The sequence below is a fragment of the Xyrauchen texanus genome, chromosome 1 (assembly GCF_025860055.1).
Source record: "Xyrauchen texanus isolate HMW12.3.18 chromosome 1, RBS_HiC_50CHRs, whole genome shotgun sequence".
NCBI lineage: Eukaryota > Metazoa > Chordata > Actinopteri > Cypriniformes > Catostomidae > Xyrauchen > Xyrauchen texanus.
This window is the reverse complement of record NC_068276.1, coordinates 20,263,042-20,335,130: the sequence shown is the minus strand read 5'-3', so window position 1 is coordinate 20,335,130 and position 72,089 is coordinate 20,263,042. Positions and strand designations below refer to the sequence as shown.

Sequence of the window (72,089 nt, the reverse complement as noted above, 5' to 3'; positions counted from 1 at the left end):
CACGACCCTCTTAGCCAAGGGCGCGGTAGAGCCCGTCCCTCCAACCGAAATGAGGAAGGGTTTCTACAGCCCTTACTTCATTGTACCCAAGAAAGGCGGCGGCTTACTGACCAATCCTGGACTTGCGAAGTTTTCAATCGGGCCTTGTTAAAACTCCCGCTCAAAATGCTCACGCAGAGAAATATTCTGGCTGGCGCTCAGCATCTAGATTGGTTCAGCAGCGTAGACCTGAAGGACGCGTGACTTCCACGCCTCAATTCTGCCACGACACCCATCCTTCTTACGGTTCAGCGCTCGACGGTTCAGGCATTCCAGTACAAAGTCCTCCCCTTCGGCATGTCTCTGTCCCTCGCGTCTTTACGAATGTCGCAGAGGCGCCCTTGCCCCGCTACGAGTAGCCGGCATCCGCATTTCTCAACTACCTCGACGACTGGCTCATCCTAGCACACTCTCGAGAGTTACTATGCACACACAGAGACCAGGTGCTCCGCACCTCAGCCGCTTGGGGCTTCAGGTCAACTGGGAAAAGAGCAAGCTCACCCGGTTCAGAGCATCTCTTTCTCGGGTTAGAGTTAGACTCAGTCTCAATGACAGCATGTCTCACGAGCGAGCGTGCTCAGTCGGTGCTGGACTGCCTCGCTTCCTTCAAGCCAGGCACAGTGGTCCCTCTAAAACTTTTCCAGAGGCTCCTGGGGCATGGCGTCCTCCACGCGGTCGCGCCGCTGGGGTTGATGCATGTGAGACCACTCCAGCACTGGCTCCAGACTCGAGTCCCGAGACAAGCATGGCACCACGGCACGCATCGGGTAAGGATCACCGCGCAGCCTGCGCACGCAGCAGCCGGCCGCTGGACAGGAGCCCTGCTCATGCGCTGGTGCCCTACATCAATGTGTCCTGATGCAGTCCTGGTTGCAACCGGCCCTTCTGGTTCGGTGCTGCAGTGACAGTTCGCTCCAGCGTTAGTTTGGGACAAACATGTCCTCGTGAGATCGGACAGCACCACAGTGGGGGCGTACATAATCGCCAAGGCGGCGTACGCTCCCACCACATGTCACAACTCGCCCGCCGTCTCCTCCTATGGAGCCAGCAGCGACTCAAGTCGCTGCGCCACTCATATCCCCGCAAGCTCAACGTCGAGCGGACGCGCTATCATGACAACGCCTGCCCGGCGGGAGTGGAGGCTTCACCCCAGTCGGTCCAGCTGATTTGGGAACGGTTCGGCAAGGCCCAGGTAGACCTGTTTGCCTCCCAGGAAACCTCCCACTGCCCGCTCTGGTACACCCTAACAGAGGCTCCCCTCGGGACAGAGCGCTGGCACACAGCTGGCCCTCGGGGCCGCGCAAGCACGCATTTCCCCAGTGAGACTTCTTGCACCGGTGCTGTGCAAGCTCAGGGAGGACGAGGAGCAAGTCACGTTAGTGGCCCCCTACTGGCCCACTCGGACTTGGTTCTCGGAACTCAGGCTTCTCGCGACAGCTCCTCCCTGGCGAATTCCCCTGAGAAAGGACCTCTCTCTCAGGGACGGGGCACGATCTGGCACCCGCGCCCAGACCTCTGGAACCTCCACGTCGCCGTGCTGTAGCAACTCCCCCTTTCGAGGCTGGATCTACCACCGCACCATACTTTCCACACGAGCCCTAAGACGGCCGTGTGACGTGTCTACCACATTTTTTCTCCCCAAGAAAAAGGGCAGGTGTGGTCTCCACAGGGTCTGGGTAAGACCCCCTTCCCTATATGCGTGTAAGGGCCCCAGCCGTGATTGCTCTATGCGAGAAACATAGAGCGAAAAGAGGCCCAGCCAGGCTGGCCCGTTCCCATGTTGGCAAACATCGCCTTGTTCCCCTCCCAGGATAACTAGAAGGATTCCGATGTTCTTATGGGGCACTGGGGAAGGGTACGTGCAGCCAGGTACAGACGATGCGCGGCACTGGATGAAATCCCTGCCCACCTCTGTATCGGCGGTTCACGTACACGGTTCAGCGCATGGCAAGATTGGAATGGGTCCCCTAGTGTCGCTTCTCCGACACAACGTGGAGAGAGCGACAGAAGGGAAACGTTTGGTTACGTATGTAACCTCCGTTCCCCGAGGGAGGGAACGACAGGTTGTGTCTTTCCTCCGCCATGTCGCTGAACCGAGCCACTGTTGTGGCCAGACCATTTCCGGCTCCTCAGAAAAATCCTGAATGAACTCCCGTGATTTGCCCCGCTTAAATACCCGTATGTCCGGGGCGGGTATGCAAATACTGACTGCCAACTCCCATTGGCCCTTTTCAATAGATCAGAGGTGAATATCGGCGCTCAAGAGAGGCCCCTAGTGTCGCTTCTCCGACACAACGTGTCGTTCCCTCCCTCGGGGAACGGAGGTTACATACGTAACCAAACGTGTTCATGTTCAGTTGTTTGGACTTCCAAAAATATTTTGGAACGCTGACATGGTCAGTTTCCGCATGCCATTTCCTCAGGTAACCAGAAAATAAATACAGATTTTTTTATCTCATCTGTGAAAGAGGTTTGGCTGACCGGTTGGTCCATCTGTTAGCCTGTGGCAACACCAAAAGGCAAATGCTCACTTAAACATCACACCATCTGCGGGTCAGCAATTATTTTATTCAATACTAACACACATACACACACACACACACACACACACATAATTCTGAAGCATTTGTGTACATTTAGGCCCATGTTGATCACAGCTGCTGCACTGATCTTAAGACTACTACATCTGTTGTGATCAGCTAAACACAATCTTGAACTTTCTATTAATGGAAACAGGAACATTTCTACCAATTCAGAACATTTCTGACGCGTTGGCTTTAAAAGATGCATCTATGTGAATACTTTATTTCCTTCACCTTATTTGTCCTCAACTTCTGCACTGAAATAAAACAACAACTCTGGCTTTTTCTCTTCTCACTCTTAACCTCCACAGGTCATCAAAAATTGACAGGATACTAAGAGCAGCTCAAGGTTGAGAACATTCTTTTCTGAGATGATTTCGACAGATTTGACAGTCCCTATTGTTTTGTTATTTTGTTGTTTTGTTTTTTGTAAACGTGATATGAAATCCTTTATTTTTGTGGCAAAAGCTGCAACATTAAAAATGTTCTCTTCTTTTAATTTTAATTTGCAAAACTATAGATCCAACCATAAAGATTCAGTAGGAGACCAAAAATACAGAATACTTCTTTATGGGATTTGTTGTGTGCGCACAGAGAACTCAGCAGGCTAGGGCTTCGGGTCATCTGGGAAAAGAACAAGCCCCCCCGGTTCAGAGCATCTCTTTTCTCGGTTTGGAGTTGGACTCTGGTGCTGACCTGTTTGAAGGCGTTCAGACAGAAGACAGCAGTTCCACTGAAACTGTTTCAGAGGCTCCTGGGGCATATAGCATCCTCAGTGGTGGCCAGGCCGCTCGGGTTGATGCATATGAGGCCGCTTCAGCACTGGCTCCAGACTCAAGTCCCGAGATGGGCATGGCGCCACAGGACATGTCACGTGGCCATCACGCCAATCTGTCGCCACCTTTTCAGCCCTTGGAACAACCTCAAATTTCTACGGGCAGATGTTCCCCAAGAACAGGTCTTCAGGCGCATCATGGTTAAGACCGATGCCTCCAAGACGGGCTGGGGCACTGTATGCAACGGGCATGCAGCAGTCGGCTCCTTGACGGGCCCACGGTTACGTTGGCACATCAGCTGCCTCGAGTTGTTGGCAATACTGCTCGCATTTCCGAGGTTCTGGCCATTGATCCAGGGCAAGCATGTGTTGGCTCGGACAGACAGCATGACAATGGTAGTGTATAACAACCATCAAGGCAGTTTAGATTCCCGTCGTATGTCACAAATCGCCTGCCATCTCCTCCTCTGGAGTCAGCAGCACCTTATGTCGCTACGAGCCACTCACATCCCGGGTGACCTCAACACCACGACAGGTTACCCGCAAGGGAGAGTGGAGACTCCACCCTCAGGTGGTCCAGCTGATCTGGAGTCGATTCAGACAGGCACAGGTAGACCTGTGTACCTCCCCAGAATCGTCCCACTGCCCATTTTGGTACACCCTGACCAAAGCACCCCTCAGTGTAGCCACGCTGGCACACAGTTGGCCTCCTGCACTGCACAAATATGCATTTCCCCCAGTGAGCCAGGGAGGTCAGGGAGGATGAGGAGCAGGTCATCCTAGTAGCACCCTACTGGCCCACCCAGACCTGGTTCTCAGACATCATGCTCCTCGCGTCAGCCCCTCCCTGGCGGATTCCCCAGAGGAAGGACCTTCTTTTTCAGGGATGGGGCACCATCTGGCACCCGCAACCTGACCTCTGGAACCTCCACGTCTGGCCTCTAGACGGGACCCAAGTGGCATACCACCTGCTGTGGTAGACACGATCACTAGGGCTAGGGCCCCCTCTATGAGGTGCCTGTATGCCTTGAAGTGGCGTCAGTTCACTAAGTGGTGTTCTTCCCGACGCAAAGACCCCCAGAGATGCGCAGTTGGGTCAGTGCTTTCCTTCATGCAGGAGAGGTTGGAGGGACGGCTGTCCCCCTCCACCTTGAAGGTGTATGTAGCCACTATAGCTGATCATCAGGTTCTTTAGAGGGGCCAGGAGGTTGAATCCCTCCAGACCGTGCCTCGTTCCCTCATGGGACCCCTCCGTAGTCCTGCAAAGCCTATGATGGGCCCCCTTTGAGAGGGTCAGCTGAGCTTAAAGCACTCACTCTGAAGACTGCCCTCCTGACAGCGCTGACCTCCATCAAGAGGGTAGGTGACCTGCAAGCGTTCTCTGTCAGCAAAAGGTGCCTGGAGTTCGGTCCAGGCTACTCTCACATTATCCAGAGACCCCGACCCAAGGTCGAGAAAGTGCCCAAGGTTTGTACAATCCCATTCAGGGATCAGGTGGTGAACCTGCAAGCGCTGCCCCAGGAGGAGGTAGACCCAGCCCTTACGTTGCTGTGTCCAGCGCGTGCCTTATTTGGACCGCACACGGAACATCAGAGCCTCTGAGCAGTTCTTTGTTTGCTTTAGTGCAATCTCCGGGTTGTTCCGGTTTTGTCCCGTGTCTTAGCATGAACGAACAGGTAAGTCCGGGACAGTCGGCTGGGTGTATCACTTGCGTATAGTGCCTTTCACCTTCACAGAGCTGAAGATGTGTGCTCTTGACTCCAAGTAGTGTTCACAAAATGTTTTCCCTGGATGACTTCCTCTTATCCCTGTGGCAGGCGAGTTTATGGAGAAACTCGCTGCCGGCTCAGTACACGTGCTATCTAAGCCCTATACTGGGGTAGGTACTCCGCATGTGCTGGTTCCCCATAGGTAACCCCTTGCGACGTATATCTTCCGCTGAAACTTTTCCCTGTTGGTAAACTGCGTCTTCCAGTCACCATGTTCATAGAGTCTCCTCCCCCATTAGGTAGGACCTACCATGGACTTCTCCACATGACATACTTCTGGCTACGCTCAGCAAGACCATGTGATGTATCTCCACTCAAAATGCCCCCCGAGCAGGGTGTGGTCTCCCCTAGGGAGTGACACCCCCCAACGTGGTCACTGGTGGTCCTAGTCTGTTGAAAAATGTTCACTCTTTTTGGGGAGAAAAACAAAAAAAGAGGGAAAGGGCATGACTGGGCTAACCTGTCCCTATTTTTTGGGAAGTCGACTTGTCCTCGAAGGATCGTTCGACACTCATTACTTACGTAACCTCCGTTCCCTGATGGAGGCTCCTCAGTGAGTGAGCGGTATGCATGCCAGCTCCTTTATACCTGTATGTCCGGGTGAGTGCAAATACCACTCGCCAATTCCCATTGGCCTTTTATCAAAGATCAGAGGTGTCTCGTGCTCCCGAGTGACCCCTAGTGTCACTTCATCGACACAACGCCTCATTCGCTCCATCAGGGAACGGAGGTTATGGAAGTAACCAGGGCATTTTATGACTTCAGTTTCTTGTTTTGTTAATGTCTCATTATACTCTGTCTGTCAATCCATTTTGCATCCATCCTTTCACTTTACTTCTGCTTACCTCCCATTTTTTCTCTAATCCTCCATTCGTCCCTTCCCTCTAACACATATCTATCTCTTTTCTCTCGCTCTTTCTCATGCTGGTAGCATTTGGGTGTGTTTGAGGTGCTCACAGGGAGAGGATGACTGTTTGGGCTTTTTTCTGTTCATATATTTCTTTATTTTAATCGGGATAATGGGGGCCTGGGTAGCTCAGCGAGTATTGATGCGGATACATGGGGTAAATTTGTAATGATTTCAGAGTTTTTCTTTTTACAAGAAACACATACTAGTGATGATAATGAAACTCAGTGGGGTATGTGGTGGGAAGGGAAGTACATTCTTAGTCATGGGACAAATACAAGTGCAGGGGTAGCTATTATTTAATTAATATTTGTTAATATTTTAATAGTAGAAGAAATTGTAAAAGGAAGAGCACTTTTAATTATAGTAGAGTTTGAAGGAATAACGTTTGTATTAATTAATGTATATACCCCTAATAACGGACCTGAGCTGGTGGGGTTCTTTATAAAATTGAAATCGGTTATTCAGATGATCGATGATGCTGTGTGCATTGTAATTTGGTGTGATTGTAAATGCACAACAAATTTTACTGTTGATAGAATTGGAGAGGAGTCTCACAATCAGTAAAGCATTATCAGGAGTTATTATAAAACTATGGAGCTTTAAAAATTATTAATGAGTTTGATTTAATAGATTTATGGAGAAGTGGGAACATAGAACTTAGACAATATACATGGTTAAAGGTATCAAATAATAGAGTTAGTGGTGCTTGATTAGACAGATTTTATCTGGGCAAAATATGAAATAATAAGGTAAAACAAATTAATGTTTCTGTTTCTCCTAATTGTACCTTTGATTTTAATATGAAAAAATTAAAAAACCTTGTTATCATTGCCATTTTAATATCAAATTGTTACAATATACCAGGTTTTGTAAAAAATTCAAGTTGTTTTGGGATCATTGGAAACCGAAGAAGGACACTTTTGAAAATCTAAGTCAATGGTGGGATGTGGGTAAAGCTAATATTATAATTTTCTGTCAAAACTATACTTCCTATACTACAGTACAGCTGTGGTGAAAACAACAGTAAAATGTTTACAAAGAGACATTGCATTCTTGGAGAGAGGCATTATAAACAATAATGGAACTGTGCAGATTGAAATGTTAAATAATAAAAAGGAATTACTTGGATCTTTTTTACATGAAAAGGAGCACAAATAAAATCAAGAATTGATCAGACATGGATGCTCCTAGTACATTCTTTTTAATATGGAAAGGATAAGTGTTCTACAGAAACAGTTGTTTCATCAAAGATGTCCTAATGGAACTATAACCTCTGACCTTCTAGAAATAAGAAAACTGACTGTAGATTTTTACTCATAATTCTATAATGCTGAGAGGGGAACTTCGGACTACTAAAAAACTGGATACCAGTGTCTTTGTTATGTTTGGACTACAAAATATCCTCAAAGGTCCTAGCAAACAGACTAGCAAAGGTGCAGTATGTAAGATTCAGAAACCCTTGTTATTAATGACACCTGTGGCCATTAAGTGAACTGCAGGCAGCTAACTGTTGCTCATGCTCGCACTCGTGCACACACTCCATAGGGATGCGAGCATCGGACAAAACAATTATGTAACGTACAAAGAGACAACACGATTCACCAGCATCATGCTGACAGATGAGGTAACATAATTAATATTACACACTTATGATTGTTTTACTACAAACTTTGAGACTGTATATCATATTTGACTCTCCAGTGCTGGAACAGGCTAAAACAAAGTGTGGATATAGGTCTGACTATGCAAGACTTTTGTTGAAGTAACCTCTTTTCTTTTCATGATACATTGACTGCATTTATACGATAGTCTATGTCGGCGTTAGCTAGCTAACCAACTTTATCAATAGCTGTTAGCTAAATTTGGTGGATAATGACAGTAGCAGTTTATAAAATTAACTGTACATTATAAACATGTTGACACAATTCAGTATTGATGTGATTCCATCACAACTGTCATTTTGATATATCGATGCTCTATTGTTTTATAATAATAGAATGTATATATTTTCTGTATAACCAAGTTACGTTACAATAATGAATGGAGCTTTTTGCATTATCTTGAACATTGTCTAGCATTCATTTCAATGTTGTTAATGTCAGTGTTAATGTAGTTTACCTTTCTGATTAATTACAGATTAACATTGTTTATGACAGTTACTGTGCTGGCAAGATCAAGTTAGCTAATATTACACAGATCAATCCTTATGGCACTATATTTCACATGTTTTGCAGTTATGTAAGCTTACCTGTCCAATAAGAAGAAAGCCAATTCAGTTTTTATCCCCAAAACCGAACGAAGGTCAGGAATCAAATGCCCTGCCGATGTTCACTAGTTTTAGCTCGACAACGATCATGTTCCTGCTTAGCCAGACTGGATTCAGTTGATAATGTTTTGTTTAGTTTTTGTTTGGGGGGGTTGTTGTCACTCTCAGTTTGTGTAGGAGTCGGTGTTGTGCTGGAAGCTGGATGATTGCTGGATTCCATCTCTAAGGCCTTGTTCAGACTGCCCCTAAAAATCAGATTTTTGGCATATCCAGATTGTATCCAGAGTTTCTGATTGTCTGGACTGCAAAAAACACATGAAATCAGATTTTTCCAATGCTGATTCAAACCACATCTGGAGGTGGTTTCAAATGTGATTGAAATCAGATTTTTTTCAGATGCATCTCATTCCGGATGCTCTGGCTGCTCAATTCGGATTTCAAATAGTCTTTGGCGTCACTCTTAACGTGACGCACAACGATGACATCACAAATCGGTGACTGCAACATGGAACATCACAATATTAACTAGTCTCCTCCGTCGCCGAGTTTTTCAGATTTTCTGATGAGATATATATTTTACCGATTTGCCTGCAGTCTGAACATTGCTTCAGATAACGTTACCTAGTGTTGCAGACAGTTGTCGCTGTTGAATTGTGGAAGCACTGAGACAAGGTTCTCAGGAGCGTGCATAAACGTCACATCCTTTGGATTTTCCCGGCAAAAGTGACCTACTCAATTCCCATGAAAATCAGCCTACAGCCTTTACTAGACAACCTAGGAAGTCCAGGAAGGGCTCATTTTTTAAGTTGCATTACAAGCTGTTCACACATTGGCAAAACAAAAGGCAAATATTACATGAAAATTGTTACATATTGCACTTTTAAGCATTATCTAAATGTATTGGCTCAGAGTGATCAGTCCTATTGTATACCTGACAGATCAATTATGGTCAATTTATTTTTACTGCGGGATGTTATTGATTTTAATCAACTTCATTTGAATTTAGTTATTTTGCTTGATCAGGAGAAGGCCTTTGATAAAGTTGATCATAAGTATCTTTTTAATGTTTTAAAACAATGTGTTTAATGATCATTTTATTTCTTATATTAAGCTGTTTCTAATGCCTTTGTTATTGTTAAAGTTGGGGATGTATTGAGTGTACCTATACCTGTTTCCAGGGGTATCAGACAAGGATATCCGATTTCAGGACAATTATATAGTCTGCTAATTGCAACAGGGCAGAGGGGCTAAAAACCTTAGGTGTTTTTTGGAAATGAACAATTTCAGATGAGAAACTGGGCGCAAATAATGGAGAAGGTGTCCGATTTTCTAAATCGAAATGCTATTACCACAACTGTTGTATAGAGGGAGAGTTTTGGTCGCTAACAACTTGACTGCCTCTACATTGTGGCAGAGAATTATCGTTATGGAGCCTCCAGTTGAACTGGTTTGCAAAATACATAGGACAACTGTGGACCTTTTTGGAGTGGGGTACACTGGATCCATGCTGCAGCACTTTATTTACCTATCCAAAAGGGAGGTCATGGGCTGGTGGACGTGATAAGTCTTTTGCTAGCTTTCAGGATACAAGCAGCACAAAGACATTTATATCATAAGGATTTAGCTTGAGCTCAGACTGCAAACGTAATCTTGCAGAAGGCAGGTGGGCTCGGACTGGATAAACCTGTCAGAGCTTACGCCCTTTTATAGATCAATACTGCAGTCCTGGAAAACTGTTTTTAAAGTAGATTGGAGTAGTGATGAGCCAGGGCACTGGGTTCTGGAGGAACCATTACTTTTTAATCTGATTATCCAAACCAGGCTTCTGTTTTCAGTAAGTCTACGAGCATGTTTAAAGTGGAACAGTTGTAAAGTTAGGTCACCTGTTGGATGGAGATGGGTGGAAGCCAGTCGAAATCCTTAAGGAAGGGACAGGCTTGAAATCTACACACCTTGTATCAATACTAACTGAGAACATTTGATGGACTTAATTTGAGCTTCTCCGGTATACTTAAGGAGAGAATGGAGGTAATTATGGACTTGATTTTGTCTATTGAAACTCCTCAGTTGGACTGGTTTGAATCTACATCGAAGAAAGCAATTTATTACTCCAGAGACAAAAAGCTTTGAGGTGGCCAAGATTGTAAGGGCCAGACTTCTTTGTAAGAGACCCTGTGGAGGTGGCGGACCCTGTATAAACCACCCATAGGGAAGTAAGCAGCTGATCTAAAGTGGAGGATTATTCACGGGGCCATAGCTACAGACAGACATGTGGAACGCCTGAATCCAGCAGTGGGTGGGGAATGTAAATTTAGAACATTTCTAAAAGACTTAGAACATTTATTTTTAAAATGTGGAAGATTACAAGGTCTTTTTAATTTTATTAATGACTTGTTTCAAGAATTTAATGTCAAGAATAGGTTTTCAAGGAGGAGGAAGACAGGTTTATTAAATTATTAGTTCGGAACAGAAAAGTTAGCAATTTGGAAAATGAGGAAGAATAAGGGGCAACAACTGTGACGTTTTGAAATCTGGTGGCGGGAAGGATTCAAATTGAATTCACTTATAATATTGTGAATGATGTGATGTGTTTTTGTGATATTTGGTTATATTGTATGTGGTTTTTGAGTGTCATCTGTTTTTGAATATTTACATTTTTTCATTTTATTTATTCTCTTTATTTTGAGAAGATAGGCCTATCTGTGTAAATTATGAATTGTGACTAAATTAAGATGTGTTAAATCTCAATCTCTCTCTGTCTCTCACTCTCTCTCACTCATTTAGATGCAGATGTAGTGACTAGAAGTGATCAGCTGTAATAAAGAGAGACACCTCACAGTCACACAATAGAACTGAAATAACCACATGGAGGACAGAGAGGGAGAAATTAGTTGTGGAGGAAATACAATTTAGAGTGAGTGTAATGATGATGAGGATGATGGATGGATGGATGGATAGATATCCATATCATGGTAGAGAGAGAGAAACATTTTTGAAGTGGCAGTAAAAATGCTGGTAGCCACAAAGCACGAGACTGTCTATCCTGTTTGAACTGAATAATTACATCAGATGCATGCATGATTCCCTAAGAATCAATATGGGATTCCCTACTAAATATTCAAAGAAAAACTTGATATATTGATTATAATGAGTCATTATGATATTTGAATTAATTGTAAGACAAGAGTAAGATGTTAGGCCTAATAATAAAAAATACTTCATGGAATTTAAATAGTGGTCACCGTGGCTAAAATGCACAGTGTATAGTAGAATTATAAATAAGACAAAGATCAACATTCTTAAGCATTATATACATTATTGAATTGTTTTATATGTCGTGGCTTTCGTTTATCAGCATGGCTTTGGCTGATAATTTAAAGATATTGAGAGACGGTTCACAGGCACAGCATAATAATTAGAAAAAGGTATTTCTCCACACAGCATCCATGTTTGATCGTGAGCTGATAAATACTGACAAAACTGATGTGCATATTACCTGCATGCATATTAATTAACCTCAAGCAATGGTTTAGTTCAAATTAATAAATAATAAAAAATGAAAAGGGGTATTTAAAAAAAATATTTTGACATAATTTTAGGAATTTAGGACAACCAAAAATCATATAGTATATCAAAGAATTATATTTTGGGATTACTGTTTTTTTTTTATAATTTCATGAATCCTGCCAGTTGATTTTATTTCACAAACTACACAGCAAGCATTAAGACTCCCACATGATGAAACACTTGTTTTAATGAAAATATTAAAATGTTAAGAATTTGTATATGTAAATATATTCAATATTATATCATGAAGTTAAGTGTATTTTCTACCATAAATGTTTACTTATAAAAAATGTGTGCAAAAATTGCTTAAGTGATTTTAATTAAATCTTATTAGTTATTGTTTTTCAGTCTAGTACTATTCTTTAACATCTGCAACGAAGATGCACAATGGTGTGTTATAGAGTGATGTTGATGATAAATACCAGCTAAGTTCTAATATGCAACCTTATAATTGTGTAGATGGTTAGCGAGTAATCACTGTCCCAATGTTTAGTGGATCAAAACCCTTGCAAGTGCCCGATTTCGTATTCACAATATACTGATTTATATCATTGGGACCTAGGAAGCAGAATGAAACACAGGCAAGGCCTTTTGTCTCGTGTGTGTGTGTGTGTGTGTGTGTGCGTGCGTGCGTGCGTGCGTGTGTGCACGCGTGTTAACTATTTTTTTATTTTATTTAAACCCCTGGCTACTTTAATCTTATGTAATATTGTTCTGAGCAATTGCAATGTTCTGAGCATTGTACTAATGAATGGGGGGTTTGGGGGGGGGGGCAAATGAGCTATGATGCAATCATGAAACAAGCCTACGGTGTGTGAAGAGAGAGGGATAAAGAGAAAAAGATGGATGGATTGAGGTAGAAAGAAGGAAATTGCTTCTTTATCTGAAAAGAAAGATGGAGTCGGGTCAGAATGTTAAGTCTGTTAGGAAATCAGTGAGAAAAGATTACAAGAATCAGGTCTATATCTCTAACTCCACCGGCAGTAATTATAACTTTGTTTATTTGTAATTTTGTCCTCCCATTTCTCAGAGTGGTTATGGGGTGGGGGGGTTGATAAAGAAAGAAAGTGATGACAGAGGAGAAAAATGGTAACCCCTTATATATGAGAGACAGAGTCTCAGAAGGTGAACTGGTGTCTCCAATTTTCAATTCATGTACACTCATCTGAAAGAGAATTCTTAATACTTTTGTCTCCAAATATTGTGCAGCAGGAGTTGAAAAAGTCTAAAACTGAAACTCTAAAAGCTGTACTTCCCCTTCTGTCACTCACTCGACGTTGTGTTGATTGTAGTGACACAAGGGGTCTTTCTTGAGAGCCTCGCATACCTCTGGATTTGAGAGAAGGCCAATGAAAAATTGGCAGACAGAATTTGCATGTCCCGCCCACGGACATACAGGTATAAAGGGAAGCGGACGTGCGTCTGTCAGTCGGAGCTGAGCGGTTGTGCAGCAACAAGCTGAGTTTCACTACTGCTCCAGTCACCTCTACCAGAGCATTGTTGTTGGTTCTACGGTGCATTTCCAGCATCTTTCTCCTTCTCTGCAAGGTGTACAGTTCATGACCCGGGCGCTTCGACAGGGCTTCTGTAAAGAGTGCATACCCTCTATAAGAGAAGTATTTTCCCCTCTAAAAGAGAGTATATTTTCATTGTTAAAAGAGTAATACACAGCAGTCATTGAACGTCCTTTTTAAAGATGCCCTTCTACCTCTGTGTAGTTCCTGGATGCAGTCGATATCTCTCCAAATCTGACGGTCATAGACATTACCTCGTGTGTCTGGGCAGCAATCACACCGAGGCAGCGTTTGCGGTCGCGGCTTTTATTTCTTAAAGTGAATGCCAATTCAGCCACCCCCGGGCCACTCATTCTTCCCACGGGATTGAGGATGACCCGGTTGGCGATGGAGGCCATTTGGGGATGGCATCGGGCTCGGTTTCGCCGGGGACGTCCCCACGAACCACCCGCCCCAAGGCACGCTCGCTTGCAACTGTCCGAGCTCGAGGTGAGGGCGTCGCGCTGGCTGGCCAGGACAATCCGACTTGCCTACACGATCCAATTCACCAGGCTCCCACCTCGTTTCAGGGATATTCGCTCCAACTCGATACGTGGCGAAAATGCCTGCACTCTACGCGCAGAGATTATAACTCTGCTACTCAAGGATGCGATAGAGCCTGTCCCTCCTGCCAAGGTGAAGGATTTCTACATCGTACACAAAAAAGGCGGTGGGTTGCAAGTCTTGGACTTACTCAACCGGGCTTTACACAAACTCCCACTCAAAATGCTCATGCAGAAACAGATTCTAACCTGCGTTCGACATCAAGATTGGTTTGCAGCGGTAGACCTGAAGGACGCGTACTTTCACATCTCCATTTTGCCTCGACATCGACCCTTCCTACGGTTCGCGTTCAATGGCCAGGCATATCAGTATAAGGTCCTCCCCTTCGGCCTGTCCCCTCATGTTTTCATCAAGGTTGCAGAGGCAGCCCTTGCCCTGCTACGGGAAATGGGCATCCGCATTCTCAATTACCTCGATGACTGGCTCATTCTGGCTCTCTCTCGAGAGTTACTATGGCTCAAAGGGACCAGGTTCTCAGGCACCTCAGCCATCTAGGGCTTCAGGTCAACTTGGAAAAGAGCAAGCTCGCCCCGGTTCAGAGCATCTCTTTTCTCAAAGTTAGACTCAGTCTCAATGACAGTGCGCCTCACGAACGAGCATGTGCAGTCTGTGCTGTTCATGTCCGGCACAGCGGTTCCTCTAAAACAGTTCCAGAGGCTCCTAGGGCATATGGCTCAGCCGAGGTCAAGCCGCTCGGGTTGATGCATTTGAGACCACTTCAGCACTGGCTTCAGACTCGAGTCCTGAGATGGGCATGGTGCCACGGCACGTACGTGTGTTATTCACCCCTTCCTGCCATCAGACCTTCAACCCTTGGACAGACCTCTGTTTTCTGCGGACAGAAGTCCTCCTACAGCAGGTGTCCAGATGTGTCGTGGTCACCACAGATGCCTCTCAACTGGGCTGGGGCACTGTGTGCAACAGGCACACAGCCGCTGGCTCCACGTCTTGATCCATTCAGACAGCACCACGACAGTAGCGTACATAAGTCGCCAAGGTGACGTTGCGCTCTCGTCAAATGTCACAACTCGCCCACCATCTCCTCCTTTGGAGTCAGCAGCGACTCAGGTCGCTGCATGCTACCCATATCCCAGGCAACCTCAACACGGCAGCGGACGTGCTGTCGTGACAGGTCTCGCTCAGTGGAGAGTGGAGGCTCCACCCCAGGTGGTCCAGCTGATTTGGGACCGGTTTGGCATGTCACAGGTAGACCTCTTTGCCTCCAAAGACAATTTCCACTGCCCTCTCTAGTACTCCCTAACGGAGGCCCCTCTGGGGACAGATGTGCAGGCACACAGCTGGGCTGCGGAAGTACACATTTCCCCCAGTGAGCCTTCTTGCACTGGTGCTGTTCAACGTCAGGGAGGATGGGAAACAAGTCTTATCGGATCTCATGCTCCTCGGACAGTACCTCCCTGGCGAAATCCCCTGAGGAAGGACCTAATTTCCCAGGGACGGGGAACTCTCTGGCATCCCCGCCCAGACCTAAGGAACCTCCACATCTGGTCCTTGAATGGGGTGCGGAAGATCTGAGTGACCTACCACCGGCTTTTGTAGACACGATCAACCAAGCCAGAGCTCCCTCTACCAGGCAGCTTTGTGCCCTAAAGTGGCACTTGTTCACAAATTGGTGTTCTTCCCGGTCTGAAGTCCCGCAGAGATGTGCAGTTCGGTCAGTGCTTTCATTCCTGCAAGAGAGGTTGGAGGGGAGGCTGTACCCCTCCACCTTGAAGGTGTATGTTGCCGCTATTTTGGCCCACCACGACGCAGTGGACGGTAAGTCCTTGGGTAAGCACGACCTACATGCTTTGCATATCTATTTGGATGGCACGCAGAGCTTTAGATGTTCTGAGCAGCTCTTGTCTGATTTGACGGACACGGTAAGGGAATGCTGTCTCCAAACAGAGGTTAGCCCACTGGTTTGTCGACACCATCACCTAGCCTACCAGACCCAGGCCATACCCGCCCCCTTGCGGGTTCGAGCACACTCGACGAGAAGTGTAGCATCCTCGTGGGCACTGGCCAACGGCACCGCCATAGCAGACATCTGCAGAGCAGCGGGCTGGGCAACACCAATACCTTTGCGAGAATCTATAATCTCAGGGTTGAGTCAGTATCGTCCCATGTTTTATCAGGTCTGAGCCGGTAGAACTCGGTAACGTGGAACAACTGACCGGGTGTACCTCTTGCACTCAGCGCTTTTCCCTTCCACTCAGGCAAACATGTGCACCCTTATCCCAGGAGATAACTCTAACTTGGCTCCCTGGATGACTCCTCCCTAGCCCTCTGGCATGCGAATTCAGCGGAGGCATTTGCAACCAGACATACTACGAGCTTCAAGTGTTCTGTACTGGGGTAGGGCTCCACAGGCCTAATTCCCTCTTCAGGCAACTCCCTGTGATGTATTTTCCGTGGTACGGTCCCCCTGTTGACGGACTCGCATCTCCCTTGGGCAGTCTCTCTGCCCCGGTCGCTGTGTTTGTAGAGCTCCTCCCTTTTACTAGGTAGGACCTACCACTGCGCCACTTCCACGTGTGGCTTGACAACACATGTGACGTATTGGCCACATGTTACCTCCCCCCAGTCTGGGCAGGATGTGGTCTCCGCATATATTTTCCCCCTGAAAGAGTAGGAACAGAAAAGAACGCCTTCCCTGAAGCGATTTATAGCATTAAGATATACAGGTGAAACTCGAAAAATTAGAATATCGTGCAAAAGTTCATTAATTTCAGTAATTCAACTTAAAAGGTGAAACTAATATATTATATAGACTCATTACAAGCAAAGTAAGATATTTCAAGCCTTTATTTGATATAATTTTGATGATTATGGCTTACAGCTTATGAAAACCCCAAATTCAGAATCTCAAAAAATTAGAATATTGTGAAAAGGTTCAGTATTGTAGGCTCAAAGTGTCACACTCTAATCAGCTAAACACCTGCAAAGGGTTCCTGAGCCTTTAAATGGTCTCTCAGTCTGGTTCAGTTGAATTCACAATCATGGGGAAGACTGCTGACCTGACAGTTGTGCAGAAAACCATCATTGACACCCTCCACAAGGAGGGAAAGCCTCAAAAGGTAATTGCAAAAGAAGTTGGATGTTCTCAAAGTGCTGTATCAAAGCACATTAATAGAAAGTTAAGTGGAAGGGAAAAGTGTGGAAGAAAAAGGTGCACAAGTAGCAGGGATGACCATAGCCTGGAGAGGATTGTCAGGACAAGGCCATTCAAATGTGTGGGGGAGCTTCACAAGGAGTGGACTGAGGCTGGAGTTACTGCATCAAGAGCCACCACACACAGACAGGTCCTGGACATGGGCTTCAAATGTCAAACGTCTTACCTGGGCTAAAGAAAAAAAGAACTGGTCTGTTGCTCAGTGGTCCAAAGTCCTCTTTTCTGATGAGAGCAAATTTTGCATCTCATTTGGAAACCAAGGTCCCAGAGTCTGGAGGAAGAATGGAGAGGCACACAATCCAAGATGCTTGAAGTCCAGTGTGAAGTTTCCACAGTCTGTGTTGGTTTGGGGAGCCATGTCATCGGCTGGTGTTGGTCCACTGTGCTTTATTAAGTCCAGAGTCAACGCAGCCCTCTACCAGGACATTTTAGAGCACTTCATGCTTCCTTCAGCAGACAAGCTTTATGGAGATGCTGACTTCATTTTCCAGCAGGACTTGGCACCTGCCCACACTGCAAAAAGTACCAAAACCTGGTTCAATGACCATGGTATTACTGTGCTTGATTGGCCAGCAAACTCGCCTGACCTGAACCCCATAGAGAATCTATGGGGCATTGCCAAGAGAAAGATGAGAGACATGAGACCAAACAGTGCAGAAGAGCTGAAGGCCGCTATTGAAGCATCTTGGTCTTCCATAACACCTCAGCAGTGCCACCGGCTGATAGCATCCATGCCACGCCGCATTGAGGCAGTAATTAATGCAAAAGGGGCCCAAACCAAGTACTGAGTACATATGCATGATTATACTTTTCAGAGGGCTGACATTTCTGTATTTAAAATCCTTTTTTTTTATTGATTTCATGTAATATTCTAATTTTCTGAGATTCTGAATTTGGGGTTTTCATAAGCTGTAAGCCATAATCATCAAAATTATATCAAATAAAGGCTTGAAATATCTTACTTTGCTTGTAATGAGTCTATATAATATATTCGTTTCACCTTTTAAGCTGAATTACTGAAATGAATGAACTTTTGCACGATATTCTAATTTTTCGAGTTTCACCTGTATATATAGCCCAAGCCGCTTTATGCTCTATGATGACCAACATAGAGAGAGAAATGGCCGAGGCTGGCCGGCTTGCTCCCATGATAGTCATGTTGCTTGTTTCCCCCCTCAGGGGTGCTGGGAACCTAAGAACTGTATATGACACTTTTTTGGGGTGTTTGGGAAGGTTACGTGTGGCCGATACAGTTGCTTCTAGCACGCAGTAGCTTGCTTGCACCTGTGTCAGCAGTTCACGTAACATGGTTTAGTGCATGCCGTTTTTAAATGGGAACCCTTGTGTCACTACAATCAACACAACGTTGAGTGAGTGACAGAAGGGGAACACCATGGTTACTGTTGTAACCTCCCTTCCCTGATGGAGAAAATGAGACGTTGTGCCACAACACTAGACCTACCACTGTAAACGGCCTAACCTTACTCTCGGCTCCTCAGTGCAAAAATCTGACTGACAGACGCATGTCCGCTTCCCTTTATACCCGTATGTCCAGGGGCGGGACATGCAAATTCTGTTTGGACAATTTTTCAATGGCCTTTTCTCAGATCCAGAGGTTTAACAGTCTGATTAACAGTCTGATTAACAGTCACCCAGAATGCACCGCTCACACAGCCTGCCAAGTAATCAGTTTCATAAGAGTACCAAAGTGACACCAGCCGCAATCAAAAGTCACCCTGAGATTAGACCCAACTGTAATGAAGGTTCAGAATGCATATTAAATATGTAATTATAAATATTAATTTAACTCATGTTCTGCATAGAGTGGCCCGAAAATAAAAAAGTATTTGGGAAATTTTGGACACTGGAGTCACCTACAAGCATGAAGTTCATTACATAGTCAACAGAATGTTTAACCTGAATTGGTAACTGCAAGAAAATTATTTAGTTTTTCTCAGAACTAACTTCACTTTGCAACTAGACTGCAACTGGAGTCAAGATGATTTTTAGTGTAAGAGGTCGACATAAAAGTCTTGTCAAGTTCTAACAGGTGTCCTAGCAGAGTACCTACAGCTTCAGTAAATACTGACATGTTACAAGTTTGACAACCAAAAAGCATCTAAATACTATCATTATATCTAATGTTTTATCATTTTAAAACCTAAAAAACATTTGTGAAATGTTTTGCTTGAAACGTTTTTGCTATCTTTTATATATATATATATATATATATATATATATATATATATATATATATATATATATATATATATAAATGCAACTTTGTTCCATATTTATTAATTTAGCAGGCTCTTTTATCCAAAGTGACTTAAGCAATTCACCATACTTAAGTGATTAAGTACTGATGTTATCCAATCAATGCAATAATATCCAAGTTTTTTAAAGTGTGGCTTAAATGTCCAAATATTTGGGCCATTGTATGTCTAATAGTCTCTTGGTAGTTTACAATCTTCATAAAAAGAAATGCAATTGATAAATAGAAATATACGCTTTCAGCATGAATTTTGCTTTGTTTCAGATTAACTGTATGTCCTGTGTTCATAGAGCCAGAGCTCCTGTCACAGATGAATGAAGAGGTTAATCTGAGCTCTCAGCTCAATCCGCTTTATCTCCAAAGCCTGAAGCACAGCAAAAGAACCACCTTTTCACAAAAAAAATAAAAAATCATATTTGAATTGCACACACTCAGAAACCAATCACTGCTTTGATCACCATATCCAGCAGTATTCTGGTTTTTGTACTATAGAATGTTCTCACTGCTCGTTTATGTCATACTGAACGTTAAGTTTTAAGCAAAATCTTTCAAGCAAAATTGCAGTAATTTTATCCATATGAACAAGGCTGCAGATAATCACAACCATGCTGATATTCAGAACACCACAATTGCATCTGTGATTTGCTTTATACCAAGGAAGTAACCACATATTCAGGATTGGGGTGTACCAAATGTAATAATGTAATACTCAACCATGGAAAACCCCATATCAGTAGACCACTATTATTAATATTGTCTATGGTCTATGGTCATTTCGCCCCTGCTTTATACAACAGTCCCATAAAGTTGTATATTTTCTCCATAAATAGTTCCAACAGAAGGCAAAGCAGGACCAAAGATGCATTCCAAACTGCACACTTCTGCACCTTTCAACGCCATTTTGTAGTACAAGTAGTGTTTACACTGAAAATGCTAAATAAAAAAAAAAGTGTACTAAAAGTACCTTGATGATGCACTTTTTCAATTGTCAAAACAGAGTGAGGAATGTTGGACACTTCATGCACTCAGACGCTCGTAGTTGCCATATGTAGCAGAGGTTAAATGGCGAACTAGTGATGCCCGATTCACAAATGAATAATTCCATTGAATAGATTCTATTCAGTAAATTAGCGAAACGGTTCTGCAAAATCAATTCCAATTTGTTCAGACCACTATCTTACTGAATTATTTGCATCTGTTTCTCACTTAGTAAAATAGTATCAGGATATTGAACAACACTCTGCAAATACTTACCTACAATCATTTGAAAGAAAAGGCTACTTTTTTGAGAGGTAACTTTGAGAAACTTCCACTGGTGCCATGTTGTGTGAATATGGGGCCGATCACACACAGCGTTTTACAATATGTCTGTCCACGCAGTTTTTCTGTTGTTTTCCCATGTAAACATGCTAGACAGACATCTTTGACCACTGCGCTATGTATCGCTGTGTTTTCAGCTTCAAAAAGTTGTTTTGTCAATATGAAAATAACTTTATTAAAAGGGCTTTTTGACACTGTGCTGAGCATCCTCATACTGTTATATGAAACATCAGCACTCTAAGAATACTGCTTGTCCAATCACATTAGAGGGCCAGAACTACTAATCTGTTGTTAACACCAAATTTTTTATAATGTAATTTATTCATTCTATATTGTATATTATTTATTGTACATTTATTATTTATCTTATATTATTATATTTCTAGATTGTACATTTCTGTTACTATCAACCTTTTATGGCTTTCAATACTTTGATAATATTCTGTTAAGATGAGAAACTTGGGGAATGAAAAGAAAGAAAGAAGGAAGCGACATGGGTGAATATATCATGAGACTGATGCATTACTGTAGTATTTGATATGGCCTGACCCTGACTCTGGTAATTATTGCATGGAGACAGATGTGTAGACCAGATTATGTTGTGTACACATCATTGACCTCTTCCTCGTATATTACATGTGCTGCAGAGCCATTTGATAGATTAATGCATGTATAATACATCCATTAGTAGGAAGCATAGTATCACATTGTCCAATCATGCTATTAGTTTGATCTTTTTACTACAACTAACAAAGCTGTTGCCTGCTATTATGTAACAGCCATGTTTATGTGTCCCATTAGAGTTCACAGCCAGGCCTGGCCTTTCATAACTTGATTGAAATGAATTTTCAACCATAGTTAGATGACTAGGTAAACGCTTTTGTCTTTAAGGTAATTTGCTTTTGGTGCAAATGGTGTTTGGTCCCTTTGGTCTGCAGCTAGTTCTGGCTCTGTGCTTTGAGGCCTCATGCAAATATGCATTTATTTTAGACAAAATAATCATGCATCTGTTGATGCAACTCAATGGCCTCAGGGCTCCAGAGAAAATTACAGAACAATTGTTAGAAAATTATATTCAAATATTTCACCTCTGAGATAAAGCAGAGAATGGGTGTGGAATGCTTGTGAGGTTAAAAGTGACACCCGGTATGGTAGTATTTGGTTCAAAACAACTAGCTAAAAGGCTTGAGGTGATGTATAATTTCACTTCACGGGATTCAACATTTATTTGATATTGCACTGCTTTAAAAAGCAGCTTCTTGCTCTCTCATTTTCACAGAATACATTAAGATATCAGTGTTATGTTTGCAATTAACTGCAGTTAATTGTCTTCAGTGTGGCTGCTTTCTTTATTCTCATAAAGGACACCACAGATATGATGTTTCTTTAAATATTTTCAATTTCTCTTGAAAAGTGAACCAAAATGTGATCCAAGGCTTCAGCTGTCCCAGAATGTTGTCCTGAGTCCTGTGATGAGGGGGCCTCTAAGTTCTTGTACTGATATATACTGGTATAGTACAGTGGCCCAGCGGTGATATAGACTGCAACAAAACAAAATTAAGCTACAAAAATGTCATAACACGACCATATGAAATAAGCCACGACCATAGCGTCATTTACTGGTGGGAAGTGTCCTTACCACTTTTTGAAACAGCTTTTGTCAGGTAAGTGTCTAATGCAGAAGAAATATCGCCAGTTCTTGAGCAGTACATGAATGTTGTTTGTGCATATTAAAAGTGGCGGTCCAGCACTGGAGTTTATTTTATATTTGATGAGTGCTTGTTGTGGCTGTTATCAGTGGCGATGAGTGACAGCAGATGGTGATGTTCTCTTTTGCACAAAGACATGTGCTCTACTTGCTCCGTTGTTTCCGCAGCTTGCGGTCATTTCCAGCTTAATCGCAAAGCAAAATGCAAACAGATGTGTCCCCACTAATGATGTACATCCAATGACATAAAGATGCAATCTTCATTTATTAAAATAAAAAGTTGCATTATGGGGATTAGAACCTGTAACGTCTTGTAATAGAGGCAACACTGTTACCATGAGACAATAGGTCATTCCTGCAATAATCAAGCTGACCCATGTGTTTATCCACTAAAAAAAATCCCAGTACTGGCTGTTTTAAATGTATGGCAGGAACGGTTCCAGATCAAAATCTCTGAGGGAGCTTCTGAATATATTAGGGATGCTCTAGTAGTTATAAAAGAGGCAATATAGCAGTAACATTATTCAACTAAGAGTGCTTTAACAGCCATTTGAGGCCTACCCACAACACAATTATATTAAATCAACACAAATGAAAAAGTAATAGAACATTGGAAATAATCAAGTAAGCATTGCTACAGGATAGAAACCTCCAAATGGGAGTGGAATCTCCAAAAGAGGGTTGAATTGCTCCAGAAGGGGGTGTAGTTATTCCAAAAGAGGTTTGCACCAACTCCAAAAGGGGGCGTCACTTCCACTAATGGTTAAGGTTAGAGAAAGGGTTAGGTCAGGGGATCCCTATTTCTTAAATGGGGGATTGGAGCTTCTGCCCCTTATTGGACCAATGCCTGCAGATATGTCCTTCTTGAAATAAGCCAGAACACAACAAAATGTATCTAAAACACAATTAAATTAAAGGGATAGCTTAACTAATTGATAGGTAAATGGAATAATAGAAAGAAAACACAACTAAATAAAGCCACAATACAACAGAAAAACCATAGAACCACACAAACAAGCCACAACGCAATGAAATAAGCCACAACAGAAAAAACTGCAACACAACAAAATTAAGCCACAACACAACTAAATAAACAAAGTGACAACATAATTAAGCCACGACAAAATTAAGCCACAACGCAACAAAATTAAGCAATATGACAATATGACACAACACAAGAGAAAAGCCACAGCACAACAAAATTAAGCCACAATGTTAATTTTACCGGTAGCATTTCCATTGGTACAGTTTGGTACAGGTACCTGATTTTGTAGCATGGTTAGATAACCGTACTGAGGACAGAGAACCTTGCTTGTGGAATGACTTTATTGACGTGCCAACTAACGTTTGGATATTTGACACTTATTTCCATTCTAATCCTGATTTTGCAGCACTAAAATGGAAAATGAAGCAGTAACTGTGTCAACGAGCATGGATTGGTACAGAACAGCACGATTCAGCAACATTCACCGTTAGGCCTAATGATGGAAATGCATTGAAAAGCATTTGTCTGGTGGCCAGGGGGACCAAAGGCCAAGTCACAGACCAAGTAAATATTAGCAACAATCCTGCAAAAGCATTTATGAGCAAGCGTTATGCTGGTAACAAAATTCATAAAGTAGATGTAACATTTATGGCACCCCCCGAAATATTCGTAAATAGTGTTGTCCAAATTATCCCAATTAATGGAGTCACCAGACAATAATCCATAAATTTGCAAACATTTCTTTATTTTCCTGATTATAAATGTCCTTTAGCAGTAAACAAAATACAGCGTCACTGCAAATGATTAACTAATGAGTGCTGCTTCATTCTGCAGTTAGACTGGGCCCAACTTTGTGTTAGGGAGTCACAGCATACATGTGAGGGAGACTGAAGAAAAAACGCATGATCCAATCGGTCAGTGATCAAAGGGAGCTGTCCACTGACAGCACTGAGCATGGCAAACACCCCGGCTGAGATGCCACACACAAACATCGATGAAGGAATGGAATGCAATAATGAGGACTTTAAACATCAGCCTCAAGTTTTCACATGAATGCACGAGCCACTGTGATCAAGCTTCTCTCATATCTTTCATGAACATGCAATAGACGATGACAGCAGGACAAGCAATACGAATTCTGCCTTATAAATCCTTATAAGCAGCACAACCACTGTTATTCCACTGGAGGTTGAGAAGTTGTTTTATGTCAATCAATGTCTTTTCCTTATCAAATCCTAAATTAAAACACACAGGAGGAACTGAGAGGTATGTTGATTGGTCTCTGATTTCAGCAGAAAAAGCTCATTCCAGCAGCACAGGAGAGGTTTGTTCGATCTTGGCCGTGATGAATAGGACCAGCTCACAGTTGTGACTCAAACTGCATCCAAAAACGTCCAACAGACGTCAGATTCTATTTGGACATACAAACAGCCAGAAAATCTCCTCCGATAAAGAGCAGTTTCCTGCATTCAATTATCACTGAGGTTGAGTGTGTGATGAAGGTTATGTATTTATTTTCTATAGGTGCAGTGATCCAGGGTGGTTTAAGAGACATGCAGTGAATGTAGTTGAATCCAGACACGCATGATCAATTCAGTGAAAGATTTGGGAGCACATTGCCTCCTAGTGGTACATCTCCAGTACTGCATTATTGGTCTGTTATTAAAAAATAAAAGGCATTTAATTAAGTGAAACACAAAAATCCAATTGAACACTTTTTAATCAACACAGGGTTTTGAAACACACTAAATTCAAATGTGATTTATTTAGTTTCGTTTTTTTTGTTTAGAAAAATGCTTCCAACTCAGTCATGGCAAACTGTACAATTCTGTTGGAAAACCAACAGACAAACACATATGTACATGTTTAAGCATTGATAAAATGCTATTTTAGTAACATAATATTCAAAAAGATACAAATCTTAAGAACTAATAAACTAATAAGGTGAATAATAACTGATATGATTGTTTATACTTTATCAACATGTTTCTTGAACGTTTCAAGCTTTCTATAACAACATTTATAATACAGTCACTGGTTTCGTCAAATTATTTTACATTAAAGGACTAATATGGTTTATATATATAATATGGTTTAAACACATCCAAACATATAATAGAAGACATGCATATCCATTCCATTTACACAGATATAAAACACTTTATTTCATATGATTAAAATACAACATTAAATATAATATTTACAGTGTTCAAAACATTACAGGTATTCCCCCTCAGCTCACTTCAAAAAACCCTCCAGCTTCTGCAGATTCACTGTGGGGATCAATGCAACTTCAAAGAAAACCCTGAAAATAAAACAAGAAAGAAAAAAAGAGCTAATTATTTAAGATCTCACTTTATGTTAACAATAATCGTTTTCCAGAGAGGTTAGGAATTATATGAAAAATATGACAAAATATGTCATAACAGTGCCTTTTTTTACATTATAAGAGCCACATTTCAGCACTGTCATGTCAAAACCATTTTAGAGGTTAAGAATGTATCACTAAAACAATATTCATTCAAATAAGTTCAAACTCTGTACTAAGCTAACTTATGTTGACATTTTGATGTTGAGTATGATGAACAGATGGTCTCCCTTCTATACTTTAAACACTCATGAAAATGCATTACGGACGTGATCGTTATAGATGCATCATATCAAATCATGTTATGTCCATGAGAGAATCACAACCATCAGCGCTCCTTCTTTTACTGTGATTATTCTGATCGATGACTGACTATTGCTTTGGTCTGTGACTTGTTTCAAGCAACTGCATTTATAGCCAGCATTTGAGAAAGGACTATTTTGAGAAACATTGTGATCTGAACTATAATATGATAATAATTGCTGCACTACTCTGCGTGTTCTGCTTTTACTCCTGCACCACTCACTCACGCAGCGCTTTCTGAAAGGGTCAATTCAGACTATTTCTATAAAAATGCAGCCCATAGTGGCTTTGTATTTGTGCAAGGCCATATTGTAATTTTAATCCATCATGCAGCCTTGATGATTATATCATACAGATGTCTCTGAGATTAAAGTTACACATTTTAGCATTTTAATTTCCCCCTCATCAAGTAAGTGCTGCATTCACAACTGTCTGTAATGACATGTTTTCCTCATTTATGTGAAAACAACAGTTAATAAAAAAATTGAAGAAAGCTTGTTTAGACTGAACATTTTCTGATGTCTGGACTCTATATGCAAGTGTTTATGATAAATCATTGAAATGGTTTAATATATACTGGTCATTGGTACCTGATATATGCTAAAATTTATGTTTTCTTTGCAAATGCTGGAACTGCCATTGTAGCTCTGTGATTGGCCAAAATGTTTCATTCGAATTTTCTGAAATCCTCTACTTTTCCCTGTGGAACCCGGATGCTTGACCTCTGGCCTACTTTCTGTAAGATCTGAATTTTACATTTTAGAATACCGAGTTCTATATTGAAGTTTAAAATATAAAATTTATTCTTCAACTGTAATTTTATAACCTGAATATTTACAGCTCATTTCTTCTCTCAAAATCTGCTGTTTGAAAATACAAATCTATAAAATATTTCATTTTACAAAATTCTATTTTGTTAAATGCCACATGTCTACAATACAAATTTACGAAATTCAAATTGAAAACTATAAAATACGCCATTGAAAATTTTATCATGTTAAATGCCACGTCTAAAATTAAAATGTACAAAATTAAAATCTTTTTGTCATTTATCTTGCTCTATAGAAATGAAAACACAGCAATATTGGCTCAACCAATGGTGTGGAATTGGCGTGGGACAACCTGTTTTTACAACCAATAGAAAATTGTGCTACTGGCACCATTTGATGATGCCAGTAGCATAAAAATAAAGCACTTCAGTTTTAAATTGATCAATGCTTTAATTTGAGAGTGAATAACTTAAATTTCAATCCATTCTAGGGATGGGCATTTTGGTCATTTTGTCAACTCAAGTACTCTGACTAATTACTTGAGTACTTGTAGAGTACTCAAGGGGCAATGACATGTATATAACTCTATAATAACATGTCTGACAAACGACTTTGGCTGCTGCATTGTGTCTTTTTGTTGCAGTGTATCATCTATTCATTGTAATAGGCTGGTATATAATAATCAGTTACTAAATGTACAAAAGATTGCATAATCAAAATATAATTCATCATATTTTGTCATTATGTGAAGATTCGCTGACCAACTCAATCAAAGAATGTGCACAACGTGGACCTGTCTGTTCTTCCTTCAGTTTACCATCATAGTCTTAGTAAGCGTGCACCAGTTTTATTAGTGATTGTTTGAACCGTCTATTTTCAAATTGCGGTTGGCTTAACAGGAGACGACATAACCATCACGTTTTTAATAAGCGTGTTAAGTTGAAGTTCAGTTTTGAAGACGCTGCATTCTGTTCCATTTAGCTGCGCTCTGTCTAGCTGTTTGAAACACTCGCCTGCTGTATATGCGCTGCTTCAGTTCACTGAGTCCACTGCCACACACCTGGTATATGTGTGTGTGTGTGTGTGTCTCCCCAACTGTTCGATCCTGTGGGGACAGCCGCGATGCTCTATATTGTTGTTGCTGTGATGATTCATGAAGCGTTCCTTTCAACTCAGAGAGTCTGAATTTCTACCTTTCAACTGGGGAAAGTGCAACGGAATGACACTATGTCGGACTTCTAGCTTGGAAACTCGTGCAGAAATCTTCAACTCTAATTTCGTCGAGATGCAGGTGTGTGTTATGTCACACAAACATTTCGGCACCCACGGCAGGGAGGTTTACAGTCAGTGACAAACATTCACTTTTATTAAATAATATCTATTAATGAGTCAAAGTTCTTAATTTAATTAGTTCATTAATAATAAAATGTGTTTAGCAAACGTTTTGCAGAGAAAGATGTTCAAAACACGGTTAATTGCACTCTCTTTTGATTATCATAATGATAGCATTGCAGAGTCGTATATCAGTTTGGTTGCTATGACACGTCTCTGACAATCAATGTACCCCTCAAAACCACAACATAATCAATCTCAAAATTAAAAATAAGCTCCCTCTTTGATTTTTAAAAATAGACTTTGGAGACAAGCTTGTTTTGTTTACGAGACTCTAATATATAAGATCATATACAGTTTTACAACATGAATACTGCTCAGACTGCATTGTTTGTTGAAGAACGATGACGAAAGGTAATTCTTTCAGGTGAGATCTCATGTAAACAATGGAGAATATATCAACATTTCTCATTTATCACTTTTATGGACAAAATGTGCTATTGGATGTTTTACAATGAACGCTTGCCATGGACAATTGATCCAAGTGTGGCGAACTGGATTCATCATCGCGTTTTCATAACAAAGGTATGAAGTCCTGTTTTGATATTGCATGTTTTCATTTGTACTCCTGGCACAAATAAATAAATTGCTGTTTCTGGAGCATTGCTGTTGTGAAACAGAGATCAGATATCAATGTTGAACCCTTAGACATTTTAAAAGATGAATAATTTGTTAACATTCATTAAATTTATAGACGGTAAATTATATATTAAACATAAGCAGAGTTACATCAACACCGCATGTGGGGAAATGCGTATCAACAGGTTAAATGACTTGGAATATAGTGCATTAGTATCAATTAATTTACTGATGTTTTATGGTCCTTTTTAAAGCTTGACGATCCAGAGTCATTACTAAAATTTATTGTATAGCGAATAGCCCAGTGAAGATTAGTAAATGATTTTCATTGTGTGCTGTTTCAAAAAAGATTTGAAACAGCATTAGAGTAAGTAAATAGTGAGAGAATTTAAATGTTGGGTTGTAATATGCCTTTAAGAACTCAAATTAATTGCAATGACTTAAAGTCTTGCAGTTCTGTTTAAAAATAAACATTTAAAGTCTTGAATCAAAAACAGCACTGATGACTTACTTGTGAGCGTACTTGCTCCTGATGATGGCGAGCTTACTATCTGGTGGGCTGCTGAGCATGTGATGAAGTTTTCTTACCACAGGCACCAGATCCTCCACGTTGTATCCAGAATGGAACTGCAGACACGGTGTCTGGAAGCAGAGGTGGAATATCATCACTCAAAACCTTCACGTACACGCTGCAACGTCTTTTTGAGGTAAAGCCAGATTCTGTGAAACTCTGAAGGGCTTTAGAAGTGTTAAATAAGGGATATGTGGCTTTGCTTCGCCTGCCAAATATTTCATAGTGGAGAAGAAAATAACCTCAGGCTGTCAATAATATTTTGAGAATAAGACAGAGAATGTAAATGTGTTTGTGCGAGTTGGTGAGTAAATGTGTGTGCAGTGCTCTACCACTGACTTCTTCATAAAGGACACAAACCAATTATTCAAGAGTCAGAAAACACTCTCCATCTTCACTCTCATTAAGAACAATGCCTTTGTCCTGGTCTTAAAGGACAAACCAATTCACTACTTGGTGCTAGAGCTCAATGCCAGTGAACAGAAATTAGCATCCATAATGAAGAGTCACCATTCCATTATAAAGCTGCTGTCATTTTAGCTCATTTAGTGCTATCAGAACAGCACAGGATGCAGCAAGGCTGCATTTTGTGTAAATAAATGGTATAATTCAGGAGCTCTGTGCCTGTGCCAATATTATAAACTCATAGCTGTAAACACATACCCATCCTCCCAAATCCTTTGTAACCAGGGCGATGAGCAGACATGCAGAGGCGAGCAGAGAGGCTCTCACGGGCACAAACTCCATCTCCAGCAGACTCAGCTCACAAAAAAAACGTGACAGAGTCAGAGTGTCCATACCGGCATTCACACACTGCAAGCAGGAGAGAGGTGGTTAATCTTCACACTCAAATACACACACATACACAAACCATTAGGCCTTATTCACACCAAGAATTAAATAAAACATTTTCATTTCATCTTTTTCTTGCTCTGAACCGACTAAAACAGATTTTAATCACACACAAAACAACAAGCCATTTGTTATTACAAATTTCACTCACTTTAAATGGAGTGATATGGTGAAAACATAAATTAGGAATATATCAGAGCACTCTGAGCAAAGGGACAGAATAAAGTAGTGAATACATTTTGGAAAGAACTCATCCTATCCTCCAAAATTTGCAGTTTGTAAATGCTTGCCAAATCCAGCTACTACAGTGCATTCAGGAAGTATTCAGACCCCTTAATTTTTTCACATTTTGTTATGTTGCAGCTGTACGCTAAAATGGTTTAAATTATTATTATTTCACATCAATCTACACTCCATACCCCTTAATGACAAAGCAAAAACCAGATTTTTTATAACTTTGCAAATGTATTAAAGAGAAAAAACTGAAATATCACATTAACATAAGTATTCAGACCCTTTGCTATGACACTTAAAATTTAGCTCAGGTGCATCCCATTTCTCTGGATCATCTTTGAGATGTTTCTACACTTTGATTGGAGTCCACCTGTGGCAAATTCAATTGATTGGCCATGATTTGGAAAGGCACATATATATATAAAGGCACACACATAAGGTCTCATATAAGGTCTCATATTGGTGATGTGTGTGGGATGATATAGATAGTTAGTCAATGGTCCATTGGTGGGAAGGAAGAGGAAACAGTTTTAAACTTCAGACTTATCACCCAAGGTTAATTTGCTATCCAGTACAGTAGGTGGCGATAATGCTCCTTAGGAGTTAATCGCCATTAAACAAGAAGAAGAAGAAGATATATAAGGTCTCACAGCTGAAAATGTATATCAGAGCAGAAACCAAGCCATGCGGTCAAAGGAAGTCTGCAGACTCCATCAATCTAGGCTATATGGCAGAGTGGCCAGACGGAAGGCTCTCTGAAGTGCAAGACACATGAAAGCCCGCTTGGAATTTGCTAAAAAGTACCTGAAGGACTCAGACTGTGAGAAACAACATTCTCTGGTCTGATGAAACAATGATTAAACTGTTTGGCCTCAATTCCAAGCATCATGTCTGGAGGAAACAAAGCACCGTGTGAAGCATGGTGTTGGTAGCATCATGCTGTGGGGGTGTCTTTCAGCGGCAGGGACTGGTCAGGGTTGAAGGAAAGCTGAACGCAGTAACATAGAGAGATATACTTAACAAAAACCTGGTCCAGAGCTCCGGACCTCAGACTGGGCTGAAGGTTCAACTTCCAACAGGACACTGACCCCAAGCACACAGCCACAACAATGTAAGTGTGGCTGGTCTGTTGTGCTTGACAAACACACTCTCTCTCTCGCTCTCGACATTTCGCGTACCTTAAATGTCTCTCTCCGTATCACTATAACAAGACATAGGTGTTAGAGGTAATTACAAACCAGGTGACAAGCCTTACCGCTCTCTCTCTCCCGCACACGACACATGACCACGCCCCCCATGCCACATATACATACATTAACGTGTTTGTGTTTACATTACAAATGTAAAAAAAGCCACTCCGTAACAGCTATCATTTTCCTTTCATCAGGCTCCTAATGATTTATGTTAAGTAATCATTACTGTGGTTAGGTTAACACCTGTCAAAGTTGTAATCAAAATGTATAATAAATAGTTTGAAGTGCCGGATGCCAGCTTCGGCAGCCTGATAGTGCAAAATGTATTCACAGATGCATGTGCTTTACTTGAATCAATCTTAGAATTTAGGCATCGATATCATTCATATAAGGATTGTGATACATCGGAAAATCTATATATTTACTCTCTCCTATGGTTGACTGTAAATAGTACATTTCTATGATGGCATTGCTAACTGAAAACTATTACATTTGAATGATTGATTATTGAATTGTTTAAAAAAAAAAAAAAAAAAAAACTTTTTCAAAAAAAAAATTACACCTTTTGAGAAAAAAAAAATTCTTAAGATACATACAGAAGGTTCAGAAGTGCATTTCATTAATTACATTTATGAGACCATTCTAAAGAAGAATGAAAAAAAAAATATTATTAATTACTATTTTGATCTTATTAAAAAGAAGTCAACCAAACTAAGTCCTCTATTCTTTAATCAAGCTCACTTAAAAAAATCTAAGAATAATGCATCACTAGTAGCCACATGCAAGAAAAGCAGGAGTAAAGTGCATTTGCATTACATTCATAGATTTTGATTTTGAGGGGCTGTATTTCATGGATTTCTTACAATCTGTGTAGTAAAAGTTCATGTAACACTAAAAATGGTTTACTATATGTAAAAGCTGAAGTGTGTAAATTCTGCGGCAATAGTGTCACCAAATGGAATTGCAAAAAAATAAAAAAAACATTCTAAAAAGAGTGTGAGTAAATGATGAGAGAATTTTCATTTTTGGGTGAATTATTCCTTTTTAAGCATGATGTAGCCTCTGTACCAAACAACTTTTCCCATGCTTGCTCTACCTCCTCTATTGTGCAGGACATGGCATACCAAGTGTTCAAATTCTGTCGCTCTCTCCACGTTGTGTCAGAGAAGCGACACTAGGGGTTTCTCTTGAGCGCCGATATTCACCTCTGGACTATGAAAAAAGGCCAATGAGAGTTGGCAACCAGTATTTGCATGTCCCGCCCCCGGACATACGGGTATTTAAGCGGCGCAAATACGGGAGTTCATTCAGAAAATTTCTTCGAGCCGATGGTGCGTGCATGAACTCTGCTGCGAGTTACACACCAAGTTCCTGGTTAATCCTCTGATGCTCTGCATGCTGTTGGATCTGACGCGCATAACAGCGGCTTTCTCCTTCATGCACGGCTGTGCATTCTTGCCACTAGGCGCTCGACAGCGCAGACAACTTCGAAAGAGTTATTCTAAAAGAGTAATTTCGCTCTAAAGAGCAAAACACAGCGGCGTTGAACGTCCTTCTCAGGACGCATCTTTTTAAAGACGATATTTCCGCCCCTGTGTAGTTTCTGGATGTGGTTGATGTCTCCCCACCTCTGACGGTCATAAAAACTGCCTTGCATTCCTGGGTTGCGATCACACGCAGGCAGTGTTTTTATGAATGGTCTATGTTTTCAGTGCGAGAACATAGCCATGACAGCATTGCAGTCGTAGGCTTTCTCTTGTAGTGAGAGAAAGCCGCATCAGCCGCCCGCCGCGCCTTGCCTCCTTCCCACGGGATTGAGGCAGGCGCCGCGGGTGATGAAAACGATCTGGGGACAATGACGGGCTCCGTTTCCCCTCGAAACCCCCCGCCTCCCCGGCACGCTTGCTTGTTTCTGTCCGAGCTCGGGATGAGCATTCTCTCCAATGGGTTATGTTTTCAGTGTGAGAACATAGCCGCGGCAGCGTTGCGATCTCGGTTTTCTCTTGTAGTGAGAGAGAGCCATCTCAGCCGCCCCCCGCGCCTCGCCTCCTTCCTACGGGATTGAGGCAGGTGCCGCGGGCGATGGAGAACGATCTGGGGAGAATAAAGGGACGCTTTCGGCGGGTAAATCCCCGAAAACCTCCCGCCTCCCCGGCACGCTTGCCTGCTTCCCTCGAGCTCGGGATTAGTGCGGTCCGCTTAACGGCCTACCGTCCGGTCCCTCGAGCTCCCCAGCATTGGATGATGACATCACCGCTGCATCGGAAAGCGTAACAGCGGCGTCGGATGCGGATAACTTCGCCTGGGCCGCCACCTTCGGGTCTCCGCCCAGTCTGAGCCTGACGCAAGAAGGTCCGCTATGCTTCCCCGGGCTTAATTGGTTCCGCAGGCATGTGCGCCGCTCACAGCCACGCCCCCCCTGGATTCCTTCCCGGACGTGCATGATGAGCTGAGCAAGCCCAGCTTCCTCGCTCCTCCGCTCTCGCTACCCTCGGTGGTAGAACGGTCCCAGACCGCTCCCCCCTGCACACCATGGCCCCCTCCTGCAAGTCCACCGGGCCAGGGCACTTCAAAATCTGCACTTGGGTACTCCTGTTCTTGACATGCTGCAGGAACTGCATTCGAACAAGCGATGGCCACTCCGTGGTCCAGAAACGCAACGATGGACAGGCAGTACGGAAGGCAGACAAAGCACGCTTTCTCAAACGCCCCTGTCTCCCAGCTCCGTCCATTCGGCGACACCACTTGACGACTTCGCCCAGCAGTCCTCAGTGGTGAAGAAACAGACGAAGGCTATTTTCAAGCAAAAAAAGCAACCTGCCCTGCTGCAAACCTGCCACCAGGGGCCATGCCCTGTCTGCTCACCGAGGGCGTCCTCCTGCAGCTTTCAAGAAAGAAAGAAAGTGGTGCTCCGCCTCAACTAACAAGTGAGTGGGCCCAGCTCTCAGCCCCAGCGTTGAGCCCCCCGCAGAAGTTGGACGCCCATCGTCTCACGGACCCCCTTGAGGACCCATAAGGCTCCCAGGCGCTCCTGAGATGACAGACCCAGAGACCGAGACGTTAGCTCCGGAGCTGGTAAGACCACTCCGTTCCCCGGTGGAGGGCCGGGAGGAGAATATTTTGTTAAATTCGTTACACTCTATAGAGCTATTTCCTTGTTGTCTCTGGGGTCACCTGGCCCACAAATGCTGTTCTCACGGCACTCTGCTTTCAGGCCTCAACAGTCCCGGCTCCATGGACGCGGTGTCCCTGCCTTCAGCCTCACGACTGTTCCTCGGCCGGCCGGTTCAGACGAGTCCAGAGGACGCCAGCATCAGACCTCCTCCTCAGTCACGAACCCGCCCCCTGCCGGGTGCGTGGAGCAAGGTAAGTGCTTTGAGTTTATTCTCAGCACCGGAGCCTCGGGACGCCACGTTACCTGTTCCGCACCGCTGCGAAGCCCCGCCGGGTACGTCCAAAAAACTCGTCCCCTTGGTGCCCCTAGCACGGAGCTTAGAGGCATGGCTTTCACTGCCCAACCCGTCACGCTGGCTGCACCAGACCATTCGACTCGGTTACGCAATTCAGTTTGCCAGGTCTCCGCCCCCCTTCGTGGGTGTACATTTTTCCGCAGTACACGGCCAACATGCCCATTCCCTGCGCGAAGAAATCGCCTCCCTTCTATTAAAGGATGCGATAGAGCCTGTCCCTCCAACCGAAACGAAGAAGGGTGTCTACAGCCCTTACTTTGTTGTACCCAAGAAAGGCGGCGGCTTACGACCGATCTTGGACCTGCGAGTTTTCAATCGGACCTTGTCCAAACTCCCGTTCAAAATGCTCACCCAGAAACAAATTCTATCTGGCGTCCAGCATCTAGATTGGTTCGCAGCGGTAGACCTGAAGGACGCGTACTTCCACGTCTCAATTTGCCCTCGACATTGACCCTTCCTACGGTTCACGTTCGACGGCCAGGCGTATCAGTACAAAGTCCTCCCCTTCGGCCTGTCTCTGTCCCCTCGCGTCTTCACGAAAGTCGCAGAGGCAGCTCTTGCCCCGCTCCGAGTAGCCGGCATACGCATACTCAATTACCTCGACGACTGGCTCATACTGGCTCACTCTCGAGAGTTACTATGCGCACACAGACACCAGGTGCTCAGGCACCTCAGCCGTTTGGGGCTTCAGGTCAACTGGGAAAAGAGCAAGCTCCCCCCGGTCCAGAGCATCTCTTTTCTTGGTCTGGAGTTAGACTCAGTCTCAATGACAGCACGCCTCTCCAACGAGCATGCTCAGTCAGTGCTGAAATGCCTCGCTTCCTTCAAGCCAGGTGCCGTGGTCCCGCTAAAACGTTTCCAACAGCTCCTGGGGCATATGGCATCCTCCGCGGCGGCCGCGGCGCTGGGGTTGATGCATATGAGACCACTTCAGCACTGGCTCCGGACTCGAGTCCCAAGACGAGCATGGCGCCGCGGCACGCACAACGTAAAAGTTACTTCTGCCTGCCGCTAAACCTTCAAATCCTGGACAGGTGTACCCTTGCAGCAGGTGTCCCGACGCGTTCTGGTCACAACCGACGCTTCCAAATTGGGTTGGGGCGCCGTGTGCAACAGGCGCGCAGCCGCAGGCCGGTGGAACCGAGGCCCTCTGCGCTGGCACATCAACTGCCTAGAGCTGCTGGCTGTTTTTCTGGCCCTGCAGAAGTTTCTCCCGTTAACTCGGAACAAACACGTCCTAGTCAGGACAGACAGCACCACGGTCGTAGCCTACATAAACCGCCAAGGTGAAGTACGCTCCCCCAACATGTCACAGCTCGCCCGTCGTCTCCTCCTTTGGAGTCAGCAGCAACTGGAGTCACTGCGCGCCACTCACATCCGCGGCAACCTCAATGTGATAGCGGACGCGCTGTCAAGACAAAGCTTCCCAGTCGGTCCAGCTGATTTGGGACCGGTTCGGCAAGGCTCAGGTAGACCTGTTTGCCTCCCAAGAAACCTCCCACTGCCCGCTCTGGTATGCCCGGACAGAGGCTCCCCTCGGGGCAGATGCACTGGCACACAGCTGGCCCGCGGGACTGCGCAAGTACGCATTTCCCCCAGTGAGCCTTCTTGCACAGGTGCTATGCAAGGTCAGGGAGGACGAGGAGCAAGTCATGCTGGTAGCCCCCTATTGGCCTACCCGGACTTGGTTTTCGGACCTCACGCTCCTCATGACAGCCCATCCCTGGCGAATTCCCCTGAGGAAGGACCTTCTTTCTCAGGGACGGGGCACGCTCTGGCACCCACACCCAGACCTCTGGAACCTCCACGTCTGGCCCCTGGACGGGATGCGGAAGATCTAGCCGGTCTACCATCTACCATCGTAGATACAATCAGCCAAGCCAGAGCCCCCTCTACCAAGCATCTTTACGCCCTAAAGTGGCGTCTGATCGCGGACTGGTGTTCTTCCCGAGCCGAAGACCCACAGAAGTGCGCAGTTAGGTCAGTGCTCGTGTTTCTTCAGGAGAGGCTGGAAAGGAGGCTGTCCCCCTCCACCCTCAAGGTGTATGTCGCCGCTATCGCGGCCCACCATGACACGGTAGACGGGAAGTCTCTTGGTAAGCACGACTTAATCGTCAGGTTCCTAAAAGGTGCCCGGAGGATAGCTCCCTCCCGGCCTAACCTGTTCCCCTCCTGGGATCTCTCGGTCGTCCTTACGGGACTCCAGAGACCCACCTTCGAGCCGCTTGACTCAGTTGGACTCAGGGCCCTCTCTCTCAAGACCGCCCTGCTGATCGTGCTCGCTTCCATCAAGAGGGTCGGGGACCTGCATGCGTTCTCTGTTAGCGACGCTTGCCTGGAGTTCGGTCCGGCAGACACTTTCGTGATCCTAAGACCGCGACCGGGCTATGTGCCCAAGGTTCCTACCACACCCTTCAGGGATCAGGTAATGAACCTGCAAGCGCTGCCCCGGGAGGAGGCAGATCCAGCCCTTTCACTGCTGTGTCCAGTACGTGCCTAACGTGTCTACCTGGACCGCACACAGAGCACTAGACGCTCTGAGCAGCTCTTCGTCTGCTTTGGGGGACAGCAGAAAGGGAATGCTGTCTCCAAGCAGAGACTCGCCCACTGGGTTGTCGACGCCATTTCCCTGGCTTATCACACCCAGGCCGTGCCCCCCCCTTTGGGGGTCCGAGCCCAATCCACCAGGAGTGTTGCGTCCTCATGGGCACTGGCTAGGGGCACTGCCCTAGCAGACATTTGTAGAGCAGCGGGCTGGGCAACACCTAACACTTTCGTGAGATTCTACAATCTCCGAGTTCGGTCAGTATCGTCCCGTGTTCTCTCAGGTACCGAGCCCGTAGAACTCAGTGGCACGCCCACGATCTGACCGGGTGAATCGCTTGCACCTAGCGCCCTTCCCCCTAACCAGGGGAAACAGTGCGCCTTCATTCCCAGGAGATCTCAGGTTTGGGACACTGGTTGATTCCTCCCTAGCCCTCGTGGGTCGCAGTTCAGCGGAGGAACTCGCCGACCCAAGCCACTGCGGGTACCGCAAGCTACCCTGCACTGGTGTAGTTGCTCCACAGGTAAGGCCTCCTTCGGACTCCCCCTCAAGTCAAGTCAAGTGGTTTTTATTGTCGTTTCAACCATATACAGTTAGTACAGTACACAGCAAAACGAGACAACGTTCCTCCAGGACCATGGTGCTACATAAAAACAACAAAGGACCAACACAGGACCACATGAGACAACACAACGAAATAAAATACCTATATAAAAAAACCTACATATACCTATATAAAGTGCACGTGCAAACATGTGCAAAAAAGTACAGGACAGTACAACAAATTTCTGACAATGAACAGGACAATAGACAGTGCAGCGCCGACCAGTACTCAGTAGTGCAAAAAGATGACAGTTTCTAAAAATTTAAACATAACATACTATGAGATAATGTTCTATGCACATAGCAGTTATTGAGGTAGCAGACAGTTATAAAGTGACAGTAATTAAAGTGCAACTCAGGACACGTGTGTGTCAAACCAGTCTCTGAGTATTGAGGAGTCTGATGGCTTGGGGAAGAAGCTGTTACACAGTCTGGCCGTGAGGGCCCGAATGCTTCGGTACCTCTTGCCAGACGGGAGGAGGGTAAAGAGTTTGTGTGAGGGGTGTGTGGGGTCATCCACAATGCTGGTTGCTTTGTGGATACAGTGTTTTTTGTAAATGTCTTTGATGGAGGGAAGAGAGACCCCAATGATCTTCTCAGCTGTCCTCACTATCCTCTGCAGGGCTTTGCGGTCCGAAACGGTGCAAGTCCCAAACCAGGCAGTGATGCAGCTGCTCAGGATGCTCTCAATAGTCCCTCTATAGAATGTAGTGAGGATGGGAGTTGGGAGATGTGCTTTCCTCAGCCTTCGAAGAAAGTAGAGACGCTGCTGGGCTTTCTTGGTGATAGAGCTGGTGTTGAGGGACCAGGTGAGGTTCTCCGCCAAGTGAACACCAAGGAATTTGGTGCTTTTGACAATCTCCACAGAGGAGCCGTCGATGTTCAGCGGAATGTGTTCACCTTGTGCTCTCCTAAAGTCAACAACCATCTCTTTTGTTTTGTCGACATTCAGGGACAGGTTGTTGGCTCTACACCAGTTCGTCAGCCGCTGCACCTCCTCTCTGTATGCTGACTCGTCGTTCTTGCTGATGAGACCCACCACGGTCGTGTCATCGGCGAACTTGATGATGTGATTCGAGCTGTGCATTGCTGCACAGTCGTGAGTCAGCAGAGTGAACAGCAGTGGACTGAGCACACAGCCCTGGGGGGCCCCAGTGCTCAGTGTGGTGGTGGTGGAGATGCTGTTCCCGATCCGGACTGACTGAGGTCTCCCAGTCAGGAAGTCCAGGATCCAGTTGCAGAGGGAGGTGTCCAGGACCAGCAGGTTCAGCTTTCCAATCAGGTGCTGGGGAATGATTGTGTTGAATGCTGAGCTGAAATCTATGAACAGCATTCGAACGTATGAGTCCTTATTGTCTAGGTGGTTGAGGGCGAGATGGAGGGTTGTGGTGATGGCATCGTCCCTTGAACGGTTTGAACGATACGCAAACTGCAGTGGGTCTAGTGAGGGGGGCAGCTGGGTCTTAATCTGCCTCATGACGAGCCTCTCGAAGCACTTCATGATGATGGGTGTAAGTGCGACGGGATGGTAGTCATTGAGGCAGGACACTGAAGACTTCTTTGGCATGGGGATGATGGTGGTGGCCTTGAAGCACGTTGGAACGACGGTGCTGCTCAGAGAGATGTTGAAGATGTCGGTAAGAACATCTGCTAGCTGGTCTGCACATCCTCTGAGCACTCTGCCAGGAATGTTGTCTGGTCCAGCAGCCTTCCGTGGGTTGACTCTACGTAGAGTTTTCCTCACATCTGCCGTGGTAAGACAGAGCACCTGGTCGTTGGGAGGAGGGTGGACTTCCTCGCCATCACGTCGTTCTGCACTTCAAACCCGAGCATAGAAGTTGTTCAGCACATCTGGAAGGGAGGCATCTTTGTCACAGGCAACTGATGTTGTCCTGTAGTTGGTGATGGCCTGGATGCCCTGCCATATGCCTGCGTGTCACCGCTGTCCTGGAAGTGACTGTGGATTCTCTGGGCGTAGCGCGCTTTGCCTCTCTGATTGCCCGTGACAGTTTGGCCCTAGCTGTTCTTAGGGCTGCCTTATCGCCTGCTCTAAAGGCGGAGTCTCGGGACCTCAGCAGCGTGCACACCTCCGCAGTCATCCATGGCTTCTGGTTGGAGCGTGTGGTGATGGTCTTGGAGAAAGTGACATCATCAATGCACTTGCTGATGTAGCTGGTCACTGATGCTGTGTATTCCCCTGTGTGTAACGCCATGGTTCTGTCCCCTCTGGCGAGCGGACTCCCGTGCTTCCCTTAGGCAGTCACGGCTGCCTCGGTTGCCGTGCTGTATGTTCCCCCCTCTATAGGCTGGATCCACCACCGCACCGACTTTTCCACATAGGCCCTAAGTCAGGCCTCTGATGGTTTTGCCACTTAAACTTGCCTCCCCTCTCGTGTAGGCGTGGCCTCCGCAGGGTCTTCTCCGCCCTGAATAAGGGCTAAGACCCCCTTCCCTCAATGCGTGTAAGGGCCCCGGCCTAAGTTGCTCTATCGCGAGAAACATAGAGAGAAAGAGGCCCGGCCAGGCTTGGCCCGTTCCCAGGTTGGCAGCCAGCACCTTGTTCCCCTTCCGGGTAACGATAAGGAATCCTGATGGCTTAAATGGGGCATTGGGGAAGGGTACGTGCAGCCTGATACAGTTGGTTGTCCTGCACGTAAGAATACCTGCTCGCTCCTGTATCAGCAGTTCACGTACACGGCTCAGCGCGTGGCGCTTTTATAAGTGGACCCCTAGTGTCGCTTCTCTGACACATCGTGGAAAGAGCGACAGAAGGGGAACGTCTAGGTTATGTATGTTCCCCGATGGAGGGAACGAGACGTTGTGTCTCCCCTGCCACGTCGCTGAGCCGAGCCACTGTTGTGGCTGGACCATTTCCGGCTCCTCAGAAAAATCCTGAATGAACTCCCGTATTTGCACCGCTTAAATACCCGTATGTCCGGGGGCGGGACATGCAAATACTGGTTGCCAACTCTCATTGGCCTTTTTTCATAGTCCAGAGGTGAATATCGGCGCTCAAGAGAGACCCCTAGTGTCGCTTCTCTGACACAACGTCTCGTTCCCTCCATCGGGGAACGGAGGTTACATACGTAACCTAGACGATCCTGCTGATTTAGCATTTTTTTGCATTCCTTGCATTGCTTGAACATGTTTTATGCACAACAATAACGCTCTGTTGGCATTAAGGGAAATTCAGACCCAACACATATAAACTGATTTTTATGTAATTGTTTCATACATTACAATTTAAAATGGTGATCGGTGAACTGAAAATAGCTTTTTAATCTTTTCATTTCTGTTAGCATGTCTCCCTTTCATTTTTTTGAGTAGTGTAGTTTATCATAGATAAGTGATGTATGTTAAAAGTTGGCATACAGTGTTCATAATAATGGGGCACAGGTTTTGCAACTTGGTACTCAATACTCACTACTCATAAGTACTTTTAAATGAGCTACTCTTTTACTCTTACTTGAGTAGTTTTTAGGACAGCTACCTTTACTCTACTCACACTTTATTTGTAGGTACCAGTACTTCTACTTGATTAAGATTTTTCAGTACTTTTTCCACCCCTGGTGTGTAATGATATCCAGGTTCAGCTTCAATCGCTCATGATCATGTAAAGGCAATCGATGAAAAGTTCCCGGCATGCATTTTCTTTGGGGTTTCCAAGATACACACACCAAGCAACCATTTTGAACAATACACTTATACAAATACAAATCTACAGCAAGGACAATTAAACTTTTGTACAGCGCGCCTGTTCAATGTTAATTAACACAAAACTATATTTAGACTCGTCCCTACTTTTCTTTAAAAAAAGCAAAAATCTGTTATATAGTGAGGCACATTGGTAGTTAATGGGGCTACTCCGTAAACGTTAAAATACTCACCGTTTCAAAAGTATAGCCTCAAGACATAAATGTGTGTTAAGGTGATTTTAGTGCAGAAAGACTCTAAACAGACATATCCAATTTTACAACTTCATTACCAATGATTCACAACATAAAACTGTAAACCTTGTAAAAGCACGAAAACGAAGATTTCAACTTTACAGCTCAAATAATACATACATTTTAACTAAATAATTATTGTAAGTGCTTTTATAATATAAGCGCATATTTCTGCCTTTAAACCCTCAAAAATAAGCCCCAATTATTTATATTGTAATTATCTCTCTGGAACCTCGATTTTTGCTCTTTTTTTCTTAAAGAAAAGGTAATCAACATAATGCCACATAATGCTGTCGACTGAGCTAAACTAGTATTGAACACAGAATATTCCTTTAACAGACACACACTTGTTGTGCATGACATAAGACAATTATAGAAAGAATTCAAATTTAATACTGAATAAAATGTTAAACTTAAAAAAAAGAAAAAAAATCAAGTGGATAATAAAATAATTTTTAGGGCTATTTTCTACTTCCAGTGGATAATGAGATTTTAACATATTTACGACTGCCGTATGACTCAATATTATTCATGCAATGGGCGCTTTCTCATCCATTCAGGAGGGTTGGTCGCAAAAATGAAATTGCATGGCCCAAAAGTATGAGAGAGCTGCATATTTTTCACTGCAAAGCTGACATTCTCTTCATCAATGGCCAACACTATTCAAATGCTTGCGTGCAAAACAAGCAGTTTTTACGGGAGAGTTTTTGGATATATAGAGAAATGAACTGGGGCTTCTTTGATGCAAGACACTGTCTAATGCTTGTAAACTCAACATCACAAATGGCAATCGTGAGTTGTGTGTGATGTTAACCGATCATATAACTTCTATTTGTGAATCATCGGCACAGATGATGAGACGGAAAGTCTCCCTTTTATTTTTAAGACACACAGGGATTGGATCTTATCCTCAATACATGTCTAAGGGATTCACCTGTTTAATCATCAGCCAGGCAAAAATCGAAAGTTTGACTGATTAGAGAAATAATAGCTCACCCCATCTCAATACGCTGCATGATTTGAGGTATCGTTTATGCCTGTAACAAGCAGTGCAAGACAAATTACGTACCAGTGTTTAATACTTGAAGTTCAGGGTTTGTTAAAATAATACTCAGTGATATTATCTTTAACATGCATTGCTAAAAAGACATCTTGGAGCCTTAATTTAGGCCGTTAAAGACTGGAATGGATGTGATAGCAGTAAGCTGGCAAATTGGATGACAACAGGTCATAGATACACAAGGGCAGATTCTTTAGGGAATATGAAGGAAACAAACAGGGCACACCTGACAAACAGAGAGCGCATTGAATATGAACTTTCCCACAAAGTCCTTCTCAATGACTGAGTACACACATACACAGTGTTAATCCTGTGGCATGTATCGAATGACTCTGAGCTCTACCTGTCTCTGCAGTGTGTGTGTGTGTGTGTCGTGTGTGTGTGTTCTATCTCACCTTGGCATAACGACGGAGGAAACGGTATGGAACCGGAATATTAATGTCAAGGTTCAGCGCCTGCAGGATGCTGATCTCCATGATGATGAGTTGAGAGCGCTTGTAGGCGTCATCGCAAATATAAAGGAAATCGTCTACGCAAGGTGGAGCCCGTTCCTGTTAGGATACAAAAGAGGGGTAATGAGTAACAACTCATCTTTATGTTATGTTCAAAATAACACTACCATTCTTCTTGTACTATTGAAGCAGTACAACTATTGTGCACCGTATGCTACATTTCAGTACACATGGATTGCGTGGATTACCAACTACAACATTTGGCAAACTGTGCGGTTGCATACAATCAAAGCACACAGTACAATGTGCTGATCTTTACCTTTTATGTCCAGTGTGACAAATTTACTACAGGAAAATGTTATCATAATTTTTGAAATCTCCTTCCTGACAAATGATTTTAATGCACTGCCTTCATTTCCAAGCATATCATTTGTGCTCTGTTTGCTGTCTGTCACCCATTCATTTTAATAGAAGTGACCAGTCTCTGCTAAATAGTCTCGGTCCATAGACAACAAATGTACATTTATATATGCATAGACCTTTCTCACATTTTCATTGAATATCTCGGCTTGTCAATTGACTAGAAGCTCAATGTATTTGTCATTGGAATCCTTCGCTTTGCAATGTGTAATATTTCATTATCAATATTGATGTTGAAAACATACACTCACCTAAAGGATTGTTAGGAACACCATACTAATACTGTGTTTGACCCCCTTTCACCTTCAGAACTGCCTTAATTCTACGTGGCATTGATTCAACAAGGTGCTGAAAGCATTCTTTAGACATGTTGGCCCATATTGATAGGATAACATCTTGCAGTTGATGGAGATTTGTGGGATGCACATCCAGGGCACGAAGCTCCCGTTCCACCACATCCCAAAGATGCTCTATTGGGTTGAGATCTGGTGACTGTGGGGGCCATTTTAGTACAGTGAACTCATTGTCATGTTCAAGAAACCAATTTGAAACGATTCGAGCTTTGTGACATGGTGCATTATCCTGCTGGAAGTAGCCATCAGAGGATGGGTACATGGTGGCCATAAAGGGATGGACATGGTCAGAAACAATGCTCAGGTAGGCCGTGGCATTTAAACTATGCCCAATTGGCACTAAGGGGCCTAAAGTGTGCCAAGAAAACATCCCCCACACCATTACACCACCAGCCTGCACAGTGGTAACAAGGCATGATGGATCCATGTTCTCATTCTGTTTACGCCAAATTCTGACTCTACCATCTGAATGTCTCAACAGAAATCGAGACTCATCAGACCAGGCAACATTTTTCCAGTCTTCAACTGTCCAATTTTGGTGAGCTCTTGCAAATTGTAGCCTCTTTTTCCTATTTGTAGTGGAGATGAGTGGTACCCGGTGGGGTCTTCTGCTGTTGTAGCCCATCCGCCTCAAGGTTGTGCGTGTTGTGGCTTCACAAATGCTTTGCTGCATACCTCGGTTGTAACGAGTGGTTATTTCAGGCAAAGTTGCTCTTCTATCAGCTTGAATCAGTCGGTACATTCACCTCTGACCTCTAGCATCAACAAGGCATTTTCGCCCACAGGACTGCCACATACTGGATGTTTTTCCCTTTTCACACCATTCTTTGTAAACCCTAGAAATGGTTGTGCGTGAAAATCCCAGTAACTGAGCAGATTGTGAAATACTCAGACCGGCCCGTCTGGCACCAACAACCATGCCACGCTCGAAATTGCTTAAATCACCTTTCTTTCCCATTCTGACATTCAGTTTGGAATTCAGGAGATTGTCTTGACCAGGACCACACCCCTAAATGCATTGAAGCAACTGCCATGTGATTGGTTGATTAGATAATTGCATTAATGAGAAATTGAACAGGTGTTCCTAATAATCCTTTTAGGTGAGTGTATTTTGCAGATGATTTGTTTATCTTGCTTTTTTGCTAGACTGCATATTTTGTTTTGGACATCAAAGATATGACATTGAATATTGGAATATAGCACGCATACAGACAAGTAAAAAATGGCTAATTTTGAATCAATATAGAGCTGATTGTGGAGTTTGTGGTGCCATAGTGGTTTACGGAAGCAGTGATCAGAGAGACATTCTCTTTGTTGTCTAACAGAGATTATATTTCACTTTATGTTCTTTCAAACTCTGGTGTTATGGCAACACAAACCATATAGTTGTATTCCTGATAACAAGAATTTTTATTTGCTATATGACTTGTCTATTTAAGTTTTATGTTAAACTTTTATATGCATATTCATATTTCAACTTCGTCATCTCAATGTGGTGCTCATTTGCAAGGTTTTCTAGTCTTACCTAAGGCCACTTTTCCAACATCGGGACAAATGGTTCTCAGAATGGTACGAAACAGGGTCACACTTTATATTAGTTGGCCTTAACTACTATGTACTAACATTAAATACATACAAGACTATGACATATTCTTCTGCAAAATTCCCACATTTGCTGTTACTGAAGTTGAGGTACAGGTAGGTTTAGGAGTAAGGGTAGGGTTGGGATTAGGGGTTAGAGTTAGGTTATGGGGTAAGGGTTGGGTTAGAGGTAAAGTTAACAGTGTAACTACAAATGTATTTAAATGCAAGTACTTTAAATGTAATTACAATGCAACAACATGTATGTACATAATAAGTACATTGTATCAGATGGTTAAGTACATAGTAGTTAAGGCCACCTAATATAATGTGGGTCCCGAAACGGTTACAGTAGCATTTCCACATGAGCATGGTTTGGTATGGCACGTTTATAAACCGTTCTCATCCCGGAATTTTCAGCACAGTTAGCTAACCATACTAAACCTCATTCCAACTCTTAACATCGTCACCAAAAGATGGATCTGTAACGGACAGTCTCCTGCTTTCACAGCACAACAGTGGAAAAAGAAACCGTAACCGCGCCAGCTTGCCCGGATCAGCATGGTTCTACGACGAGAACTGTTGGATCCAATAGTGAAAAAGGGCCTCTAGTTACATTATGTAATGTAAGTGCAAAAGTGATGGTCTTTAGTGAAAAGTTCAGATATTAAGCTTTCAAATAATACCACATATGACTGAATTATGTATGCAGGAACATTTGAAGCGGAAATTTATTACATGCTCCTGGCCTCGCCCACAAGCATTTAAGGGGTTAAGACTAGGGATTCTCCGATTGATTGGCCACCAGTCGGTATTGGCCAATATTCATGTCCAAGACTCGATCAGTAATTTGGCTGATCACATAAACTGATCGCTCATATCACAAAAGACGCACGGCTCCTTTAAGACTTCAGCAGCACTGTAATGCAGTGTTGGATTAAATCCTAAACGGAGTATAATTCTTGAATTTTAAATAAAAACGTAGCTTACCCTGTGGAATTTACATTTAAACCAGCAAGTTCTATTTACATTCACGCTTGAGGTCAAACAAATACACTCACAGAGCACTTTATTAGGAACACTATACTGGCTTACAAAACAAAAAGGCAGTAACTGCATTTTTGGTCAAAAATGAGTTATCATCATTTTCATGACATTCAAGGCATCCTTTGTTATGTGACGAAACATCTTATCTCAAATGTGTGTTGTTTTGGAGAAAAATGGTAGTCGTTTGTACAGTAACTGCAAAAAGCCCTAGTGAAACAAAGCATGAGTACAGTAACATCCATTCTGCACTCTGCGTAGTTACTGCCTTTTTGATTTGTAGGGCAGTATACAAATACAGGTTAGGGCCTCCCTTTGCTTTCAAAACAGCCTCAATTCTTCGTGGCATGGATTCCACAAGATGCTGTTAACATTCCTTTGAAATTCTGGTCCATGTTTGACATGAGTGCATCAAGCAATTTCTGCAGATATGTCAACTGCACATTCATGCTGCAAATATCCCATTCTACCACATCCCAAAGGTGTTCTATTGGATTCGGATCCAGGAATGGAATGGGAAGGGCACTGAAGAACTAACTCACAGTTACATTCATTAAACGACTTTTGCTTTGTGACATGGTGCACTATCATGCTTGAAGTAGCCATTAGAAGATGGGTAAAGTGTGGTCATGAAGACCATGGTCATGGCCGATATTCATGTCCAAGACTCGATCAGTAATTCGGCTGATCACATAAACCGATCGATGAAGCACATGGTCAGCAACAATACAGTAATCAAATAGGCTGTGGCATTCAAGCGATGATTCGTTATTATTAATGGGCCCAAATTGTGCCAAGAAAACATTCCCCACACCATTACACCATCGCCAATAGCCTGGACTGTTGACAAAAGGCAGGTTGGGTGTCACGTTCCCCTGTTGTCTGCCCCTGTGTTCTGTGTCTCACCAGTCTATTGTTTAGAACTACATTTCCCACAATCCACCTGCCGTCATCACTACCATTTTGTGTCATTGTTCACACCTGTTTATCATTTGTAATCATCCTGTCCTTGTGTATTTATACCCTGGTTTTTTGTTCTGTCTTTGTCAATCGTTGAAATGTTGTTAGCCTGGTGTGTTTCCCCTGCCCGTGCTTTTCTAGTTTTATGTTTGTTTCCCTATTGAGGGTTTTTCCTTTGTGTTTTGCCTGTTTGTTGATTTAATAAAGTAAGCCTGCATTTGGATCCACTCTCCTCGTCTGCCTTCGCTGTCTTCATTTTGTAACATTGGGTCCATGGATTCATGCTGTTTGTGCAAAATTCTGACCCTACCATCTATGTGCCTCAGCAAAAATCAAGATTAATCAGATCAGGCTATGTTTTACGAGTTTAACTGTCCAGGAGATAAGCAGGTACAGAAATACACAAACCAGCCTGTCTGCCACCAAAAATCAAGCCACGGTCGAAATAACGGAGATAAAAAACATTCTCCATACTGATGGTTGATGTGAACATTAACTGAAGCTCCTGACACATATCTGCAATATTTACGCATTGCACTGCAGCCACATGATTGGCTGATTAGATAAATGCATGATATGTAGGTGTACTATACAGGTGTACCTAATAAAGTGGTCACTGAATGTACAGTATATTGAATGCATTTCCTTTCCCATTAATGGTATGAAATGTAAATTGTGATAAATATCTATATCGAATGATATGAAAAAAATATTGTGATAATATTTTTTGCCATATCGCCCAGCCCTAGTAAGCAATGCATTAATATGCACTTACAAAAACAAAAAACAAAGACTACACTCAACAAAGAAGTTTGCATGTCTGATTGAGAGAGCTGATAACATATTCTGAAACAACTGGAAAATTAACGCTTTGAAAGTATCTGGACCAAGAGTTGCCATCAAAGGCACATTTTTAATGCGTAACCATGTTTCTATGAGGTTGTGTGTGTGTGTGTCTGTGTGATAAGGAGTGACTGAGTAGTTCAGTAATTACCTCTAAGCCCAGAAAAGATTGAGTGTAAAGCAATGACTTTGAGCTACCATGAGAGCATATGCTTTACCTCAAACTTCGAAGCAATGAGCATGGCAGTGGAACCAATGAGCTGTAAAGATTCCCGCTTGGCCTGGGTCACAGCCAGATAATGATCCATCATTTTCACAGCAAGGTACAGAGTCTCATGATTCAGCTCAAAATTCTCCTACAGAAATCAGAGCAAGAGTAGAGTCATATCAGTGCTCAACACCCCCCAACAGCAATGGACTAAACCATTTTTTTTCTCAAACATACCAAAATGTGGGAAAACCATGATGGCTAATTTGGCTGCCAAATGATCACATTTCAAAACGTACCTGGACCTCAACCAGCCAGTCCACTAAAATCGCTCTCATATTGCTGTTCAGATTTGGCTGATAAGCCATGTAGTCACTCAAGACAAACTTTTCCTGAAAATCATAGGAACGATCAGGTTTAAATTAATGATAGGCTGATATATCTGCCATTCAGATCATTGATGAAGTCATGACTAAACCAACCTCTCTGCTCTTGAGATAGTCAAAAATATCTTTGGCGTACTCTGGTGCATGTGTTGAGTCGCTGAGGTGCTCAGAATCTATGTCAAACTCTGGAGGGATCTGAGAGACAGCAGAAGAACATCAAACCAGAAAAAGATTTATTAGTACTTTGAAATCTATAAACAAAAAAGACTAACTGCTTCTAAGCCTCAAAACATTACAGTCTAAAGGTATACACATTTGCAGAAAGGATTTAATCCATAATTAAATAACTAAATGAGCATTCATTATTGAAATTACATTTGGACTAATTCAACTATGGGGCTTATTTAAGCCCATTCTTTTCACCATTAAATGGCTATTCTTTTTTAAAGCCTTTTAACAATCCAGTGCATCACTTTGTATAATTATACAGCATTCCACAACAACTGAATATTTATTAATGGATATTGGTTATTCATATTTCTTTTCATTGTTCATGGTTGTTTTATAGGTAAAACAAGAACCCTTCTATTAAGGGGAGCCTCCAAGCTACCATAAAATAGCATAATGCGGCAGTCACATATGGCGCTTTTCCATTACAAGTACCAGCTCGCCTCGGCTTGCCTCGACTCGGCTCGCTTTTCGCTCCGTTTTCCATTGCAGACAGTACCGCCACAAATAATACCCGGTCGTCATAGCGACACCGCAGGAAACTGCCGTGACGTAATCTTATACGCGACACACATCCGCTACCCACACACACAGGACAATGGAGGAAATCGAGTGTATGCTGTTTTTGATCCTCAGGATGTGGCTGTTTCTCACAGCAAGAAGACAAACGTTGTTTCATGAGAGGCTGAGGGCAGCAAAACGAAACACTGCTGAAAAAAAAAAAGGAGAGTTTGGGAATTACTACAGAGTTCAGACTACGAGACGAATCCGGTTGTTCACAGCCGACGCAAGATGTTAAGTTATGCTAACATAGCTAACGTTTGCATATGTGTAAATACTATACTATATGCAAAGTATTTAATCAACTTTATAGCTACCAGTATTACGTACTAAAATGTGCATGGTTTATGTGTTTCAGATCTGTTTAGCTTTGCAAAGTCGCCGCGGCAGACCGTCTGTTTGGGCTTTCAACCGAGCTACCGATTCACTGACACTGGATGGCTGACAGTAGAACAGCAGATCTACAACAAGAAAATATGTCGAGCACGGGTAGTGGTTGAAAACGCTTTTGGTAGACTGAAGGGAAGGTGGCGTTGCCTCATGAAAAGAAATGACTGTGATGTTACAATTGTGAAATCTATGATTCTTACTTGCTGTGCTTTGCATAACCTTTGTGAGAGTCACGGAGAGGACTATGACAATGACTGGGATGCACCTGCAGCAGCAGAGCCTGGGGTGGCAGTGGCACAGGGTGTTGAGGAGGAGGGCAGAGATGTACGAGAGGGTCTGATGCGTTATTTTAATTGCTAAATAAATACATTATCATTAAATATGTTGTCTCTGCTGTTTTTCATTAAAAGTTATCACAGTATACAATCTGAAAATACTTGTTCAAACCCTTGTAAAAAAGCAAACCATCAAAAAAGACACTGTTTGTAATAAGTTTCAAAAAGGTTTTATTTAAACACGCATACAAATAGAAAAAATATAATATTAATATAAATTCACACATCCAACTATATACATATGTTACATGTAGTGCAAACATTTAATTAAAATAAACAAAGGGGTTTCAGTCCAGGGGCGGTGGAACAGCATCCCCACGGTTCAGTGCCTGGACAAGCTGGCTCAGGGTTCCCAGAAAGGCCTGGTTGAAGGACGACATTGCAGCAATCTCCTTAAAGCCACTTCGAAGTTCTCGGGCATGTGCTGCATCATCGAAGTGCCATCTGTAAATGGCGCCCCGCTGTGCCATAATAATAGTTTTGTGGCTATATCTGTGCAAACTATTTAAAAATGGCGGAGTTATTCTGGATACTCCGCCTGGCGCTGCAATGATGACGCAGTGAATAGTAACGATTCTCTCTGACCAATCAGCAGTCGGCATTGTTTTTACGTCACATTTTAGTATCGCCTCAGCCCGCTCAGAACCTCGCCGGAGGTGGTACGAAAAAAAGTACCCGAAAGCAGGTACAGGTACAACTTTTACACAGTGGAAAACCAAACAAAGTCGAGTCGAGTTGAGCCGAGGCGAACTGGTACTGTGTAGTGGAAAAGCGCCAATAGACATTCTATGGCGGTACACTGGCGGGGAGACAAGAGGCTGTTTTTATAATGGATGTCAATGGAGGAGATGCTTCACTGTGCTGAATAAACAGCTCATCACTTAATGAATTGACCAACTGTCCACTAATCTACAACATGTTTTACATTAAAACAATACTTTTGGAATGGACTATGTGTGGAGAGTTTACCAGGTTAAACTGCTGTTATATAGGAGAAGACACTGACAATTTTGCGACAGGTAGGTCAGATTGCAGCTCTGGTATAAACAAATGGTGACATAAAATCATAACACACTAGTTGACCATTACACTCTCTCCAATGACAGGAGGTTGTTATCTCAGTAAATAAAAGTATCTCTGGTAAAATGTCATAATACCTTAATATTTCCCTAAAGCATTTATTTTTTACTTAATCATGCCCTTAAAAACTGTTAAGTGACTGTAAAACTGTAAGACCCTTAACTGCCATTTTCCTAAGTAAAATTTAAGGTTAGGAAAACATAAACTTTAGTTTATTTGGGCTGTCGATTTAGTGCGTTAATTCAGTGCGATTAATTTTATTAAAAATAACGCATTAAAAAAAATTATGCAATTAATTGCAATGTCCCCTGACCATAATAAATAAGATTCCTGAGAAATGCAAGTTTGTAGTACCACTTGTTTACTCCAGTAATTGAAATTTCAACTGTGTGGCAATGCACAGTTTATACAGTGAAGAAAACAATCATCCAGCAGACATGCGTTTCTTGTGTTCAAAACCCTTGATGGAGCGCAAATTTGAACTAAAGGATCTTACCTGTTTCCGCCAGGAGTGTAATAAGTGCGACACGCTGTCTTGTGAGGTAAACAAATGACAGGAGAATGAAGAGATGTTTCTGGACTCTGCATGTGTTACTGTTAACGCTATTTGCTCAGCAATCATTTAATAAAGATGTTTGAATGATACCCCATCTTGTATTCTGCGATATTATTATGATACCTGTGCCTTGCAGAGACTGAGATGCTACTACCGCAGATAATAATAAAAAACGCTTCATGCAGGACATGCCAGTTTAGTGTAAATAAAGCATTGAGATCACGTACGCAAACGGAACCAAACTCTGAGCACTTCTGTTACTCTAAGCATGAGCTGTGGGGCACAGATCCACTCTGAAAACACTGTAACAATGCTCTAACTTAATATAGACTGCAGCACAAGTTCATATCGCGGTTTCGATTTTATTTCAATTAATTGTGCAGCCCTAATTTATATTTATGAATTTGTAAAGATTTTAACACTTTGTTTGGCAGTTTAACATTGTGACCTCTTGCTGAGGACAGGTAAAGTAACATGTGCTTCCAAGTGCAGAGCAAGCATTAAAAAAAAACTATTCTAATGAAATTATTCAAAAGTATAAGCAATGAATGCCCCGAGTACACATACAATTGCCCAAATGTTGGTGAGGACATTTCCAATCTTCTGAAAACTGGTAGGGAACTTGATAAAAAAAAAAAGTTGGTAGTGTCCATGGTAACATTAGAATTGTATTATGGTAAAACCTGGCTCACTGTAGTAAATCCCTTGCTTACCTCATCACTTACCTAAGAGAAACATATAAAGCAATTTATGTAACACCGGAACACCCTCGAGTAATTTCCTTAGGTAAGGGGAAATCACGCTTGTTGTGTTATACTTTAGGAAAAAACAACCAGACACAGGACCTTACCTGTGGGGGCAGTAGATGTGGAGGAATTGAAGCTTTGGAACAGGGCTCCACTGGTTTCTCAACTGGTGACACCACATTCTTCAGTTCCTGAATCTGTTCCTCCGAACTGGACACGGCTGATCTGATGGAACAGTAGATCAGCAATCCATAAAGTTTCAACCAGTTTCATCTTAAATAACTCTTAAACCACCTCAATATAACGTATGGAGATTAGGGGGACCACATGTAGAATTTAAAAGGTGAAGTGTAATTTCTGCATTAGCAAACATTTGCAAAAATAATGAATGTTTTCAAACAGATTTCCCAAAGACTCTACATGACTTTCTTTGGTAAAACAAAAGTATAAATGCCTTACTTGCATCCACCTCCCTTAATGCCTTACAGCTGTTTCTGCACATTAAACTGGGATAGGAGATTTTAACATGCACAAAATTACACACTTCACCTTTTAAGAATCAGTCATCAAAACAAAACATAATACTCCTTCATTAATCTGAATATTGGAGCAGGGAGGGTGTCCTTGTAAATCAATGCATTATGTACAATTTAATATTTTTCAGTCGGATTAAAACAAATATATATATATTATTATTTTTTTTTTTTCATTTTTTTATTTCATGTAAATTATTTTGCAAAGTAAGATTAACAGGCCAAGATAATGCGATTGCAGCTCAGCTTCAACTGAACTCACCATTGCATCGAAAGACAGAGGTGACGTGTGACATATTTGCAAATATTTGCTTATGCATTGTGTCATGCATTCTTGGCCAGACAGATGATGACTATAGCTGGACTACATAAAACTCAATTATAACTCTGAATGTAAACGTATTGGTTATAAAAAGAAGGAAGACAAAAGTGAGAAGTAGTAGCATGTCAATTACTTTTTTAAGGTGTCATCATTCTTAGCAAATACCGAGGCCTTCTTCTGCAACATCTTGATAGGATCTTTCCTCTTGATGGGATTGCTTAGCTCAATCTTGTGTGCCTTTAACAAAAAAATAAAGCATTTTTTCAGTTAGCATGAATAACTTTCCCTTTATCAATTTATATATATATATATATATATATATATATATATATATATATATATATATAGAAGTTCCAAAGTTGTGGCAAAATGGCTTAAGGACAACAAGGTCAAGGTATTGGAGTGGCCATCACAAACCCCTGACCTCAATCTGATAATCAGCCTTGCTGAAGCACCCCCAGATCATCACTGATCCACCACCAAATTTCAAAGTGGGTGCGAGAGACTGTTGCTTGAAGGCCTCTCCGGGTCTCCGTCTAACCATTAGACGACTAGGTGGAGGATCAGTGATGATCTGGGGGTGCTTCAGCAAGGCTGAAATCGGGCAGATTCGACTTTGTGAAGGAAGCATGAATCAAGCCAGGTACAAGGTTATCCTGGAAGAAAACTTGCTTCCTTCTACTCTGACAATGTTCCCCAACTCTGAGGTTTGTTTTTTCCAGCAGGACAATGCTCAATGCCACACAGACAGGTCAGTCAAGGTGTGGATGGGGGACCACTGGATCAAGACCCTGTCATGGCCAGCCCAATCTCCAGACCTGCACCCTATTGAAAACCTCTGGAATGTAATCACGAGGAAGATGGATGGCCACAAGACATCTTGAATTTGTGCACCAGGAGTTGCATGAAGTCACCCAACAGCAATGTGAAAGACTGGTAGAGAGCACGCCAAGACACATGAAAGTTGTGATTGGAAAATCAGGGTTATTCCACCAAATATTGATTTCTGAACTCTACCTAAGCTAAAACATTAGTATTGTGTTTTTTTTTTATTAATATGAACTTATTTTCTTTGAATCTGAAACACTGCATCTTTTTTGTTATTTTGGCCAGTTGTCATTTTCTGCAAATAAATGCTCTAAATGACAATATTTTTATTTGGAATTTGGGAGAAATGTGGTCAGTACTTTATAGAATAAAATTTGTTTTCATTTTACTCAAACAAATACCATACATAGTAAATCCAGAGAAACTGATCATTTTGCTGTGGTCTCTTAATTTTTCCAGAGCTGTGTATGTATATATACACATATATATGATGTATCTGCCGATATTTATAGTCCAATTACTGACCAAATTAATACCATTGGAAGACTGGTTATAAAGCACGAAAATGCCGATATGAAAATCAGATGGCTTATTTAGAATTAATTCGCAACACACTTTGCATTAACTTTCTGAATTCAAAAAAGAAATAATAATAGCCACCACATGTAAAAGGGTTGGCACTCCTAAGGACCAATGTAATATTTAATATATTCTTTCTCGTTCTCACGTTATTGTGGAAAAACGTGACGGCATTAACGGACATGACAGTTGTGCATTTAGCTATAAGCTACATTATGATGGAAACCATCCAAATGCTTTGAAACCAGCAGACTTTCACTTATATATATATATATATATATATATATATATATATATATACTTGATATATCATGGTATAATATCCATTAATGCTGAATGATTGATTTTATTAATATTGAAAATCGCAATATGGCCTTGCACGACTGCTACATTTTAAAATATAGTATGCATTTCAGTGCGCCAGTCAGCACCGTGTGAGCAATCCGCCCATCTAGCGGTCTGGAAAGCATTATCCATTATAACACTGTAATACAGAATTTAAAAGGGAGTTTTGTTTTTTGATTAATTTTAATTTTTCCATGATGCGGTTGACATTTCCATGGAATTGACAAGCATTTGTATAGTTTTTGTAATGTTTTATCATACATGTAAACTGCAACTTAAAAATACACAATAACTTTTTTCTTATCATATTTAGCCTTTTCTATCTTTTTATACAGTACTGTGCTTAAGTTTAGGCACTAGGGGAAAATGTTGCATAGCGAGGATGTCTTCAAAATATATTTCATAAAAAGCTTTAATTTATCAATTAACGTCATACAAAGTCCAGTAAGCAGAGAAAAAAAGCTAAATCAATATTTGGTATGACCACCATTGCCTTCAAAACAGCACCAATTCTCCTAGGTACACCTGGACACAGTTTTTCCTTGGTTATTGTCAGACTGATCAATTGCTTCTGTCTTTTCATGTAATCCCAGTCTGACTCAATCAATGATATTGAGATCTGAGCACTGTGGTGGCCATACCATCTGTTTTAGGACTCCTTGTTCTTCTTCTATTCAATTCTATTTGCAAAAGGAATGTTGCAATCTAAAATGTATTTTTCCTAATGATACACTAGCAGCATCTTAAGACAAATCTTTTTGCGAAAAATATAATGCGCCTAAGACTTTTGAAAGTCCTGTATACTGTATGTTTATCTTCTATTTATTTTTATAGTGGCTCTCTTTAAAATTGTGTCATGTCATGTGTAAGAAATTATTTATTGTTAGAACAGTAACAATACTTTTTACTGTAGTAAACGCTTTTGTACTTTTTAAAAATGTAAAGCATGATTCTTAAGTAAAACAGTGATCTGGTGACAAACTATTAGTATCAGTCTAGTTTTTTATTAAAATTGTTATTGTATCAAGCAAAAATTTTCAGACAATCTTTAAACATTTTGGGGCAAGGTTCAGTCTAAATTGCAGCCAAATAAAAAAGTATTAAACAAAACCTGCTAACAGGACACTACGCAGGGTTTGATTTTTCCTTGCAGTCAAGTTGTCTTGAGGTTAAAACAAGCTGGTGAAATACCAAAATCAATCAAACTGGACAATTGAATCAATGAAAGGTGTTAGACAACTGCCAATAGACTGAGCCATTATTATAATTTGCATATGAGAGCACCTCACCTGGAACCCAAGAACCACCATGGGAGTGCCCATCTGAGATACTAAAGGGTGAGATACCCTGCTTTTGTGTACACATTGTGATTAACGCTCGAGCATGAATGAGATTCCAAGGAAGTCTATGCACTAGGAGAAGGACTATGAGACATGCATAAAAAGTGCTGATTGGCAGAAGACTCACATTATTTGAGCAAACCGCTTGAGTTAGTGGGTTATAAGACAAACACACATAACACTTACTGTTTTGACATCACCAGCATTAAACCGAGGGGCCAAAAAACACTGAGAGACAGCCTAATCATACATGAAGCAATGAAGCTGTGAGGCATGTATTAAATGACATATTGTTGAATGGAAACCTGAGTGTCAGCCTTACATTGGTGATGTCAATAAAAGCAGTTCTTTTCTTAGGAGCCCCTTGAGGAGATGAGGACGAACGCTTGGTCTGGAGCCCATCCTGCTGAAACATCAACACAAACTCAGATCAGGACATGTTTAGAGGAAGAGTCAGATATGCATATCAGCAAATCTCTGATTCATTTCAAATCATGCCTGGTTCTCCGGTCCATTGGTATTATGTTTTGGGATTTTGCAGGTGGTGGGCTTCTTTCCCCTTGGAAATGGCATCGTATAGCTGTTCTGGTCCTTCACGAATATAAACTGTTTCTATGAGAAATATACAATGAACTTATGAACATCACTTCAGTTGTTACAACTATTGCAGTCATGTGCATATAGTGCAAGACACAACAAACGTGCGGTCTGAGACCAAAGGTCGCTAAAATTTAAAGCAAAGGCGGATCTAAAGAGGTCTGCCTCTAAATACTTCAGAACTTCTTTTGATTTAATTCATCAAATGTTCTCTGAGCAAATGTTTAGTTTATAAATAAACGAACTTACCTTTTAGATGCGTTAAATGACTTCAGTTGAAATTGAAAGTATTTTGGAGAACGATCTGTGTGTGTAAACGTTCACAAAAAGTACATTAGTATCCCAGGCGAAACACACACTCCGTGTTGCAGTGTGCATGCGTCCAAAACTGCACACAGTCAGCCGATTGGCCGAGGGAACTTTCCATTTGACCAATGAACGTCGAACTAGGACGCCGTTGTTAAGGGGCGGGTCAGTAGAATTTTCAAAAACACCCTAGCAACCAATAGGAAGAGAGCTCGCGACAGAGCGAGACGAGGTAGAATAATGTGAAACCAATTGATGTCTATATTAGAAAACCAAGTTAGCTTTACCGTTTTAATACATTTTTAATATTACATAACCACTTCGATTATTTCTGCTCCTTTCTTCATTGTCTTTCCAGTGAAGCCACGCAGAATGCATGTGTACGCAGAAAGGAATTCTGCACACTGTGGCCCCATCACTCAGGTACTCAAGTTTATCAAGCTGAACTTGTTTGACTGATATTCCTGAACAAGGTTTGACAAACAGATATTTTCCGCGTTCTCCTCTGTAATTAAAATGTGTTTACATTTTTTGCAAACATTTTTAACATTTTTTTTTTCTGATTGGAATTACTATTGTTATTATTTCACAATGCTAAATGCATGCTTTGCCTACATATTTACCTAACAGCAGAATGTTGTGAATTATGTTCAAGATGTATCCAAAAGATCTTTACTGTAAAAATAAAATGAGATAAATATCAAATAATAAGGCATTTTAAACACGTATTACATGGCATCTGATACATTCGGTTATGTCTACTCGCTGGATTTTTTTATTTATTTATTTATTGTCTGGGCAGTGATCCAGAGGCAGTTCTAGAAGGGCCACCCCGTGAAAAAGTCCTGGCACCACCCCTGCTGGTATCTCTGCATCAAGTCTTCAGTAAATTATTGCTCAGCGTGTGAGTGTGATATCGCTCCAAAAAAGGCACAATTGATGTGTTTTACATGTCATTACTTCTACAAATCTTTTATCTATATTGCTGCACAAGGGAAGGATATATTTCATTTAAGGCCATGCATCCCACCCTATTAGTGAAAAGAGAGAAATGTTGATATCATCATTTCCTTTGGCAGGCAAACAGCATTGCATTTCCTTGGACCAATAGACCTGATTCATGCTAGCGCCATCGTTGATTTTTAATGGGAATGACAAGGAGGCTGTGAGGGATAGACTTACAGTCTCTTCAAGTCACGAACGGTATAAATCTCCTGGATCACATCTGATTTTCCACAACTCATGTTGTCTGGAGTTCTTTGTATAATGAATGTTCTTAGACAGATATTTTATCAATGTTTAAGCCATGGAACAATCCAAAAACAATTTAAAACTGCAGTACAGTCCATTGAAGAGATGTCTATCGCTCACAGCCTCATTGTAATTCCCTTTAAATATCAAAATGGTGCTAATGTGTAACACTCATTTCATTACTCCTTAAAACATTTCAATCATTTGTGGTTTATCAAAGGATCTCCTTTGAGTGTTTCAAGCCTGTGTTAAAGATGTCTGTATTAAATAATACACAAACAATGGATCACAAAACCCAAGATTCCTCATGGTGAAGTCCTCCACTGCACTGCCCAGGAGACTTTTATATTTTAAATTCTCTTTAAATGCCCTTGCAATCTTGAACCCACTGCAGGTTACACAAGTGTGTTTTAGGATTCATAGCCAAATCAAATAAATATGTGAATCCTGACACAAAATGCTTCGTGAGTGTTAAATTGAGAAGATGTTTATCAGAGCTTCAACATACATCTGCTAACAAGCCTCCTCCTTTTGCACCATGATACTGATCTAGGATTACTTTACTCACTGAGTGTCAATGCTTTAATTATTAGATGAAAGACTGTATAACTGATCTCATGTTAATGCAAATGCAAACATCTACCATTAAGTTTTCAGCGCTACACAAAACCCACCATCTTTTCCTGTCTGTCACATAACTTCCTGGAACCATGATAGCTTCTCATCTGGTGATCATTTGTGGTTTTCTGGGCGCTGTCTCTATCCTGCTGATCTGAGAACTGTTTTGCTCTTTGTTTTTTTTTCATTGTTTTAGGCTCGACTGATCTGGTCTTCCGTGTGGTTTTAAGTTTATAAATGTATACATTTTTTGCTTATTTTTATTCCTGACATCTAATCATCAGTGCTCAAGGCTTCACAATCAAATAATTACCAAGTTTGCTGGTGGAAGTGGTATTTCGGAGGCCAACAGGGGGTGCTCACACTGTGTGCTGTGTGTGTGTCCTAATGACCCAATATAGTGTCTTTTTGATAAGACGCTAAACTGAAGTTCTGACTCTCTGTGGTCATTAAAAACTGCACACTTCTCAAAAAGAGTAGGGATATCACCCTGTTGTCCTGGCCTCCCGGGGCAGTGGTGGCTCAGTGGTTGAGGCTCAGGGTTACTGACCAGAAGGTTGGGGGTTCAAGACCCAGCACCACCAAGATGTCACTGTTGGGCCCTTGAGCAAGGCACTTAATCCCCCCGGAGCAACCTGGAGTTAAGTGCCTTGCTCTAGTCCCTGTAATAAGTGCACTGTAAGTCGCTTTGGATAAAAGCGTCTGCCAAATGTAAATGCATAAATGTAAATGTCCTAATAATCTCCATCCTTGAATTGGCTACATCACTCTACTCTGCTCTCCCCCATAGCTAGTGTGTGATGAGTGTGCTATGGCTGCTGTCGAAATGGTGTGTGGATGCTGCACACGGGTGGTTGTTGAGAAGATCCCCCCTATACTTTGTAAAGTGATTTGAGTGCCTAGACATGAGCTATATAAATACTATATCAAATTAATTGATATCATAATATGTAGGTCACTTCAATGGCCTTCAGTGGCCAGACCTTGAAGCTCCAGAAGCACATAATGGCAACATTAAAGTAATCAATTCAACTCCAGTAGTTTAATCAATGTCTTCTGAAGCGATCAAGTCAGGTTTGTGTGAGAGCAGACCAAAATATAACTTCTTTTTCACTGTACATTTTGCTATTGCAAACTTTGGGCATGATCGTGATTTCAAGCTCGATTGACTTCCTAGTGCTTGACGCATGCGCAGAGCACTAATTGGTGCTCTGGGAAGTGTAATCGAGCTTGAAATCATGATCGCCAAGGAGACTGCTGTCAAGATTTATAGTGACGTTTTGGTCTATTCTCACCAAAACCGATTGGATCACTTCAGATTACCTTAAATACATGAAGTCTTATAGATTACTTTAATGCATACCTTATCTGCCTTTTTGAGCTTTAAAGGTGTGTTTGTAAAGACCTACAGAGCTTAAATATTCTCCTATATTTAGATAGAATATGGGATGGCATGAGGGTGAGTAAATGATGAGGGAATTTTCATTTTTGGGTGAATTAAGCCTTTAACAAGCTGAAACATTAAAACTTATTGCCACAATCTGAGGATAAATATATTGTGTAGGCCTATGGGGTGGTCTGAATGCCAGTCAAACAACCCCACATATTTCCAGAGAGTCATGCTGTTTTTCCTTTTGTCCTTAAGAATAAGTGAAAGATATCATGTTACTCAAAATATGATTGCTCAATCCTGCACCTAGAGATCTTCTAACAGTTTCATGACCTTCAGTTTCACTTGCAAATTATAGGCAGGTGTTGTAAAGCAGGCTTAGAATTCATCTTTGTTGGATGTCATCTGGACAAAGAGTAATCCTGCTCTGGCATATCAATACCATCTGTTGTCCTGAAATACAAGATAATCTGTATCACACCTCAAACCACTACATAAAAATTAGATCTTATTTTCGCTCTTTCTTTCTTTTCAGATGATTAATTAGGAGTGGTTTTGCAGCACATTTATACTGTGTGTAACAGTCACTGCTTCAGAGTCTGGTCTCTCTGGTGTAAGTACAGAAAGTTATAAAATATATGAAAGGTTATTAAATATTCTGGGTTCAGTACAAGTTAAGCTTGTGGCATAATGTTTATTGCCACAAAAATGATTTTGAATTGTCCCTCCTTTTCGAGATTTCAGTAAGGCATTTACAATGGAAGTGAATGGGGACAATTATTGGAGGATTTTAGTGCAGAAATGTGAATCTTTTAATTTGATAAAAGCACTTACATTAATTCTTCTGTTAAAAATCATGTATTATTTGAGCAGTAGAGTTGTTTAAATCATAATTTGTCATTCGTTTTAGGGATTTATTACATCATCATGGCAATAAAATTGTAAAATTGGCTATAACTTTACAAAGAAAAGGTTAATAATTGATTTTATCTCACTAAAATCATGTTAACACATTGTTTATGTCTTGTACTTTTGAAAAAGTATTTTAACATTCAAAAATTGGCCCCCCATTCACTTCCACTTTAAGTGCCTCACTGAAACCCAGATTTTTGCTTTTTTTTTTTTTTTTAAGAAAATCAGGGCCAAATCAAAATAAATTTTTGTAGTAGTCAACATTATGCCACAAATGCTGTCTGTCAATTGATCTCAACTTGCATTGAACCCAGAATATTCCTATCATAACAAGCAAAGTATCCTGTAGCCCTTATAAAGATACATCTTTTCAAATAATATATTCTTAATATATAATATTTCCCAAAAAATACTTAAATCAATTAATAGCCAAAATCTCTCCAACTCCTGCACACACGCACGCAATGTTTTGGACGTGTTTGGACAAAACGTCACCTTTTGATTGCCGAATTATAAAAAAAAAAAATTACATTGATTGTGAAGGACAAAATCCATTTAACCAAAACCAAAGTGCATGCTTATGTTCTACTAAAAAGAAAGAAGCCTCTTTTTTGGGGGGTGGGGGTGGAGGGAAGTGTTGGAATTCAAAATACGTACTGTGATAAACCCTTTGGTCTTTGGATTCATGAAAAAAACGATTGGAACAAAATTAGCTAATTATTAACCACATACCAGCATTTAAAAATAGTTTTCTCTCCAGAGTAACTGAAAGGGATTTCGGTTACATTCTACAAAAATATGGATAAAGAATGGAAAATAAAACATATCGATCAAAAGATGATGGAACAGGACAATGCACAGATACAGTCTATTGACCACTTTTGACAGCCAAAACTATAATTGATTTAGCTATAATGAAAGGAGAATACCACCCTGACAACATATGCAATGAAAATGACCCAAGTGAATACATCAAAGTTTAAAGGAATGATGTGGAGATGTTAGCTGTGGAGCTAACTGTACAAGTCTGTTGCAAAGCATTGGAAGAGACAGGGAAATCATCCAAAGATATAGTGATAAAGGGGCTATGCAGGTAATTTGTGAGAATGCACTAGTTATGTTCTCCTCGGGGTACCACAGTGATGAAAACACATCTGAAATGGAAACTAAGATGAAGGAATATGATGAAGCATCTGGCAAACAGTATATGCCACTATGAACAGCATGGCCCATCTGGGTTCTATGGACTAACTAGATGCTCCTCCAAGCACCTGCTTTACTTCCAGAGATGATCAAGTGCTGAGCCAGTTTTACAAGGAAGTTAAAGGGAGGATTAGCTAAAAAGTTTCTTCCTTCACCCCTTCTCCATCCCAACATCTTATTTAAGACACAACTCCACCAAGGTAGACATGGCTCCAGTGTTAGATGCTGCTCATCAACAAACACCTAGCATGCCATTCTCTGCAGTGGAGTGAGTGAAAGTTTTAGCTTGTGAGCTGATAGTTAATGCATTCGCTATGCTAAAACAGGGTGTGTTTAAACATGAAACCCATCCATATCTTTTGGGCCAAGCAACAGATCTACAGCCATGGAAAAAAGGAAGGTATTCAAACACACATTAGTAGTTAGACTCGATCCAGTCCCACAAGTCCAAAACCTTCAGTTGCTGGAACGCTTGATCTGAAATGAATACTATTATATTTGACAGCAAAAACATGACATCGTCGGGAGTGTACAACTTTGCAGCGGATGTGCTTGAAAATTCTGTTTGTGATGCTTCCAGCATTTGGCTCACAGAAAGACGCTGAATCATGCGTAATCAAATACTGTTTATTCAGGTCAATTAGATGTGCTGGTGAAGGCAATCATTTCATTATGAACTAATAGGTTCATGGTCAATGGTGATACCATTTTATTTAAATGGTAACTAACACTTTGTCTTAGCTTTGTAGACTTTCTCAGGGTGCCCTTGTGAATGGCTCTATAGTGGGCGCTTTAATGGCATCACACTACCAGTTTTGTGATATGCAGTGAGAGACCAGCAGAGGGCACTATGAGAGCTCTGATTCTCTCTTGAAGCATCTGCAGCACCTGATTGGCAATACATTTTTTACTGATTTTGGACAAGCTTCACCCATCCAGTTGCTAGTGTCGAAATTGATCAATATGACACCCAGCGATTCCCCCAAATATCTAGAGATGAAGTGTCTGAGTAATGAAGGAAACAGCTGACATGGTTTTCAACCACACCACTCTCTCATAGCAAACATTAATAAAAGGATACAGAGCCATAACAAAGTAATATCTAACATAAGAAGCCCTTAAATAGGAAGCAGCTTTGACCCCTTAAAGATGAAACAGCTGTGCCCGTTAATACTGGGGTCTGCTCTCCTGATCCAAACAGCTGACAACAGCCATAACTAAGGAAGTGGAAATCTGAGCACAAATCAGTTTCCTTTTACCAAATACAGATGGACACATTCTTGAGTAAGGTTCCTATATTCTGTGTGATTCTGTATTTATTTATTTTTTTAATATGTCAGTAACAATAATAAAGTGCCTCTGAAAATTATAAACAGTGAATGCTGTATTGTTGGAGCTGTTTTATGATTGAGATGATTGCTCAAAAGAGATGGACCAGGCTTGGAGGGTGTGTAAAAAGGAGGACTATTTTACTGCATCCCATTAATACTCCCCAAGCAGTGATACCTAACATGGCAGGAATGGGATTTGGTGAACTCCTGCCTCCCACTCTTGGCGACTGCAGCTTGAATTCAGAGACACACTCACAAACTCACACATACTTATTCTTTAACCTTCTGCCTCTCTCTATCACTCTCCCAGACACAGTCTTTATTTCATTTGATTTCTCCTGCACACACACACACACACACACACTTTCTCATACACAAGGGAGAATGACTTCACTGCTGTGTTCAGTCCAGCCTTGTTTTACGCATCTGGAGAAGTGTTTCTTCCAATGTCTGAGGATCTTTCAGTGCCAAAAAGAGAGACTGCAAAAAAAGCACATAAGGTAAAAGATAGCAGGAAAAGAGAGAGAGAGTAGGGAAGAAGTGATTGCAATAGAGCTGACACACATAGAGTCAAATGGATCACAGGGGTTCTGGAAAATCTCCCAACACTGATCCCCCCTTTTCCCTAAGCTATGACGCATCGATTTATTCTCTACAATGAGAGCCAGACAAATTTATGGAATTCCTTACACTAAACAGGCCTCATTGACTTAAAGTACTCATTTATTTTCTATTCAAATCACTCAAGTCTAGCAAACCATTGAAGTGCCACAAATTAGATCAACAGCGATGGTAAGCAGTCCTTCGCATGTGATCAGACAGGCCATAAAAGAGCTGGCTGAATGAGGAAACTGCATAAAAGCCTATACAAAATGTAAATAAAATGAGTGAATACATTAAATGTGTTCAGGAGAGGAGAATAGGGTTGTGTATTCAGGTTTTATTGACCTTTCAAAGAATTTTCACCGTTTTCATCAGGCTCTTTGTATGTCATGAAGATAAGGTCAACGGGTAAAACATTTTCTGTGGTCCACAGTTTAAAAAGAATGGATTTTAAAACGTGGTTCCCATCTGTCATGCTACATTAAGAAATATTTCTTGGCATGAGTCAGTTCCTTAATTTTGTATCTTTCATTTTGTTAATTCACATTATTTATCAAGACAAATTAAATGCATTTTGTCCTAGTAAAAAGCAGAGGCGTCCTGTCTCTTCTCTGTTGTACCATGACTGTACAGTAAGTCAGTGCCTTTGACAACCAAGGCCAGATATTAGAGGTCCAAGCCTGAGGGGTTGTCTCACATGCGTGTTACTTGCTTGCTCCTTTTTGGGCACTGCCACAACAGAGGTCAGTCACGATTCGTGGTTGAGGTATGAGCATCAGTCTGGTCTGTTGCTTCGGCTGACCAGGTCCACAATGTACCAGGACCAATCAGAAGTCTGTCTTCCATCTTCACAAATGTCTCTAGCTCACACACGATGCTCACATTCAGCGGTTTATGGCTGAAACAGACTGAATGGCTGCATATATATTTACAGTGTGTGGAGAGGAGTGAAGTTTCTTGTCCCTAAAATGTTATTGTTGACCATTTATCTCAAGATGACTGGAATGTTCGAGACTGGTGAAGAGTGCTGCTGATAAACATAATTTATTAGACAAATGCTAAATGCAAAAGATTTTTCATATTTTTTCAGACTCATTCTTTTATCACATTTTCATGTCTTAATATATTATACCTTTACACAAGCAAGACTATAAAGTAAGTCATTAAAGCTAAAAACAGTTCATTTCAGTCACACAAATCCCTGAGATCTAGCAGTTTGTTTTTGTCCACTATTGTAGACAGTGTTTTTGTTAATATGATATTTATAGGGATAGTTCACCCAAGAATGAAAATTCTGTCACAATTTACTCACCCTCATGCCATGTGTATTAATTTCATTCTTCTGAATAAAAACAAGATTTTTAGAAGAATAGGCCTATATCACCTATTAGCGATATGATAGGTATGGTTGAGAAATACATGACTATTTAAGTCCTTTTTACTATAAATTCTCCTTTCCACCCAGTTGGTGGCGATATGAAAGAAGAATTCTAATTGCCAAAAAACATGTTCTGTTTACTATTAGTGTGTTTTGAGTCTTGCTAGTACTTTGTGATTATGACTTTGCCATCTCCTTTGGATTTGTTAAAAGAAACAGATTAGCACACAGTGGGGTGTTTGGGAAAAGTAAGGAGCTCAACCACAGTATACTGTATGTTTTCCAGTATATATTTACATTGTTTATAATCACATAGAAAATACAAAAAACATCTAAAATTCCCTTTGTTTTCTTTTTGTTTAGGTAAGTTATCGGACAGGATAATTTTTCTCTCGAGTTGAAAGATTTTGAAAGTTCGAGTCGTGCCATTAGCTTCATTTGCGCCGCCCAGCGCAAATTCGTGTCTATTTGCATCTTTGCATTGACTTTATATGTAATCGCACTGCTCGAAAAGCTTACTTCGCATTGTATGTGAACGCACCATTACTGTTATGAATGTTGCCTACAAAAAATACACTTTCACTACATGGTGAACGCTTCACTGCAGCGTCAAAATATAAGATCAGAGAGAAAGATAAAGTAAATAAGACAGGAATATAATAGCCTACTAATGTATAAATCCTCAAAGTAATAATAATAATACTGTATCATGTTATAATGACAAACTGGACAACAATAAATACTGTAATAGATGGGTTATAATATAACAACTAAATTCCAAAAGGTTACTGGGTGTAGAAGTAGGTGTTTGCACACCCTGTTCACACAAAAAAAAAGGGTTTTGAAAAATATATGTAGGTAAATATTGCTTTTTTTTATTTTTTTATTTTTTTTTTCATTAAACATTTTGAATGTACTTGGCTACAACGGCTGATAGGATGAATTTAAAATTATTCTTTAAAATACATTTCGTATAGTCAAACACTACAGTGGAAAAATCTAAACGTCGAAATATTTTATTTATTATTTTAGTATATATTATTTATTTTTGCTGCATCTCAGATGGGTGTACTGTAAATGTTCAGGTATGAGTGGAGGAAAAGGGTTAAGGAAGTCATCAACTGTTGAAGTTTACCTTGACGTACTCTTGAGACTCAACCCCTCCATGTCTTTACACACTCCATGTCTTTACACACCATAAGTCACTGTATGCTTGTTTCGGGCAGACTCTACCCTCCCACTGCCGCTCTCCGACGAGAAGGAGTTTATTCACCGTCCCGTTGTAGATCTGTATTGTATCTGTGTTTGTCAATGACTGGTTTTATACTCACGTCTTAGGAATGCCATGGCCACTCAGAATAACCAGGATTATTTCAGGTCGGTCAGCAGCGAGTCGACCACATACATGATGGTTCCGGCGAACAGCCGAGTTCGGGACTCGCCGTCGAAGTTATGGATCGCAATGGTCGTGATCGTGGTGGTCGTGCTGCAAATCGCCTCGACCACTGGGCTCTTTGTCTATTTAAATATGTCTTTATCGCAGGTAATTATTTTTTATTTTGCTTTTGACTTTGCAGTGATTTGTAGACACATGGGCGTTATCTCAAAACTTAGTGAGATGTATATATTATTGTCACACCAACAATATTCATCAAAAATGAATGGATTTTACAATCTCGATACCCTTTGTGAGCCAAAAAATAAAAATAAAAAAGCGAATTTTCCTAAAGGTGTGCCTTTAGCCCTATTGAACCCTACCATCTTTTCTATTATGAGAACAGGCAACTAACGCTGACACAGTCAAAGGGAAGCACAGTATTCTGATTGTGATGGGAAAATGGTTCATAACTTTTTATGTCATTTTGTCTGTACAGAGTTGCTGTTTCATAAGGACTGATAAATAAAATGCTTCTATTTTATTAATCTACACCATGAATCGGATCAAACAATTATTTGATCTAATATTGGTCTGAAATAACATCAGTGTTGTCCGATTTATTAAAATTATTGATCATCTTTCCAAAACTGCAAAAACATGATATGCCAATCAAATGACACAAGAGTCGTGTATCTGCTTGGAACATTGTTTACAGACGTTCCCATGCATGCTTTACTTTCCAGTTTGGCAACATGTCATGATCCAACATGATACAAAAATAACAACAGGCGCTCGTGATATGCACACTGTAGGTTGGAAAACAACATCAACATTCTTTAAATCTTTATGCTCTTAGAAAAGGCAAAGATTCCTTCGCACAGTCCCACTTTTTGTAAATATGCAATTAAGTACAGTAATTACAATGTATGTGAATGAATTGGCCTATGCTGTATCAAACTAAATAATGCATGATAGTGCAGGCTAACTACTCACAGTATAAAACCTTTAGCACAGTATAAGTGTTTGTTTTAGATTATACTCTAGGTGTATGGAGAATTCTTACACTAAGTCATAACTGATTTAGAAACTTAAAGGGATAGTTCACCCAAAACGGAAATTTGGTCTTAATTTGTATTACTCTTATGTTGTTCCAAACCTGTATGACTTTTTGTACTCACATGGAACACATAATATGATGTTTGGCACAATGACAGCCTCAGTCACCATTCACTTTCATTGCATCTTTTTTTTTTTTTTTCATGCAATAAAGTGAATGGTGACTGAAAATGTCATTCTCTCTGACATCTCCTTTTGTGTTTCACAGAAGAAACAAAGTTGAATGTTGTTTTTAGTGTAACTATTATTGCAGTTTGTGAAAAGTTGTAATCACTATTACACTAACAGTGTTTTTGATTAAGGCTGGGAGCTGTTAGACTATTTGGCTTCACAACACTCAACAATATGTTGTGTATCTCCATTGTGTACTGCTTTTTTGTGATGAAGTAATGCAATGTAGTCATACTCTGACACAGATTGCAGGCTAATGTATTAATCTCATAAAGTGATTTGCAGTGATTGTCTGAGCCTTGAATATTTACTCTATACACATTTTGTCGATTTCAAAGACATGTGTGAAAACAAATCCAAGGTTACAAATAGGGCTGTATTTCACTATTTTTATTTCACTATCAAAACATTAAGTTGCCATTTGATCAGCATATCCAGGAAAGTGATACTGCTCGGTGAGATAAGAAAATCATTTCAAATAAATGTTCTACCTCTGTGGGGAAAAGAAATTGAGGTTAATTCATGGTCACACTCTGAGACTGTACACACATTAGAGAGGATAAAGGGAGAAGCTCCCACGCAAGTCGCCTCTGTTGGAATAGTTCTGGCCGACCTATTTATATGTAACTACAGTTGACAAATCCCATTGAGTCTGGTTGTTGGGTTGGAAGGTGATTATGATATATGCAGTTTGGGTCATAGTTGTGGTGCCGAGTTGTCACTATGGATATTTAAAACTACCAATTTTCATAATTGACTAGTGGTGTTAAGGATAATAATGTATAACTATCCTCCGGTATGTTCTCCGATATGATCACATGTTTCATAGGGATATACGGATGCTAAGCGCAGCACTGCAACACAGGATATTCAACAAAACTATAGGCTAAATAACTCTAACATCTAATTGCACAAAAACTATCAAAGTAAGAGAAGTGAGAAAAAGACAGACTCCAACACAGAGTGGAACAAAATCGCTTGTGCGCATCCTGAACGCAGAATGACGCACTTCAGTGCAACCATAGTCCTTCATGGTGATCCTTGCTGCACATTCATAAGAAAGAAATGCAAGATAATGATGCAGGTTCACATCTAGTTCATGACATCAAGCAGTTAAAACTTTTACTGCAACTATTTATTTAAGTAGTGTCAGACAAAATCTGCTAAATGCTTAAATTCATCAAAAGCACCTCACAAATACAGAAACATTACTCACAGCAGAGGATTTAACGTCCGACTGCGATCGCCTTGTAATGTATTGTTGATGCGATGCTTTGATGGCTGAAACAGCAGTAGTGCATAAATGGACTCAATTTAAAGCAGTAAAGAGAGCAAACTTCTTGCAGAAGGTTTTGCTCCACTGACTATTATTCACTTTTAAGCACAAGCTATAGTCACGTAAAAACGTTCTCCAAGAAGTTGCATCTCTCAGTTAGTTTGAGAATTGCACCTCTTATTAAAACCACCTCCACTAAAAATATAATTTTAGTAGTCGGACCCACTAATCGACTAGAAGTCAGTTGTTGGATGACTATAGTTGTGGATTGGCCCTTCATCAGCAATAACAGAAATTAATTGTAAAATTATACCCTGCAAGCAAATGTTTGTCTCGTTTTCCCATGCTCCCCATGGTAAACCTCCTGGTACATTTTCCACTGCCAAAATCCACAATGTCTCACTCTCTCTCTCCTCTGAATGTTTTCCTCTCTCCTTCGATTTCTGTCTTAAATTGTATTAAATTTCCCTCTTTTTTACTCCCTCACTCACTCTAATATCATGCATTGTATATACAACATACAATTACAGCTAATTCTGGCAGCCTTTCTCTGATCATTTTTTGCAGATTCAAGTTACACTATGTTTGCCAGGCCTAAGGAAGCCATGGATAGTTTCCAGTGTAACACAGACTTCTTTTTAAACAAGGTTCAACCTTAAGTGCCAAACTGACATGAGGACAAAGCTTTAGATACATTTCACTGATATGAATGGCTTTGAGCTATTTAAGACATTTTTATAATTTGCTGTCTGGGAGCCATGTTGACATGCGTTCAGACTGATTTGTGAACGTAGAGCTGCTTTTAGTTTTTTAGTAAATAAGTAAATCTAAGCCAATCCACTTCACCAGCACAGTATACTGATTCATTTCTTGGTATATATCATGTTTAATGCACAAGATACAGGCTTTTATAATAAATCTGAGAGAGTTTTGAGATATCTCCTGGCCTATTTTTGAGGCCCCGGTTATGAAGTTTCAGTTTTACATATATAAGAATAAAAAAGCCTTAGAAAATTATTTTCAGGGATTAAACTTGCAGAATGATTAAAGGCCAAATGTTTTCCAGAAGCACCGTCATCAATTCAACAAAATAACAA

At 41.5% G+C, this 72,089-nt stretch overlaps 2 protein-coding genes across 3 annotated transcripts in view; one reads left to right on the top strand and one right to left on the bottom strand.

Annotated features, from left to right (window-relative positions):
- Nucleotides 1-25,219: 25,219 nt before the first annotated feature.
- On the bottom strand, nucleotides 25,220-58,437 carry LOC127650958 (G2/mitotic-specific cyclin-B3-like). 2 transcript variants are annotated; one of them, XM_052136641.1, is made up of 12 exons: nucleotides 58,309-58,437; nucleotides 57,961-58,074; nucleotides 57,785-57,868; nucleotides 54,504-54,607; nucleotides 53,620-53,740; nucleotides 49,716-49,814; nucleotides 49,533-49,625; nucleotides 49,244-49,381; nucleotides 43,768-43,923; nucleotides 30,132-30,281; nucleotides 29,409-29,539; nucleotides 25,220-25,790 (listed from the first exon to the last, which is right to left on the bottom strand). In XM_052136641.1, the coding sequence occupies exons 2-12, from the start codon at nucleotides 58,033-58,035 to the stop codon at nucleotides 25,724-25,726; spliced, it is 1,218 nt and encodes a 405-aa protein (XP_051992601.1). In that variant the 5' UTR covers nucleotides 58,036-58,074; nucleotides 58,309-58,437; the 3' UTR covers nucleotides 25,220-25,723. The 2 variants fall into 2 exon arrangements, with proteins under 2 accessions (XP_051992601.1, XP_051992609.1); XM_052136649.1 differs by having other exon boundaries at nucleotides 57,785-57,865.
- A 9,814-nt stretch (nucleotides 58,438-68,251) lies between these two features.
- LOC127650990 (tumor necrosis factor ligand superfamily member 10-like) overlaps nucleotides 68,252-72,089 on the top strand; it is a 19,581-nt gene continuing 15,743 nt past the window's right edge. Inside the window, exon 1 of the mRNA XM_052136683.1 lies at nucleotides 68,252-68,594. Within this exon, the coding sequence (XP_051992643.1) occupies nucleotides 68,397-68,594 (198 nt within the window). The 5' untranslated portion in view covers nucleotides 68,252-68,396. The remainder of the gene's footprint in view (nucleotides 68,595-72,089) is intronic.

Excerpts from the sequence above, each read along its gene's own strand:
- LOC127650958 (XM_052136641.1), bottom strand. The coding sequence starts at position 58,035 with ATGCCATTTCCAAGGGGAAAGAAGCCCACCACCTGCAAAATCCCAAAA. Across the intron at positions 30,282-43,767 it reads TCCTCCGTCGTTATGCCAAG|TGTGTGAATGCCGGTATGGA; the intron begins GTGAGATAGAAC and ends TCCTGCTTGCAG. Across the intron at positions 29,540-30,131 it reads CAAAGGATTTGGGAGGATGG|ACACCGTGTCTGCAGTTCCA; the intron begins GTATGTGTTTAC and ends CTCTGCTTCCAG.